This window comes from Conger conger, chromosome 10 (assembly GCF_963514075.1).
Source record: "Conger conger chromosome 10, fConCon1.1, whole genome shotgun sequence".
In the NCBI taxonomy this organism is placed as follows: Eukaryota; Metazoa; Chordata; class Actinopteri; order Anguilliformes; family Congridae; genus Conger; species Conger conger.
Genome location: NC_083769.1, coordinates 40964910 through 41036998, shown reverse-complemented (window position 1 = coordinate 41036998; position 72089 = coordinate 40964910). Strand labels below are relative to the sequence as shown.

At 43.8% G+C, this 72089-nt stretch overlaps 1 long non-coding RNA gene across 1 annotated transcript; it reads right to left on the bottom strand.

Moving 5' to 3' along the window:
* Window positions 1-15446: 15446 nt before the first annotated feature.
* On the bottom strand, window positions 15447-67532 carry LOC133139354 (uncharacterized). Its single transcript, XR_009709808.1, has 3 exons — window positions 67360-67532; window positions 15656-15782; window positions 15447-15528 (listed from the first exon to the last, which is right to left on the bottom strand). It is a non-coding gene; the product is annotated as an uncharacterized LOC133139354 (long non-coding RNA).
* Between the last annotated feature and the right edge of the window lie 4557 nt (window positions 67533-72089).

The following is a 72089-nucleotide window of genomic DNA, read 5'->3' as shown; positions in this document are numbered from 1 at the left end:
GTATGAAAATGGTCCCTTCTATAATTGGGAGGACAAGATACAGTCAACATAAGACACTTGAATACTGTAGGTATATGGTAGTATATGTAAGTATTAGTTATATGCGTGTATGTATGAAATTTTCCACAACAAAAAAAATACTAGACAACTGTCATCTTCACTCATTTAACTATTTTTTTAAAATGAAATCAGTAAGATCAGTGAGATCTCTCAGGTTTTAGGGTTGCACAAGAACATGAAAAGAAATATAAAAATATAAAATCCTATACCATATTTGTGTTAACAATGCTCAGACCAACACCAAAATTTCCAAAAATATCTATCCTGGAACTGAGAAAATATGTACTATATATTGAGCCATACAATTGCATGCTGCAAGATAATTGCCCAAATGTCAGTTTAAAAAAAACACAAAATAATGTACACCATCAAAATGTTTACACACAGTATAAAGACACAATTTTATTTTCAGAGAATAAGGATACAAGTAGGACAACGCAGTAAATCCGACAGCAAAAGCTGGTGAGAAACTTGTTTTGTGCACAGATGTGTGCGCACACACACACACACACACACACACAGGCTGCCTCCGATGTACAGTATGTGGTACGGCTTACCTCAGAGTGTCGTGAACAGGCCTCGGGAGGGATGTCACGGGGGAGGCGCGGGGAGCGGGGGGGGGGGGGGAGGCGGGGGGGCGGGGGAAGTGGAGAGCAAACAGAAACAGCAACAGGAACCGACTTGAGCCATCTAAATTATTCATACGCCAGATGGATTCTTTTCCCTGCCTATTTTAAAAGAAAATAGACCCATTTCACTTACTGTTTCCATTCTTTTTTCTTTTCTTTTCTTTTTTTCCTCAGTACCATGTTGTTCAAACACCTAAATAAATGTTTATTGTGTGTGCACGTTACGGGGATCGCTACATTAAAATGGCGTTTCTACGGGCCTTTCTGTGAATTGTGCTATCTGATGCTTCTGTAGTACTCATAATAAGTAAGTACACTACGGCGGGCCTTTGACGGCTCTGTCTGCAGAGATGTACAGACAGGGAGGAGGCAGCTTTGACCTTGTGCGAAGGATATAAAAAATCTCACTGCCCCAAGGGACTCTAACTATCTTGCATATTGCTGTTAAAATGTCTGCAAAATTTAATACACTCTGCGTGCCATCTAATCAATGCTCAAATACCATTTTTTCAACGCCAGCTGCGTTTTCTAAATCTTTTATTTTGCCCTTTTTCTTGCTATTACTAAATAATGTAGCGCCGCATAAATTATTTTCTGACTTTCGGCGTCCGCGTAGGGCTACAGAACATGCGGGAGTGTGATATTTTGTTTGTTTTTTGTTGTTTTGAATTTATTTTCTCGGTGTTTGATCTAAAACGAACTCCCAGGTGAGAGGCTGACAGTAACACTCGGAGCGCTGCTGGTTAGTTAATGAAGATAACAGCTGGTGAGCTGTAAAGCCCAACTACTGCTTCTCTCTGAGCTGTTTTAGTACACCCTAACTTTCCAACGCAGTAAAGCTTTTATTCCAAACTGCGCGCCCTGATCATCTCCTACTATTAATAATAACTATTACTAATATGAATGATTATGAGGATACTTTATTTACAAGTTTGTTTTTACAGGCAGAGAGAGCACATTACTGTATATGTGCCAGTATCAGCCAACTGGTTATTTTTCGACTGCAGCTCCTGGGGTTAGATGGAAAAAGCCATGACAAACAGGTTATGATAATGATGACGATGACAATGATGATTATTATTATGTTCCACGAATTTCGCTGGAACTCCCTTAGAGTAACAATTACCTTACGTATACTCACAAAATGTCTTATTATGTTATTATTATTATTACTATTATCGTAATAATAATAAGCGTCGCGTTGCTTTTATCGTCGTAGTCATCGCCGTCGTCATAATAAACAAAGGATAGCTATAAAATCCAGATCTGAGAAACTGTGACTCAGTACATGTGTAGAGGAAAAGTAGAAGAATAGAGAAATATTGTGGGAAATCATGTCTGCAGAGTTTAAGAAAAAAGTGTTCTCCAGCTTTAACGCTTGTGTGTCATCGGATGAACTCACAGCAGAAATGATGTCATGTGCCCATTTCCTGAAGGATCTGTGTACATTGGATAATAAGCGCTTTCTCAGAATTATTTTTTTTCACTATAATCTCAGGTTCTAGATGATGTCATTCAGACTCAACCCCACCCCACACCCTCATCAGTGTCACCCTGACCAGCCTGGGTAGTGTTTATAGTACATGGTGTACACATATACAGGGTATGAAAGCTGCTTTTAACACTGAAAACTTCTCCATCATTAGTACCGGCTCAGATAAAAAAACACTTAAAACATGGACCTGCTGCTCCCAACGGGTAAACCAAAACAAGAACAACAGTACAACATCTTCTGCAAACAAATCACACTGTAGGCCTGATGCTGCTCACTGCATGCACTGTATGTGTCTGGAAAGTAATCCCTGATGAGTGACAAACATACTGGAAGCACGCTGTACATCAAGACTGGAATATGCCAGAACCTGAGCCTGACACGTTTATACAGGGAAGTCAATGCTGTGAGTTCTGTTTTACAATCTACTCCCAAATTCTATTCCCAAATTTTCGAGAAGCACAAGCACAACTATTTGATGGGACTCTGTAGTATTTGAAATAGAGGCACTTCATAAGTGGCAAAAGATTTAAGCTACTATACATCCTACAACAAAGTCCTACACAGCACCTATCTTAACCCTCCAACCATAATCATGGTGATGATGATGTGATGATGTCACGATGGTGTCATGATGATGTCATGATGGCGTTTGTTATGGAGCCGGTGGTGCTGAAGGAGCTGGAGAAAACGACAGCATGATTTGTAAAGGAGGAAGATGAAGACGAGGAGGGTGTTGATGAAGGTGTCGCTCTGCCAGAGGCACCTTGGTGCCACATGCCGTATGACACTCGGCATACAGAGTGAGAGTTGTGCCACTAAACCACAGTTAATTTATTTCATGCTTTGGTATTTCAAGACTAAAATATGTTTGCCTCTTTAATTATGATGATGATGATTATTATTATTATTATTATTATGTTCCACGAATTTCGCTGGAACTCCCTCAGAGTAACAATTACCATATACTCACAAAATGTCTTACTAAATACGTTTGACCATTAATCTACTTTAAATATGAAATTATCAGATATAAAGTTTTATCTGGGGACCACTGAGTTCCTCTCATACCCTCCAGCTCTTCCTGTGGTGTTCCAGTCAAAGAGGACAAGTACAGGAGTCTTTGTCAGATCAAACCAAAATGGAGCAGTAGATAGTCTTGTGTCTAAGGTACCTGACTTGGAAGATTGGTGGTTCAAGTCCCAGTGTAGCCACAATAAGATCAGTGCAGCTGTTGAGACCTTGAGCAAGGCCATTAACCCCACATTGCTCCAGGGGGGATTGGCCTCTGCTTAGTTTAAACAAATGTAAGTGGTTTTGGATGAAAGCGTCAACTGAATAACTGTAAATGTAACTTTAGTAGCGGAGAGTGAAAACTGATCAAGATGCAGAAGTGAAGCAGCCACACTGCAGGCTCGGTGAAGCAGCGCTCTGAAGCAAAGACAGGAAAAACACCGCAGAAGGCAGTAAATTCACATTTCAAACGCTTTCCTCACGGCACAACCCAGTTCCCCCGCTTCATTTTAATTAAAAATTCCAAACTCTTTTTTTATGTTCTGATCTTTGTCAGAAATTAGCCATTTCCATTTATACGGTGGTTTGAAATACCACCGTATAAAAAAAGGTGACAAGTTAATATTTCAATTGAAATTATACGCTATCTAAGATTCGTTTTATATGACAATTCGAAATGTCTATATGGACATGAATATGGGTCTGCTGAGCTGTAATGTTTGGCCAAATTTTCATACAGCAATTCCTTTTTTGACTGGAGAACATAATGCTAACCACACAAGCCGTATGTTAATGTTATAATTCCGAAACTCGCCAAAGGGCAATTACTGTACCATTCCATACACTCCCATGAGAAAAATGTGACCACAAATCCTTTCATAAGATACATACATATCTTTAAACACATACCCATGAGAATTTTTCCACGTAAAAATGAAACACAGTATGGGAGATGTTAACACTTTGAGAAGTATTTGCTTCAATACCTTCCCCAATAGTATTTAGTGCCGCTGAGTAAAAAAAATGACTGCATCATTTTCAGCAGGTCTTCTGAGGTTCTGATGGTAAATATTATTCTCATGCTGGACACGGTGTTGAAATCAGCCGGTATTTCCTCATTCAAATGGGAATGTAGTAATATGTTCTTGTTTTAGTCACACCAGCCAAGCTGGTTTTGAGCTTTTTATCGGTGCATTTATTAACCCTTTAGAAGAGTAAGTGAATGTTTTTTTTTTTAAGGTTTACTTTTTTTAACTCCACTGCTTCCAATGTCCAATGGCGATTGTTAGAACAGCATTACAATGTTCAGTTACAGTAAGGCCGTTCCATTCGCACACATGTGATCTCACCCGTTAAAGAGTTAAATACTTAGTAATGCTTTTAAATGCTCATGTATGGCAGCACAAATTTTCCGCTGTCTGGAGGAGATTGCGGGCCTGCGTCAGACAGAATCTTTACACTCTCAGTGCAATAACCCCCAGCCCCCCATCCAAGGTCCAGTCAAATGCAGCTCCCTCCTAGCCCGTCTCAGGGGGATAGCGATGACCTCAGTCTCTTAAGGAGAGTCTCCTTCCATGTATCGCTCCACATATAAATGAAGATGATGACTTTTAAAAGGATGGGCATTCATTAGTACAATAAGTAGCCTTTCACGTGTTCTTTGGGCGATGCCTTCCGAAAGTAATTCCAGCACATTTGCACAAAAGGGAGATGACTTTACTGGGAGAGGCTGTGGTTTAATGGTCCAATAATGTTCTTGGCCAAAGTACAATTATTCTCCCATGATGGCGCAAAAACTAAAGTGCTTCAAATATAAAATTGTGTAAAACTCAATGTCAGTACACACGCGCATTTCAAGGTTTTAATAGTCAATGTTTTGGAGCACATATAAATGTTCTGGGGTTCTAATCAAAATTCTAATAAAGAATATTAGGCAACTTGCTGCAATTATTGAAAAAAAACAAGGTGCTTACGAGTAATTTTATCTTTTTACAAAATTCTACCGAGTGTCTTTTGAAGGGTCAGGCTTTCATGAAATTAAATACTACACTGCATACAAATCCCAGCAGCAGTCGGTGCATAACTGAACAGGTCAAATCTGAAATGCTCCGTGTCCACGGGAATAGTACGGTTGGATTGCGTCCATCATAACAGACACTAAACTACACCCCAAGGGGAAGAACCTCTGCTTCCTGTGGGCTCCAGACAGGAGGGGTGTGGGTCGGAGTTCGGACGGCTCATTAATGCCACACAGAAACCTGGTGAGCATAAGCCTTCCCATCACCCTTACTAATAATTTAACCAATATTATTAATGCTAAAATCTAAGAACATTAACAGTACACCGAGGTCCGTAAGTATTTGGACTGTGACACACATTTTAAAGGGCCGTCACAGTTCACTTCATATGGATGTATGTACCCTCAAATTAAAGCTCTGCACTTTCATTAGTGAGTGGATTGTGTAGGAATTATAGCCCTTTAAAACTGTGTCACTGTCCAAATACTTACGGTACGGTCACTGTACTTTTACATTAATGGCATTTGGCAGACGCTTTTTTTTTTTTTTTAAACAAACAAATAAACAAACAAACAACAAATACTTAACACAAGCATTCCATTCTAAGACTAAGACAACAATATGGATTCTAAAGGCACCATGACTGACGGATGGATTGTCGTTCCATACCGACGTGGTGGCACAGAAAGTCACGTTTTTGTAAATCAAATAAGAGCTGAGGCCGAGCCCCTGAACCACAAGGGCAGGCCCCGACTGGGCACGCTCAGAAGAGCGGCCCCACCGTGGTGCTCTCCCCTCCGCACACAGATGCTCCGGCAGGTGAGTCCCAACCCAGCGCCCGGCACCCGGCTCCATGCAAATACCGGCCCTGATTTACCTTCACTTCCTACTGCAGGAAGCCAGCTTCACCACAACAACTGACAACCTCCCAGTTTCCATAAACAAGATGAACAGAGAGAGGGAGAGAGAGAGAGAGAGGGGGGGGGGAGGGAGAGAGAGTGAGAGAGAGGAGGGGAGAGAGGGAGAGAGAAACAGAGAGAGGCAAAAAAAGAGAAAGGGAGTTGTATTCTCTTTCATTGTATATTATGTACATGTATGTAAGTGCTACGGCAACACATGTTCCATTGTCATGCAAATAAAGCTTGTATGAATTTGAGAGAGAGAGTGAGTGGGGGTGGTATTGGGAAAAGATTCATGAACACAGTTGTGTATGAAGGTGCGTAGTTCACTGAAACTGTCTCATTCACTCCCTGCTGCAGACTTATCATGCGTCCCCCGACTGAAAACAATCCTTGGGTCCAGGGAAAAATCCTTGGAATTCTACAGAGGACAAGGGGTTAACACCACAGTGAACAGTCGCATGAAATGGCAGGCAGATTGAGTCGCTTGCAGTGTATAAAGTTTAAATAAATACTCCCCTTCGTAGTCCTCACAAAGGCCGCGTATGAAAAAAGTCAAGACCCTCTCAACCAGATTAAATGAAACCCAGAGAATAATACCGTTCCCTGGGAGGGACCAAAGGGAAAGGGCTTTGTAGCAGGAGGAGGGGGGGGGGGGTCCTGACAGCAGGGAAAGGTCCTGCAGGTCTCCCAGCAGAGTTTGTTTTATCGAAAGGACGTTTGAAGGCCTCTGAACCTGGGACAACAGCGGTCATGTTTGTTCTTCTTTAAGTGAAAGCTGCTTTAGAACTGTTTAAAAAAGAGGGGGTGAAAAAAACAAAACAAAACCTACATTTTTGTTGCAGTTGCAGTTGCAGCTGCAGCGGGCGCATGGCTCTACGCGTGTAACGGCACCTTCGTGTCACCTGCCTGTGCACGGTCACCATAACCAGGCTGTGATCTCATTACATTACATTACATTATTGGCATTTGGCAGACGCTCTTATCCAGAGCGACGTACAGTTGATCAAACTAAGCAGGAGACAATCCTCCCCTGGAGCAATGCAGGGTTAAGGGCCTTGCTCAAGGGCCCAACGGCTGTGCGCATCTTATTGTGGCTACACCGGGATTAGAACCACCGACCTTGCGTGTCCCAGTCATTTACCTTAACCACTACGCTAACCACTACGCTACAGGCCGATCTCCTGTGCGAAAGGTAACGGCGTCCACAGAAACGGGACCTGTAACTGCAGCAGTCCACCGTCCTCAAAAGGATTCACACTTCCAGCATAGTGAGCCCTGACACCGAGCCCACGCCCCTATCCTTACCCCTACACTGCAATATACTGTCCGTGACACATCGTACACCCAACACACCACTTCTACCTCCCACTGAACCGCACTGTGTAGTCTATAATGCTGAGTGACATCACCAAACTCCGCAGAGTCCGCACCTTTCAGGAGAATCTCGACTTTGCCCTCTTATCCTCCACGACGACACCGTGTAATGTCAAGCGCACGAGGCGCAGGTTGGACTCAAAGGAGACTCGGACGCTGAAAAAGCACATAAACCCTTTCTGTTTGCCGTCGCTCTGGCTTCTTCTGAAGATGTTTACCGAAACGCCGCGTCTCGCTAATCCCAACAGGCCGGCAGCCTCCGCAAGCTGCTACAGTGATACTGCCCGCGTCGGCTTATTAAACAGATGGAACACTTCAATTCTGCCTTTTGCCAAAAAAAAAGAAAAGAAAAAAAACGGAAGAGGAAAATAAACAATATTCCAAGATTGCATTCGGCAGCGAAACGATTTTCAGCAAGTGGGAAGTCTGGCCGTATTAAAAGCGCTGCTCTTATTGTTGACAGGTGGAAATTTGAAACACGGCGTTCAGGATTGGTAATGGTGCCAGAGCCGCTAGGAGGGCCGGCGAACCTGACACTCCCATTAGGACACTACTGGAAAGTGAAATATTTGATCACGGGTGGGAAATTGAGGAAAAATGAACTGAAACCAGATATAGACGACTTACTTTCTTCCTGGCTGCAGCATATGGATGTCACTCAGACTTAATAAGCTTTCAAATTTTCACTTTATCACAGAAAATAGAGTCTGAGAAATAAAATCAGCCAGTTTCGCCCTAATGGACAAAGTAATGGAGAGGTGAAACCGACACAACACTATTTTTTTTTTCTCCCCCCAGTCTTAATATTATCAAAATGAAAGCATATTCACTTCTGGAGTTTTCACAGAATCAATTCAAACTGAATACTGGTCATTTTCTGCACTTTTATTCTATAATGGCTCCCCACACATCCAGCACTCTGAAGCAGCAGCCAGGGAGTGTCAGTCACTTTCAGCCCTGAAAAGCCATCCCGTAGTCTGGCTGCTCGTTCCTCTCTGCCCCTCTTCAGCAGCTCCTCTCTCATACGTATGTTTTTACATTATTCCTGCCCTTTGGGAGGGCGAGATTAAGATCACTCTCACACACTCAAGTGTTACATGTGGGGTCAGGTCAGATAAACTGACTTATTCCCCAACAAAACTCTTCATCATTTTCCTAGTGATCCACTTCATGAGGGACCTCCATGCACACGCACACACACACACACACACACACACAATTGAGCCAACCAAGAGGACCAAGAAGATGGTACTTCATAGGTTCCAATACACCAGATAAGCCACTTAGAAAAGCCTTTGAATCCAAAACGATTACATATTTGACCCAGGTCTGATATACAGATATACTGATCTACTACATGAGTACTGGCATTTTCCCTTCCGACTCTTACCCCCCCAGACATAACCAAACAAAGTACAGCTGAAAGGAAAGCCCTGATGTTAGCCTTCCTGCTTCTCTGCAGGACCATGAATTATTCTGGAGAAGACAGATGTTAAAATGCGTATGCCCATCAGCCGACTGACTTTCTGAAGAGTCGTGATTCATGTAAATCATGAATAATATATACTTTCTTGCTGAAAGAAAGCGGTACATCGGATAGGATGTACAGTAGACAACCCCCCCCCACCCCCTCCCAGCGTTTATAACACCACCGTTTACCAATAGACCATTTAATGCAGGACCTCACATGGACCCAAAGCAAGATCTCATAACTATGCACTTGCGAAAACACAAACTGAAACTTCACATTAATTTTAAATAGCGCCAACAACAAAGCTAAAAGCTTTTTGATCAAATGATTGGTTATTTTAGTGCAGTGGGCATCTTGTTTATGCCACACTAAATCTTTTACTGAACATTTTCCCTTAACTTTATTTCAGCCCTTTTAGAGTTACGACTAAACTATCAGCAAACTCTGTTCCCAATGCCCAACGTGTGTAAGACTCGGCCTGGTTTAAAGTCAACTATGACATAACAACTTAACATTCCTACAGTCAATGTTATTGCCCCTTTTTTAACCGGAGAACGCATTTCTTATCCGTCAACAATGCGCCACACAATACACACACTCAGGGATTTAGGGGGAGCATGTTTTCCAAAGCTATTTAGTTGTCACCCTCATCTCCGCCGCCAATGAAGTTGGACGAAAACACAAAAAACAAAAAAAAACAAAAACAAAAAAAACTGAGCAAAGACGCCCGCAGACACATAAATATGTGAGTAAGTAAACAGAGATGAGAGTGTCATCTGGACCCTGGAGGGGGGGGCGGAGGTCGGCGCGGGGGCCTCTGGGACGGTGGCGTCTCCGATGGCCCGCGGCCCCCGTCACACGGTCTTGCCGTGGAACAGACAGGCCCCGCTCAACGCACCAGATGGAACTAATGAGGCGAGTGAGCAGAGATCACTTCACCGCGGTCCTCTGGAAGCCACGGAGATCAGTGTGAAGTGTGACTGATAGGGCCAGGGCGTCCGGGGCCACCTACGGACGGGCGTCTTTCAAAGGGGGGTGGGGGGGGGGGGGTCGGCTGAGTGAACAGAGCCCCCTTTCTCCCCGTAACCCTTTGATATCTCTTTATTTCATCCTCGGAGGGAAAAACGGCGTCGCAGACACATAACCTGGGAACAGGAGCCTCCTTCATTCGCGAACGCTCTCCCGTCGGTGATGGCTGTGTTAGCGGGTGAATTTATGGTGCTTGGTTGTCACTGGCATATGGCGGAGCCTAACTGGGGGTGGAAGCCTCTCTCAGTGGATCCTTTGAGAAAGACAGGACGCGCTGAGAGATGGGAACTACTCTGTGATGAGCAAGATGTCCACGCTGGGTCAGACACTACACGCATGGCAAATCAGTTAAGGCTGTGTTCTGAAGGTGAGTGTCCATTAAAAACAATATGGACGACAGAGTACGAGACCCAGGGTCCTCCGTCACCCTTTCAGTTGCAGTCCACTGAATTCCAAATACACAAAAGATAAAAAGCTGCAATGCTTTCCATGGAAATTCCACCGTGTTATTCTTTCGCCCAAAAAGAATATCATGACAAATCACGATACAAAAATACAGTCAATATCATACACATTCATAGTGGCATACACCACACATGTTCATTTTAGGAATTGGAAATCATAAGGAACGATTATTTACTTTGAATTGCCCTGATATTGGCCTCTGTGAGCATCTTTTCAACAATTTATCCATGAATTCTTAACACATAATTTTTTAAGAATTATTAAGAGCTTTATTTCATGTTAATTAAGGGTCAGAGATCAAGTGCCGTCACATAATTTTGTGTGGTTCACATAGAGGCTATCAGTTGCAGATTCAGTGTTAAAGTGTTTAATTAGGAAACCTTGCTCTTTCCCTCTCGTTATAAATTATATTTTCCCAATACTGATTTTTTTTTCTTGTGAGAATGATTATTTTTAAATATTGCTAGCGGTTTAACGATACCATAAACAATCCTGGTCAGACAGCAAGGTATCTCTCTCGACTGGAAACGATAGACGGACCATCTGTCTCTCTGTCCCTGTGCATACACTCTCCATTGTGAAAGAAAATCTCTCCTACAGCAGAGACGTGCAGCAGAAGACACTAGGCCCCCCAAAACCAAGCTTACATATGCAGACTGTGAACTACAATTCCAATATTTGAATTGGAATGCAAATATCATAAAACATTTACAGGGGCTTGATGCATGTACAGATATCAGGCTAAAAACTGTCAATGCGCTGGATCAGGCACCGAGGGGCGGCTGTCCACATCCTAATTACTGCAGGTTCCGCGTTCACATGACAAATCACCCGTTACACTCATTACAGCTCCAGCACATCCCCCACAATGCAGTGCAGTTTGCGCACGGTGGACTTCCACGAGAGAGAAAATGAGCTGAATATATAGCCAAATATGAAATAACTTGAAAAAAAAATTGAAATAGAAATTCAGTATTGGATATCGATGGACATATTGTAAGACAATATTACAGTATAAAACACAAGGTAATAATGGAAAGGACTACTTTATAAAAATACACGACTAGGAAATCCCCGTAATAGCAGCATAATGTAGATTAATAATATGTATATTTTAAAAATCACTGTTGCTAAAGACACCCACAGGTCCCATAACCAGAGGAATGTCCAAACAATAACGGAGGCGACACAAACAACGGCCAGGCCCTCAGAGGTTTGAGGAGCAGATTAAATTTAAAAGACCCCCCTGGAAAACCGCACCGCGAGCCACGACTCGCGCTCCAAAATCAATCCGAGCGCGGCACCTGTAAGGGGCTGTCAAGTGCCACTCACTTCTCCTTTTTACTCAGGATTATATTTATGTGTCAGTTCATACACGGGGTAAACCCTCTAAATCCATTTCAGAGTTTCAGGGAGGGAAGGCGGTGGGGGGGTGCAGAGAGAGAGAGAGAGAGAGAGAGAGAGAGAGAGAGTGTTAACACCCGGGCGTGGAATCGCACATAGCCGGGGACGAACGCATACACCCCCCACCCTCCCCCAACTCCTCGCTCCTTTCAGCCGAACGTATCGGCAGTGGAGAGTTCAGGCCCCGAAGCTGAGACGAACAGCATTACAAGGCCTGTATTAGAGTCAGGTTAGCACAGATAACGCTATCAGCCGGGTCCCCCTGGGCTCCAAGCTCCGGGCCTAGCCCACACATCGGGCAGCGGCGTCCTGACTCGGCAGCACGTTAGCCCTGATTACGGTGACCTTCATTATATCAGCTACCCTTCTTATAACACGCAAAAAAACGCAGCGTTCCCCTGGGTCCGGGCAGAGGGAGGGAGAAATAAGAACAAGCTCAAGGTTTCACCAGGAGAGCCTTCAGAACCGGACCATAACATAGCATGCTATGCTACGCTACACTATGCTATGCTACGTGTGCGCCGGTAGCCAAGTATAGGCAAGCACTACAGCTGCTAGCTGTGACGCTAACGGCGGCTACGTGCGCGCCGGCAGCCAAGTGCAGGGAAGCGCTACGGCTGCTAGCTGTGATGCTAACGCCGGCTTTGTGGCTACCTTGCTCTTTCCATCGCCGTGCCAACGGAAACCCCTCGTTCTCCACTGCGGCTCGGTCGGGAGGCCCCAGATGCCTGAAAAGCCCGGCGTCTGGCAGCCGTACAGCACAGGCTGCGCGCGGGGGCCACATTCGGGCGGAGCTCCAGCCCGGTCCCGTCAGGCCCCGCTGCGAGACAGAGCCGCCCGGCCCTGGGAAGTCCCGCCGGCCCTCCGCCACCGCCACGCCTGTTAACCTCCATTTTCTGCCCGTTCTCCTCGCCGCGCCACCGCGCGGCTACCTGCCACCGCCAGCCCCTTGGCTCCGGTCCCCGCGGTGGCGCCCGGGGGGCCCGGGCTCGATTGCCCCCCCGTGCGCGGAGGGACCTCCCCAGGAGCGGAGCGTCACACACACACACACACACACCCACCGCCGAACCTCTCCCTCCTCCCCTCCCTCCTCCCCTCCCACGCAGCACCCGCTGAGACTCACAGCCTCTCTCTCCTCCGCCGCACCCCTGGGGCGAGCAAAATAGGGATCCTGCTGCTCCCCTGTTCACTTAATGCAGCTGAGTGTGAGGGGGGGGGGGGTTCAGCGCACATTACTGCAGCTTAACCCCCCAGCCAGCAGGGGGTACTGTGTTTGTTTTCTGCCACTGGGTGAGGGGGAGGGGGCTGGGGGGTAATGATAAGCTTGTTTTCATTAGAGGGAGCTTAGAGATTTGAGCACCAAAGGTCCAAGGAGCCACCGGCACAGAGAGGAGCACTTCCCCGAGACGGTTCTGCGCAGAGCGCGTAGGCCCGGTGCGGCCGGCGGATGATTAGTATGTACGACGCGTTCGAGGAACAAGCCGCTATTCAGCATGGCACAGCTGCAAGATAACAGCACATGATCATCCATTATAGATGTAAATTTCCTACTTAAAAACTGAATACCATATGACAAATAAAGACAGGGAACGGGGAGCGCGCTTAATCCGGAGGAATCAAAGCGCCGACCGAACAGTCAACGCGCTTCTCGCGAAGTACATTAAAAAATTAACAAACCCCAAATCTGGAGTGCGCGCGGACAAAATGCAACTTTGCAACCAAAAAAAAATGAAAAGAAACCAAAAGAAAAGGAGGAATAATAAAGAAAGAAAGAAAGAAAATACATTTGTGGCTTAATTACAGATTTTCTTTTTGTCAGTCTGTACAGGAAAACACAGGCTTTTTTCTTTTTTTCTTTTTTTTTCCGAGAGCGTGTGGCATAAGCAGGCAAACAGGCACCTGCTGAATGTTCCCTGTTCACGAGTTTTCATGGCTTAATTAATCCAGGCCTTAGGGGTATTGTGACTCGTGTGTGTGTCGGTGGCACGTATGTGTGAGACAATTAAGTTGTTTCGGGTAGCAGAGGTGCCACTTCGATATTGCACAGTTTCTGGTGTTGTACCAGGGCTGGCTGGCTTTTCTGCAGTGTGAAAGCAGATATGTATTTACAATATTTCCAACCGCTTGGCACATGGCATGGAAGTGCTACTGTAACGCAGCCAAGAGTACGTCCTCAACCAACCATGACCAGTTCCACAACGGTCTCTATGCGCAATATAACCCAATGTATTCGACTTAAAAAGCTCTCAGACACAAGCAATTGTAAGATATTTATTTAGACCAAAATCTTAGAATGTGAAGTGTCTAGTAGCTTCACATGACTTAAGGAAACAGTAAACACAGGGGAAGATTAATTGATCATTAAGACAGGTGGTAAACACTCAGCCAAAGAGCTGCAAAATGTGGAATGACTTGCCACAATTATTAGAGGAATCTGACACTGCCTCAATATTTCAAATATGCACGTGAAAATAATCTTCTCTGCTTTTGCGCGTTGCTGAACGTTGCTGGAAACGAGATGACCTTGTGACTGTGGAATTCTGGTCCGAGTGGTCCATCCACAGCATCACGCAAGGGGGCCTCTTCTGGCCAAACATTCGCCTTCTGCCACCGTCGAATCACGGGGAGGGCACAGCCCAGCTCCTTTCTGCGATCACCATGCCTCGGCGTGATTTTACGATTTCGCCGAAAAGTAAAAACCGGTGCGGCCGGTTGGTTTACCAGGCTCGCCGATTCAATACGGTTCTCCTTCAGTAAAAACCCTGCTCGATATCTGGGCCTGTTAAAACGCGATGCTGCACTCCGAGGCTTACAGTGCCACAATGGCCTGCTTTTGTGGAGCCGATCCACTTTACATCATGCTTTTTTCCATACGGGGCTCCGTGGGGATGGACAACAGGTCTGAAGGCTCTGTGCACGCAGATAGGGGCCTGAGGGCTGTGGGATTCACCCGTGGGCCTGGCTTCCCCCGAGGCCTCCTCCTCCTCCTCCTCCTCCTCCTCCTGCAGTGAGGAGTGAACACTGTTTTCCCCTCCACTGCCGCCTCAGGCAAGAAATAATGGGGGGGGTGAGGGGGTGAGGGGGTTGGGGGGACATCCTCAAAGGGCTTCTTCTGTCTGCCTGCACTATTTTGAATTAAACTGGATCCATCTCGGGGAAATTAGCACGCACTGAATAATTGCGCTTAATTGCGGAGGGCCATCCAAACATGAATCTGACTGGGGCTAAGGAACGGCCTGATTTGAATTCATCACTTTAAAGTGGGTTTTGCAACTGCCCCCTTCGCTGTGGGGCTGCAGCTGAGGTGCACCTTTTTGTTAAAAGTTGTGCATGTCATACGCTTGTGTTTTTGTTAAGTGATATCAGTTACCATGTTTGTTTAGTATTATTTGGTCATTTGTTTTTGTCATATTTAAGCCTTATTAGTTAATAGTTATTTCTTCATTTCAGTTGAAAGGCAGTCGTCCATATATTATGACTGTACCATGTTAAATGTTCAATATTTTGCTGGAAAAAATATGGTTTGTATACTCATACCTCAGTGCACGATCATACTTGTTTCACCATTTTTTTTAGGAGCAACTAAACCCACCTTACATCTGCCCTGGAGGAATCTTGAGTGAGGGAACATAACTCCTGAGTTTTCCGAGTACAGTAGAGTTGTCATTCCCTGTGAAGGGAACACTTAGTACTTTTCAATGTACACACATTCCCCACCAGCTACACAAATGGGTCTTGTCGACTGACCCGGGACAGGAATGAGATTTTTATTTTTATTTTTTAAAGAAAGTACTGACCTCCCACGGTGTTCTTCCCCGGCAGAGAGTCCCTTAGCTGGACCGTCACCAAAGCGCTAAGCACTCTGTCCTCTTCTCATCCCCGCTGAGGAGCACTCTGGTAGACGCTGGTCTCCGATGACGGCTCCTCGGGGAACAAATAAACAAAAACTACGGTTCATACCCCTTTAAAATACCAAAAATACAAACAGGGAAAGATGCCATTCAAAGACAATTTAACCCAGAGAATTGCGAGGGGCGACATGGCTCAGGCAGTAAGAGCAGTCGTCTGGCAGTCGGAGGGTTGCCGGTTCGATCCCCCGCCCGGGCTGTGCCGAAGTGTCCCTGAGCAAGACACCTAACCCCCAAATGCTCCTGATGAGCTGGTTGGCGCCTTGCATGACAGCCAATCACCGTCGGTGTGTGAGTGTGTGTATGAATGGCTGAATGAGAAGCATCAATTGTACAGTGCTTTGGATAAAGGCGCTATATAAATGCCAACCATTTACCATTGTCCAAAAGTATAGCTGAGCTCTATCACACTGACATGTCACTTTCAAACACGCCACTAGTCTCAGGAAAAGGCCATCATGCATTTACGTATACAAGGAGAACTACCAACATAGGGGCGGCCTGTAGCGTAGTGGTCAAGGTAAATGACTGGGACATGCAAGGTCGGTGGTTCTAATCCCGGTGTAGTCACAATAAGATCCGCACAGCCGTTGGGCCCTAGAGCAAGGCCCTTAACCCTGCATTGCTCCAGGGGAGGATTGTCTCCTGCTGAGTCTAATCAACTGTACGTCGCTCTGGATAAGAGCGTCTGCCAAATGCCAATAATGTCCTCCTCAGGCCATGATAGGGTACGTGGTGAAAAAGGAAAAAGGGCTTCAGCTGTCTGAATGTGGCCTATAGGCAAGGCCACCCATTTCTGTGCTTGTGTCACGCTTGACAAATGCACATGATTATTTATTTCTAAAAAAACGTTTTATTTTACTGTAGGTATTACACGTTACATTTAGCAGACGCGCTTATCCAGAGAAAATGACACAGATTACCTTTTTACACACAGTCCATTTCTACAGGAAGTTCTCTAATGAAGCAGTGCAGGTTAAGTGCCCTGCCCAAGGGTACGGCTGGAGCACCCAGGCTGAACATTCAACCCCCGACGTTTCAGTTACAGGCCCACTCGCCAAACTCTTACACAACCGCCCAGACACAGGCTTGTGTCATACCCACCTCTCTCTCTTCCCCTGTGTCTCTCTCTCTCCCTCTCTCCCTCTCTCTCTCATTCCCTCTCTCCCCTTCCCCATCTGTCTCTCAAAAATCTTTATTTCCTTTCCTCTATTCCTTTCTTTCTCATCTCTCCCTCTGTCTCTCTCTCCCTCTCTCTCTGTCTCTCCCTCCCTCCCTCCCTCTCTCATTCCCTCTCTCCCCTTGCCCATCTGTCTCTCAAAAGTCTGTATTACCACTGTACTGCATCCCCCCCCCCCCAACCCTTTGTACTCCAGGCTTGAACAAACTGTCTTTTGACAGATACCGTGGCCATACAGCACTGCCGGGACGAGTCTCTTCAGTCGATGCTTATAACAACATCATCCACCTTTGATGTTCGGGGGAGTTTAGACCGTGAAGCTTCCTCTCACTCCGTGGGATGGGAGGCGGGACTGAACAGGGAATCATGGGAAGGCTAGGCCAGAGTAGGGATAGGAGCAGCCCTGGATGCCATTGGTTCAAACCATGGGGATGCGTTCAACACTTATTTGCATTTCAATTTCCGCTTAGATATAATAAATGCAAGTGTAAACACAAATGAAATTCATGTTTTCTCTTAATGTTGGTGACCGCCAAAGGCACTGATCTGCATGGGATTAATGAGAGAACTGTAAAGATAGGATTTCTGCATCTTGTCTGAATCTGAGTCTTTCCCCAAAATGTGTGTTTTGCCTTCTGTTGAACCAGCAGCAGACTGCAGGTCAAAAACCCTGTATAATCCGGCATGTGCCCAGTATAATTAAAAAGTATCTGCATCTAAAAAAATTAAAATCTGGGAATTTGGAATGTCAGTTATAATGTTATCTGCCATGTATCAATTTGAATGCACCAATTCACCTTGTAACGCAAAGGTCGTGGGTTCGAATCCCAGCTGGGACGATTGGTCGAGATGAGGTTGCTCTAAATGCCTAAAAGTGAACGTCGTGGATGGAGTGTACAGTGGGTGAGGAGCGAGCGTGCTGATATCGAAATAAAGATGTGATCTTGTTGACAGGCGATGATTCCCAGTCAGTAATTACAATTCTCTTGCTTAAGGCTCTGGGTGAGAGAAACCTTCACTCCAAAAGGTCCCTCGCATCATCATTTAATCTAATCCATATTCACTATCTGCCTTGCAAATCTGAATTATTCAAAAATAGTCGTGTTCAAAACAACTGTTGCATTCTTATGATCATAAAATCATAGTATGATCATCTTCTAGGCAGGAATACACTCAGTAACCACTTTATTCAGTCGACCTGTACACCAGCTTGTTGATGCAAATATTTAATCAGCCAATCATGTGGCAGCAACTAAATGCATATAAGCATGCAGATGTGGTCAAGAGGTTCAGTTGTTTTTCAGACCAAATGCCAGAACAGGGAAGAAATGTGATCAAAGTGACTTTGACCGTGGAATGATTGTTGGTGCCGGGCAGGGTGGTTTGAGTATCTCAGAAACTGCTGATCTCCTGTGATTTCCACGCACAACAGTCTCTAGAGTTTGCAGAGAATGGTGCGAAAAACATAAAACAGTGGGCCAGATAGGTCGAAGCTGACAGGAAGGTGGCAGTAACGCAAATAACCACATATTACAACAGTGGGATGCAGAAGAGCATCTCTGAACACACAATGCATCATAACTCTAAGTGGATAGGCTACAGCAGCAGAAGACTTATATAAGTCTAGAAACCAACCAAATAAATACCTAATAAAGTGCTCACTGAGTGTATAACACAGCATGTGCTATGCCAGAGTTCAACGTAAAGTAAAGCCTTTGTGTAAAGATGAGCACTATTTAGAAACTAAAATTAACTACATTCAAACCCTAATGACTTCTTATTTTCTCTTTAAAATGCAATTAATGAATAGGCTGAAAACATAATAAGCAAAATAATTATTACTACTACTAATTAAGCTCTCGGTTATATCCCTAATGAGGTGGACTGAACAAATATTATACAAAAGAACTGTTCCACTCACATGTGGGCCACTTCCTATTACAACTGATAGAAAGCTTGGAGGAGAGGCGCCCAATGCATCGCCATTTAAAATATATTTTACACAACACAGCATAACGTTTCAGATGTTAAACTGCGGCATAACGAAATTCAGACACGGCGCGTTCAAGCCTACCATGCAGAGGGTGAGATTATGATAACAGGAATGTATTAATATTACTTGTATTTGGTATGTGATGATGCTTATCAGAAAAAATGAGGACAATAATCAATAGAGATGGTCAGGTTCCGCAAGCGAGGTAATATCTTTGTGCCGCAACTGTGTAGCGCAAATAAATCACGACGGTGCTAACAAACAAATAATATTACACCGCATTAAAAAACAAACAGCACTGCCAGTCATTTTGATTATATTCTATTTATCTGGTGCGGAGGTGTGCGCGACGCTTATATTACGGCTTTAAAACCTTAACTACGTGCTACGCCGACACATTACGGAAGATTAAAGATTTAAACGGGGAATTAGAAAATAAAGGGAGTTAAAAAAAAAAGAAATGGTAATATGACTTGCCGCTGTCCTCGGTTTCATTTGTTGCACATACATTGTTGCACATATTTCAAAAATATCACACGTGAACAGGAGCCTCACAAACTGTGAAAGTATTTCATCTTAATGCACAAAAAAAAGATATATATATATATATCATTTTTATTTCTTCTGCTTGTAAGGCTTTAATTCCACTTCTTTAATAAAGCAGTACTGACTCAAAAACACCATCAATGTAAACAATATAAATGCAATCATGAGACGGGAGACACAACCTGTCTGCAAATACAGGTTACGACATAAGATTTGGAAAAATCTGTGGAAAATAAAAAAAGATATAATATATTATATAAAAGCCACCATTACTATGCAATGGAGCACCTTCAGAGGGCATTTTTATCTTTTAACATGTATATAACAGGATTCCAAGTGGACAGTTTCATACAGAGCAGCGGAATACTACATTTCCCAGCATTCCCTTCCCCTGTATTACCAAACACATACAGGTGAGTGTAGTGCAGGCAGCCAGACAAGCAAAAGATAATCAACATAGCCAACACACAACAAAAAAACAAAAAAAAAAAAACAATGAAAAGCAAACACACAAAGGACAGCGACCACACAGCTCTGCTGTACATTTCAAACCCATTCCCCAGGGTGCAAACATTTTTTTTTTTAAAACATCCACAAAACCTTTCAGGTTAAGTCTTTGTCAGGCAGCTGCACAGTGTTCTGCTGTCCTCATTGTGCTCGTGCAGCAAACAGAACTCAATTACGAGGACGTAATGAAGTCTCTCATATTTGCGCCACATGCGGGCGAATGTGCTTTGAGTGAAGCGCTGGACCGGGCTCAGACGCACAGAGTGCAGGGCCCAGGGCCCGGTCACGGCAGACAGCAGACCCGTCTCACACGCGCCCCAGTCCAAATCCACTAATCTGGGGTTAACAGGCGGGGTGAGGCGGGGAGTATCTCCCGTTCAGACCACTTCCTGGACACCCCGGGAGTACGAGCACGTAGCGGAGGAAATCTGCGCGCCCGTTGCTCGGTTAAACTAAGAGACGGATCTGTGATCACACTGCAAGTTTAAAGAACAACGCCACTTCTCACTCTTCTTTTCTTTAAATATTCATACTGAAATCTACTTTAAATTCTGCTCCGCTCAGAACCATTCTCATTAAGCAAACCAAAAAAATAATTTTAAAGAGCCAATTGGCCATATCTGCTGAAGGCAATACACGGTTACTATGATTATAATGTTCCTGACTGTAAGAAAACATTTACATCAATACAAAAAAATGTATGTTGAATGAGATTAGATAAGCCACGTGATTTAAAAAGAATGTTTTTAAAGCATCTCATTTAAAGCTGCTTTGTGTTGTTACTTTCCCGAGACGGTGAGAAACAAACAGCGGCAGAAAGGAACATTCTTTGCGTGTTTAGAAATGGCATACTTCCATAAAAAAAAAATGTGATTGTATTGTAAAAGCATGTTTTGATGTGTCATGACATGAAAATGTTTTTCATTACATTTTTCAAGCATGATCTCACAAAGTACAAAAATGTACACACCCAACTAACAGGTACTTTCGTGGAGATAAACACAAAAAGGGCCAGAAAGCTGTTTTTTCTGTTGGAGGAAAAAAAAAAAACTGCCTGGCATCTGACTCTAACCACAGTCTCTCTTCTCCTCTCCCTCTCTTCTTCTCTCTCTCCCTCTCTGATAATGTACGTACGGTCAGGTTAGTTTGGTTGTTTACTTTTACTTTAGTTTTAATTCTAGTGTAATTAATTGACTATGGTGCTATAAGACAGGGGCATTGACGTGAAGTCTCTCGGTCTCTCAAACTGCCCCCTCCCTCCTTCTCGGTCTCTCTCGCTCTCTCTCTCTCTCTCTCTGTCCCTCTGTCTCTTTTTAAAAATGGTGTATGTCTACAGCCCACGTCGGGCAAGCAGGAATTAAGCGCGGCGGTCCTGAAGGAAGTGATCTCCTCGTCGACGTCGACGCCGCTCGGTCAAGGCCACTGTCCACATGAAAGAGGAGTGATGAAGCCTCGCCGCCTCGTTCCCGCCGAGTTTCACGCGGGAGAGAGGGGAGGGGAGGGCGCACGCCGACCGGCGAGGTGCCGCTAAGAGACGCAGGTCAGAGGGCGGGCTCATGAAGCCCTTGTAACCACCCGTAGCACAGCCAGGCAGCTGAGCTACTGCTCACTGGCACTCTGCAGAGGCTGTCAATCACACATCAGGGGTAGGGGCTGACGGGCCCGGTGAGACTGGGCGAGCGGGACCCAGCGCTCCCAGAGTGACAGCAGTGCTGGGAGTGAGGAGAGAGGGGCTCTGGAGACCGTCCAGGTGCAGAGCCAGTGAAGGAGACCCACGCTTTAATTTAAGGCTAAAGACTCAAATGTTCAGGTATACCTTCATCACTGAAATGGTATCACTGGTGTTGAGAGTCGGACGTTTCTTAAATGAGAGTCAGAGATTTTGTAAATGTCATAAATGTTGCGACAGAAATTCATGCGAGCTATGCTTTCGACCAACAGAAAAATAAGACAGGAATGGAACAGTTAATTTCCTCACCCTGATTTGCATTTTCCCAAGTTTCACTGTACAGACAGTGAACTGTGTACTGTATGTACAATCCTGCTATATTTCTGCTTGAGAACGTTGGTTTTTACATTGGTTTACCAGAAGGAACTGCATTTTAAGGCACAGTTTCCTGTAGTTAGTGTGTGTGTTCTGAGAAAGGACCTGCAGGGCTAGAGAAAGAATGCATTGAGTGAATGTCTGATTAAAGTTCAACAGCCTGTTTATCCAGAAACTGCCTTTTTCTGGGTTGCGGTGGTATTTGCCAAAAACAATGGAATGGCATATTAAATAAGAAAAGGGTGTGTGTCTACCTCACATGCCCCTGTCTCCATGAGAACAAACCCATTCCCTTTTGTTTGATCTGTGTCTAAAAATGACATCAGCAAGCATTACTGACATGCCTGCCATCTTTGCCTTCTGATTGGGCGTAGAAACAAGACCTATCTTTTCAGAAGAGATACTATACTATCCCAGCGACAGAACGAAGGTAAGAATGTCCTATTTTTTTTTTTTTACTGTACACCTTTGCTCAGTTTGTCATACTTTTACAAAAGTCCTTATGCCACCCCACTGCTCTGTAAGTTCATGGCAAGAGTCCCTTCAAATGCATTCGTTTGGCAAATAACTACAAGTTTAATTTAAAAATAAATAAATACAGAGATGTCTGATGTCTGGCTGTGTGTCCTTCCATGTGTATCTATGGAACCAAAAAGAAACCATTTTGTGATCCTGTGTCTCAATCTTTGATCTTAGATAAGACAAGGACCTCTGCACTACTGTCCTATGAGCCTTACCCTGACTGTCGGTGTGTGGCAGAACTGTGCTGCTACTATGGAACAGTAGTTATACATCAACCAATAGTTTTACTCTCAGGTAACCAAACCCAAAACCATGCTGACAATATGATTGTGAAGAATAGTACTCATCTGTTGAGAGCTGCATTTCCAGAAATCACAAAATGATGAACTATTGATTTTACAGACAAAATGGTATGCTGAGAATTTCAAGAAGCTAAGAAGCAGGTATTCCAACTCAAAATGAAAGCAACATTTTAATACTTCCTTTGACAGAATCTCTTCCAAATGTACCAGACATCACGGTGACATTGAACACAACAGAACTAGTCAGCTTTAACAGAACATGACTAAGACCGCAGACAGGTGCTCTCGGTCTTTCTGTAACTGTTGGCTCATCCGTATTTAGCATAAAAAGCAAGGAATTACTCAAACAACTCCAACTTCACTGTGTAATTCCCTTTCCCATAGAGCCGTAAGGTTTCCGGTGATTGAATCAGCCCTGTCACGGTAGTTAGCTGGGCGCTGTGTTTGCTGAACAGAGTGAGATTGGCATGCGGATCATTTGAAGACAGAGCACACAAGGCCTTTCACCGATCCCCGCTTTGTAGCTGGGCCTTTTTATCTCTCAATTCTCCAGCTCCACTCCGAGTCCTTTTTGGAGCGAACGAGACACACGGACAGAAAAAAAGAGAGAGAAATGGGCCTAGTTTGAGAACTACCAGGAGTTTCTTTGGTGGAATGGGAGAAGAAAGGTGGTAAAAACCAAAGCCCTAAAACACACTCAACTGTACTCTGACCATGAAACGAAAGAGAAGAAGAGAAGAGTAGGATATCCACCATTTTCTTAAACCTGCCTTGTTGTTGTAGTCCATCTGTCTTGCACTGTAAGGAGCACTCCTACACTCTACGCTCTCATGTTATGGGAATATCAAAAATAAACCTAACCAGCACATACAGTAGATCATTACCAGTGAGTCACTTTACAGTAAATTTACAGTAGGACAGAAATTGAGCGAAGTAAAATAAAATAAAATAAAATAAAACGATTATGATTATTATGGAATTTACAGTTGCCCTATGTAATGTCCCTCATCGCAGATCTCTAGATTAATTTTAGCATTAAAAACAGGGGAAAGCTGTTGCCTTTCCTGCTAAATGACATGTGATCAAACTTGAATTTCTCTGCAGATGAAATGTGAGCCTGCCTCCTTTTATCCATTGATGATTTCAAAGGCTTCCTACTATTGTTTCTTTCATTCTCCGAAATAAATTCCAGCTGCGCTCTGGCTTTTCATGCATCTGCCCGTACAGTATGCATTTGTTAGAGAGAGAGCCACTTTACAGTATTTTTTTAATCAGCCTATTTTTGTTTATCATTGTATGTAATTTCCAAGAAGTTCCCCCTTTTAATCTTCCTGTTTTGTTGTTGTCTCAACCTCCAGCTCATACCTTAATAGAGAAAATGTTTGTGACAGATACTACCTAGCGATACAGGTCTAAGATAATGCAGCTCTTTGACAGCATAAAGCATTACATTTGAAATGAAATATTAATTGCACCTCCCCATCAGGAACCATTCAACCTCCATCTACAGAGAAGATTAAACAAATTAAGAAATGCTTAAAACGAACACCATGGTTGCTCTCTTTGCTGTGAAAGTAACCTGTAAAGCCAGTAAAAAAAAAAAAAGAAAGAAAGAAAGAAAAAAAAGAAAGAAAAAAAGAGGAGAGGATCCTTAACTGTAATTAATGGACAGGAATGCTTCTCAGTTCGAGCCAGAAAAAAAACAAGAAAAACAAAAAATGTTTTATCCTTCAAAAACAGGTGAGGAGAGGCAAGGCAGTTAAAAAAAAAAAAAAAAAAAAGCGCAGAAGTGCGTATGTAAATGCGGAACGGGCGGGGCGCGGACTTGTTGATTATGTATGCAGCGCTCTCCTTTATTGTAAAATTTACACCCGTGGTATGATTTATATAAATCAGCAGAGCCCACAAAGCAGTAAAACTCTAATTGTTTCTTTCAGTTTAAAAGTCCACTGTCCATTAGGGACGCAGTGGGCAATAAAGGGGATTTTTAATCAACCTTCTCTTGTCAATGGGGTTGACGTGCGAATGGCTCCTTCAACACCTGATGGTGGCAGGCCCCATTACTGGAAACAATAGCAAACACAGGGGGGGTCACTTTAACCGCAGACACCTCCACGCAGTTTGTCATCCTTCCCCAAGATGTCTTTATCACCGTGACGTTCTGTAAATTCGCCACCAGAAACGCTCTCTTCTCCGCGGTGAAAAATCCAGTCTCCCCGTTTGTTTGTCAGAAGCGGTGGCATGACAACAAAGCGAAACGGAAAAAAAAACATCTGCTTCGGTTCAAGTCAGTGGTTGTGAGGTTTAAATAGACTACGGTGGGGTTTTTTTTGCATATCAGTTACCCGGTCTAGCTTTCTGAAACAATCGTATAGGACTGTTCTGAAGACCAAATGTGACGCTGAAACCATTTGGGGCAGAAGCCATTGCCCTTAATAATGGTGCCATTTTGAAATAATATCCAAAGCTTTGATGCCGTTTCAGTTGATGAATTTCACTGATCAGCCCAGTCGAATCAAAATGGCTTCTCTCTTATGTTTTACACTCAACCTCGGGACAATGATAACTCCACACAGAATCCGATGGGAGGGCAGAAATGGACGTTACACCTGATGTTCTATAATAGAGACTTACTGCCAAAGTCAATATTTAAGGACTTACTTGTACATAATGAATGGATGGATTTATATCTCACAAAGATAAATAGAAAATTGACTTGACACACAAAGATAAACAATAAATGCAGCAACCTTTGACTCTGGGCGAAACAAAAGTTCGTGAAAATGCCCCTGAATGTACACAAAATATCTTGGCAAACAAGAGAGCAAACCAACCGGATCACGCACTTTCTCCACTCCAGAGAATGCCCTCTTTCAGCCAATATTTAATTTTGGGAGATCCAAAGCACTTTAGATAGGCAGATTGATACCACTACAATTGTATAACACTTTTCTAGACACTGAAAGCGCTTCACAGTGATGAGGGGGAAACTCGCCTCGACCGCCACCGATGTGAAGCACCCACCTGGCGGCCATTTTGCGGCGGAACGCCCGCCGCACACCAGCTAAAATAAACCGTATTTTCAGCGAAGCACTCCAGACAAAGCGCACACGCGCGCGGAGCCCCTCGGCCGCCCGTGGCCCGGCCTGGCCTGCCTGTCTGGGTCTCAGGCGAGGAGAGGAGAGGAGAGGAGAGGAGAGTGCGGCTCTTCATCGGTGTTTAATTGCCTGCGGGGGCAGGCGCGCGCGCCGTGTGAGGAGGCCAAAGAGGCTAGCGAGCCTCCTCATCTTCAGGACGTGCGGCTGCCAGCACATCCTCCACAGCCCGTTAGGGAGCTGTTTCAGAGTGAGCGCCCCGCCGCCCGCACCACCCCCCCGGCCCCCCACGGCCCCCCGTAGTCGCCTCAGTCCTGACCCCTTCATTCTCCGATTAGACCGGCCGACCCCCGCCAACCGGCTGGCACCTCCACAGTAAATCCCGGAGGTGGCACATGCGAGCGCTTTGGTAATTAATAAAATCCCTATTACATGCCTTGTGCCCGTTGTTTGCTATTTCAACACCCCATTTGTGCCACGATTACAGTCATTATCAGTCAGCGCCATTAATTCTCTCACCAATGCCAGAACTGCATACTAATAAATTGGGCTCTAAAATTTTACCTTTCAAGGAGTTGGCGTTGGAGCAGAGCCAGGAAGTGCCACTCCTGATTACGCGCATTCCTGTGCCTCTGAAAGGGGTCTTTGAATGAGGGCTGCTGCATCTTTGGAGATAGTTCAAATTTCCTCTTTGATTATTTTCTTTGCCACCAAAATGAATCTTTATTAAGCTTAAATCCTAAATAAAATGAAATTAGCAGACTGCAAAATATTGCTTTCTTTTCTTAACATATTCCCCGGTGCCTCCATGCAAATTATAATGCTTATTTATGCAAATGAGGTGTCGTCTTTAATTAGTTTTGCTTGAAGGCATTAAAATACATGTATTCTTTACCAAAAAATTATTTGTTTTGTTGCTCTCCTCAGTTAAGTTCAAATAGAATGATTATGCCAAATAAAAAGCTTTGTGTTTTGGATGGGTTTTCTCTTTTTTTTACAGCCCTTTCTGTAATTATCTTCCCCACCCTCCTCTTTGGATGGCAGCGCTACGTTTGATCAGATGGATCTTTGTGTCGTTTCCTGGCTGGCTGGCAGCCCAGGAGGAGCCCGTCCAGGGGGATCAGATTGGCACACCTCCTGGGGCGGGAGAAGGTGCCCAAAAACACGGCCCTGCACTGTCTCTGTACCCGAGAACACCTCCTGCAGCCACACCCAGTCCGAGCATGGCCGACTTCCTCTACGCTCACATTTATGCCATAAAATGACAAATATAGATGCTGTTTTATGATCTGTTCCATTTCTGTTTTTACTATTATTACTAACGTTTTTCAAAATTTCCCTTTCCATGTTTCTCTTTTGGACATGTAAGCACAGCTTGAGCTGAGGCTACTTTTAAATGTTTATAGTAATGGCTCCAGGAATAGGTTTTGAAATATATGAACCCCCCTACACACAAATGCCCACCCACCCATCTGCAAATGTACTCATACACACACACACTCTCTCTCACATACATACATACATACATACACATACACACTCGCACAAACAAACAAACACACACACACACACACCCTCTCTCTCTCACACACACACACACACACACACTATCTCCACCCTAAACAATACCTGTTTCTGCGAGTTGTGTCATCAATCAAGTGCTAATTCCAATGTAAATTCAGGCGGGCTGTCAGCTGTCAGTTCTGGGCTCCCCAGTGAAGGACAGTGACCTCTTAAATGACTTTCCCTCTGCTGTTTTTTGCCTTATTTTAATATTTGTTTAAAAGCGACCGGGTGCTGTAATGGTAAATCTTCTCCGAGACACGCTTTTATGCTTTGCGGTGATTTACAGCATTGCGCTGAGTGGCTATCGAACACAATACTGTTTTATGTCAATGGGAAAGCAGTGGGGACTGGAGCCAGCACTGGGAGCAATTCATTCCCCCACTCACTGTATTTCACACAACAAAAGGTTCCAGCCCAGACGCTATCGCTGATTATTGCTCAGCACCACATCAATGTTACTGAATCTCCTCAAAGCCCACACGACCTGTGATGCCGCATCCACAAACTTAAGTTGATTTTCCACCCACAGCAAGATTTATGATAAGAAAGCGTACGCACCATAATAGTGTCTTTATTATTATTGTTCTTTCAGGGTTAATGCAACAATAGATTTTTTGCATGATGGATGTTTTATGTAAAACATTAAGAGATTCCATTAATTCAACAAAGAAAGGGTAAAGAGCTTCAGATGCTCGGTTAACCCTTTTTAATTTTCCCATACATTTTTATGTCAATATGTATAATGATTATACTCTTGATTATAAATATTGATTATAAAGCTGAGCACATATTGGATTTTTTTTCCATAAAGTAAAATGATAATATGCTTTCTTAACAAATGCTCAAAATTCATAGTAATGTAAAGTCAGACGTACAATTTGATTTCGGTTGACTAACTACAGTGACTACATCCATTATTTCTGTGGATAAAGATTGGAAATGCACGGTCCAGTTTTTACTCTGACACAATAACGTATTGCTGAAACTTTTAATCTTTTCTGTTTTTGCCGTTTTAGTCCCTTAATTCAGTTATGTATAGTTTCTTGTGCTTTAAAAAAAAAATAGCATCCCCAACCCCATTAGAAGTGATAAATCCAATTCTGGGATTACGTATGCACACTTAGTAGCTTTGCAGGGTGGAGATATCCACAGATATCTGGTAGTTTCTTAGCATTGCTAAACTGTAGCTCAGGTTAACAGTGTGGATTTTGTATATACCTCGTCAGATTCTTACAAATTACAATAATTCCTCTTCCGATTATTATTACTGTTATTACGGACTGCAATTAAATTCCAGGCAAGTCAGAAGACTTTTCTGCCGAATGACATTTAGAATTGGATTTCTCCGGGCAGACAATGAAAAATGACCAATAACGTAATGCCAGCAGCTGTTTCCTTAAAACCCCAACAGGAAAAAGCAACAAGGCAGTCATGGAAGAACGGCAACAAGAGGAGGATACCACGGCAACAAGAGGTGGGCGACGGAGAGCAACGATGCACATCAAAACGGAAGGAGAAGATGGGCAGATAGAGCAACCGCAGAAGACAATGTAAGCGTGGGGGGGGGGGGGGGGGGGGGAAATAATACACCCTGCCCTGGCGGTTTGGGAGAAACAGAGGTGATTTTTCTGTGTTCTGTACTTAAAACCTGACCCACAGCTTGATAATGATGGCTGCACTAACCACAGCCACACCCCTGAAGAGGTGACACAGACTGCACTGCTGGTGGGCAGGTCCAGCACAAACTCTTACGCTATTCAGAAATCACACTTTAATGTCAGGCACTGGAAACCTACACTAAAGGTCTTTGTACATCTGGCAGCAGCTGTGTCACTGCTGTGGAAAGGCAGCTCTTTTGATTCTCTTATGCCCTCTGGTCCACCCACTCCTTTTCTTGAAAAATATTAAACTTTCAGCTCTTTTGTGGGGAGGAATGTGGCAGCAATATGCCAGAACTTCAATCAGCTCGGAGGAAATTCCACTTGTAATAAGCTGGAACTGGATTTAATCTCTCTCTCTCTCTCTCTCTCTCTCTCTCTCTCTCACACTCTGGCCTTCTGCTCTTTCTGCGGACTTCCGTGCCTGTCAAGGCCTGGGATTTTCAGCGGACATTTTGCTCTCGGTGACAAATCTGTTAGCAAAACGCTGGTGGCGGGAAAGCGAGGGCCTAATTGGGACCTTACGAGACGATCCCTTTGGGAACGGTAGCCACGGTGACCTGACCGAGGGGCGCACTCCGTCTCATTTCCTAAGGTGTGTGGGGCCCAGCGGAGAGAAGACACACTCTGCTCACCTCAGGCCTGCAGTCAATCATTCTCAGCCTGCTCACCAGACCGGGAGCTTCTGACAAACCCGGCTCTTTGGATCACTGCTCCAGAGGGCTGAGTCCCCTTAGCAGTGTTCCTATAATCAGTGGTGTGTGCAAATACTGTACATACACCCACTGAGCACTTTATTAGGAAGAATTTTACTTTATTACACCTACTTATTCATGCGATTATCTAATCAGCCAATGGTCTGGCAGCAGTGCAAGGCATGCATTCATGTAGATATGGGTCAGAAGCTTCTGTTAATGTTCACATCAACCATCAGAATGGGGTAAAAATTTGATCGAAGTGACTTTGACTGTGGAATGATTATTGGTGGCAGACCAGTATTTCTTGATTATCTCAGAAACTGCTGATCTCCTGGGATTTTCACACACAAGTCTCTAGAGTTTGCAAAGAATGGTGCAAAAAATAAAATAAATTCAGTGAGCTGCAGTTCTGCAGACAGAAAGCCTTGTTAATGAGAGAGGTCAGTGGAGAACTGGTCAAAGACTGGTCAAAGCTGACAGGAAGGTAACAGTAACACAAATAACCACACATTACAATAGTAGTCTGCAGAAGAGCATCTCTGAACACACAACGCACCATAATTCTGAGTGGATAGGCTACAGCAGTAGACGTCTATTAAATACCTAATAAAGTGCTCATTGAGTGTATATGTGTGTATATTTCCGAGTATACATGCATACATGTATGTGTGTATATGTCTCAGTGTGTGTGTCTGTGTGTGTGTGTGCATTTTAATCAGTGTGTTTGTGTATGCAGTGTGTGTGTATGCTTCTAAATGTGTGTGCCTGTGTGTGTGTCTACGCGCATGTGTGTTTCTGAGTGTATGTGTGTGTGCGTGTGTATGTTTCTGAGTGTATGTGTGTGTGTGTGTATGTTTCCGAGTCAGTGTGTGTGTGTGTGTGTGTGTGTGTGTGTGTGCATATGTATGTTTCTGAGTCAGTGTGTCTGTGTGTGTGTGTGTGTGTGTGTGTATGTTTCTGAGTCAGTGTGTGTGTGTGTGTGTGTGTGTATGTTTCTGAGTCAGTGTGTGTGTGTGTGTGTGTGTGTATGTTTCTGAGTCAGTGTGTGTGTGTGTGTGTGTGTGCGTGTTCACTATTTTCCCCATTCATGTCCTGGCCATTCACAGGTAGTCCATGGCCAAGTGCCAACTACTCTTTCGCCCCAAAGCGCCAATTTGTGCCACTCTTCACCGCGCAAAACTGCAATTACCCCGTCAATGTAGACTAGATGCTATATCTCACAACAGCAGGATTCTGCCATAAAATTGACTTTTGTGGTTTGATTGAGCGAGGGGTTATACGCTATATTAGTGAGGAGGAGCATGGCATTTTTCCATTTAGTTTGCAGGAAAAAAATCTGGGTAAAACACCTGGCACACAGCGTGGGCATATGTTTCTGAGAAGTTGTGAATGAGGAAAGGAGGAAAAAAAGCAGCAGTTTGTAATGAAAAATAATTTTCAAAAACAACAACAACAACAGATATACAGTATTTAACAAAGAAAAACAGGTTGTTTTGGCCATCACTGGTCATTACCGAAACGCCACATTTCACATTATTGGGGAAAGGAACCAGACCAGGCCGGTCCTCAGATACCGATAAGAACTATATGTGCCAAACTGCCTTACTGGTGTCTGTTTAACTTCAGGAGATGGGCCTTAACTGCCCTGCTGTGTCTTGACGGACCTCCAGTGTAGCTTCAGTTGCTGTCCTTAGTCCTCTCTCCTCAGACCTACACCTCCTCTCATCATCTCCTCAGCCTTTTCACCACAAATATTGATCCACAAAGTAAACGTTCTTTATGATATTTTTGGGGATAATAGCAGGCAGTGTTTTTAAAGAATCCCATAGGTGGGGGAGGGGGGTGTGTTTAAAATAAAATAAAATACCTGGCACAAATTCTTCACTAGCCCGGATGCATACAGGGCTGTGTGAGGTGATGACAGTTTGAGTGACAGGTTTTGGAACCGTGACAGCATTTTTGTAGAGTTAAAGTTTAAGCACTGGTGCCAGCCCTTTTAGAAACCAAGGCCCTGATTCAATCAAACTGCAATGTGTTTCATTTTTTCCTTGAGTGAAGAATTTAAACAAGTTTGCTTTTTTCATTATTTCCCATACAATTTTAATTAACTTCTTCAACCACATAAGCCAAAAGGACAAGAAATGCGTGATTTAAGAAAAGAACATTGGATAAAGTTTATATCTCAGGCGTAACAAATGATAAAGTGCATTGTGGTCAGACTGAACCTGACCTTAAATGTGTACCCTGAATTCTAACACAAAACAAGCAATTTATCCAAAACGGAGGCCATTTGAGTTCAGCTTGCCCAAACAGTCAAATGTTCAGTGTTAATCTAACTCTTAACAGAGTTCATCTGAGTCCACACTGGTCATAGCGGACTTGTATGAACTCTCTGGGAGTTAATTTAACACTGAGCAGTTTACTCAGATAATCTTTGCAGTTCCAATGTCTTCTCACGCTCCTGAAACGCCTCGTTATATAATCTCATCAAATGGTATTCATTCACGTGTATCGTTATATCAGTTTTTTGTAAAAAAAAAAAAAAAAAAACTAGTTTGAGCACTTTTATAGTACAATCTGTCCCCAAAATGATTAGAATTCTGTTCATTTTTTGAGTGTAGATTCCTGCTACAGTATGTCACCTACAGGTACACGTCAATGAGTAACTCTGGAAACCCACCAACCTTTTCTTTTATTTTTTTCACCAACCTTTAAATCAAATAACCAAATATATGCTGGGTGTGACATCCTACCATGCTACCATGCTATCATGCTATCGCTGGAGCTCCTCAGCTCCCGGGCCCCAGGGCCTGGCTAACCATGCCCAGCCAACTGGCACATTAGAGGGGATTCTCTGTTAGCATTCCCCCCTTATGCTCGCTGCTGCTTCTGTAGCAGCGTGGTTGCTAGCGCTGGGGTCAATCAATAAGAGTAGAAAATATTAAATGATCTGAACTTGCTCCAGGTTAAATGGTACATTCAAGCCTGCGCAACAATTGACCCTGACTTTGCGTGACCCCCTTCAATCTGCATACCACCCAAGGGGGAAAGCAGGACAGGGAGAGAGAGAGAGAGAGAGAGAGAGAGAGAGAGGGGGAGGGAGGGAGAGAGAGAGATGGAGAGAGAGAGAGAGATAAAAGTATATCTGTGAGCAGAAAAAGAATGGCTTTGGGAACAAAACAAGGCAAACTGGCTCATGGATGATTATGGAAAGATGTAATTATTATAATAAAATGTTCCCAACTCAAACAGCCAACGCATTCCACAGATGTGCTGTAAAGTGCAAATTCACGCCAAATTAGTGGGGGTGTGTTTGTGTGTGTGCGTATGTGTTTTTCTGTGTGTGTGTGTACATGTGAGCACAAGCGTGCGTGCGCATGCATGTGTGTGTGTGTGTGTGTGTGTGTGTGTGCGTGTGTGTGTGTGTGTGTGGGGGGGGGGGGGGGGGGGGGGGGTGGTACATGGCTGCTCTTGTAGGTGTGTGAGAGTATGTGTCAGAAATACTGTGACAGTTGACCTTAAAATAAAATCTGCCATTCGCATCACAGAAATGCTGGGTCGGTCAGATGGCATTTTTTGTAAGATTGAGCTGATGATGATTTTTAAGAGATAAAAAAATATATATCTTTCTTCATGAGAGTTGCATATTTTCAAAAAAAAATAAGGCCGGCAATCTTGATTGAAAACAGCTAAAATGATCTTCGATCTATCATGACGTAATATTCCTGTAAAACAGGAGTCAGGTACTGACTATAATACTATTATTATTAAAATTCCACTCAGCTGCTTCCTGCAAATTAGCATTACAATGAATTTCAGAAAAGCCAAGCTTTATTTATCCATTTCAGTATTCCTTTAGTAATTCCTCTAAATCTCAAAGTCTTAGGTTGTAGTCTTACTCAGTATTATGCAGTTAAAAGTCTTTGCTGAAATGAGTGTATAAATTCTGTGATTCTTCCCTAATCCTCAGTGAGGGTGTTTCTTCAGGTTGAGTAGATATGCTAATATGAAGCAGCTGGTAATTGTTATGTTAGTTTGATGTTTTGTTTTTTTCTCCTGAAGTTTTTAAATATTTAATTCCAGGGAGAGAGAGAGAAAAAAAATAGGCAGTACATTGTTTTGAATACCCACAGGATAATGACTACGCATAATAGAAACTATTTTCTCAATACAGTGTATTTCCCTCAATAATATCAAATACACAGAGCAAGGTTAGATCAGCTTGAGCAGTCTTTAAAGACGTGCTCGTCTTACCCCGGCCAGGTAATGAATGATATACCAGTCCAAGGTCGTTCATCTCCATCTCGTTTTTTGAGAGAAACGGTTTGTCAGGTTCACTCTGAGCAGCAGGAAGACTGAAGAGTCTTTATACGCGGACGCCTTTCATCTATTCAAAAGCCATCACTGTGCTTTACCAGGCTTTTATTTTCACAACTTCCCCCCGCAGATTGTAAAATGTGATATGAGAACGTGATACAGATGGGGTGAAAACCAAGGAAGAAAGAAGCGAACTCCAGGCTAAACTTAAGAGGAGTGGTAAGTGAACTGCCTTTGATGTATGTCATGACGTGAGAATGAAATATCTCACCAGCCAAGAGGAGAAAGCGACTGGAACGTAAACGTTTGTGTACATATGCGCATAGGCACGTAAATATGCACGTATGCATGCATTTTGTTCTTCCTAACAAAATTTTGTAATACATCACTCGGCAAAAATATTGACAGACAGTAAAACATGAAGCCGGTTATCCACGGTCTTACTCTGTTCTTAAGTGTGTACAAACGTAAAAGCTGTTTTGCGAGGGCAAATTTGAAGGTGCTGCTAATGCAGAGCCTCGGTGTGGCTTGCAGCATTGCCCAGATGTGAGCGTATTAGCACCTACAGGTGGTGCTGCAACGGCACAGAGCCCGGATCCCAGGGACGGAGGCGGGGGGGGGATCATGTGACCTTCATCAAAGCCACACCCTTGCATTACTCACGCCAGTCACAAACACAGGGAAGACACGGTTTAAAAAAACACATGAAAAAAACAAAAAAAAAACAGGCCTTTTTTTTAAATGTGAAAAATAACTTCACTGCTTTTTTTTTTTCACAAGAACCACAAGAATTTCAGCGAAAACAAAGCGGCTGTCAGGGCGGGGGATCCTGGCAGGCCCCGCCAAAAGTCATAAAAATATTTTCCTTTTTATTTAATGTCGTCCATAATTCATCGGCAGGAAAAGCTAATCAATAGCACCTTAATGAAAACTTGAGCCATATTTTATTTCGCCGCAGAGAAGCCCGGGATCAGCATTCTGTTGCCTTGTTGTGTGTTGGATTTTGCCCTTGGGCTGTGTGACAGATGTGCATCACACTTGCAGATACCCTAAATATCTGCTCTCTGTGACCACAGTTGCTTTATCACTGGGCCAAGGGGTGGGAGAAAGATACGCCATTTGATTCTGTTATTAGTGCAATTTGAAGGGAAAAAAAATCTTCTGTTATCCATCTTTTATTCATCGTTCCTTTTTTTTTTTTTTCTTCCCCCGGGCCTGATCCCCACAACGCCACGTCTTCCTAATTTGAGCAGAAGTACGAGATATACAGGACCGCCTGTAATTATCTTCAAATTATAAATATCACAAGTGTGCTTCTCCCAAATCCCTATTTCCTCCCACATTAAATACACTGCAAAACACCTTTTACAAGTGTCTCTTGACTCGGCAAAAAAAGATCTGGGGAATTTAAACAGGAACAATTTTTTTCCTCTTTGTACATTTCATTTGACCCCTTTCCCATTTTTTTGTGAAAATGAACCTTTATTCTGTCCTTTTCTATAGTTCAAAAGAAAAGCCTTTTGATTTCTCACTGGCTTTGAAGAGCGTTATATTTGCGAAACTACAATGTAATAGGCACGACGTTCTCACTGCGCTTTAATTCAAAGCCCAAAGAGGAAGGCTGCTAGTGTTGTGCAGCCCATTCACTGCAAAACGTCACAGCTCCAGGTACAGATAAAAAGGCTCCAATAATGCTAGGGAACTGCACTTGGAACCCGGACCATTGTCGGTTCAAGCCTTTGAGCACGGCACAATCTTTTGAGTAAAAAAAGTTTTTTTATGAATGCAGATAGGGAATTTACTGTACATGTTGCATATTATCCAACAGTATATTTGGCTAATACGTCATAAAACATTTCTTGTGCATGTTGTCTTGGTTAATAAGAGACTAACCAGATCAGCATATTGCAAAGCAATATGATAATATGATTGTTCCACCTGCAAGGGGAAAGAGCCATCTCCATTTATCAAGCAAGAGGCATTTGGCAAAGTACTTCAATAATCCAATGTGAGACACACAGAGAACCTCGCTGCATATGAACACACACAAACATCACAACAAAGGGACCAGCGATTCATTCACCAACTATTCTCACAAAACAACATATTCGCCATATGAGGCAAAGTACTTCTTTTCTAAACTGAGTATGAGAGAAAAGGCAAGATAAAAAACATGATTATGTATCCCAAACTGCTATAAAACAGTTCTCTGGCTTAACAGAGGAAGTCTGACTTGATGACATTGTTGTTTGGGGCAGAGCTTTTTGTACGGCTACACACTTGGTCTGTCTTATCATGCAATTATTATAACGAATGCAGTTTTTGAAGAATCCAGAATAGCAACATAATCTAATAGGTGCGCATACCTTTATAGACCACTTTTAATTAGAATTCATTAGGGCAACATTTCTGTGGAAAACATAAATCTCCCTTACTTTCATTGTTTATGGTAAACATATTAATGAACACAAATAATTTGACAAATGACCTCAAAGCTGGCCACTTCAATTTTCTTTCTCTTTTGTCTTCTGCACAAATAGAATAGGAGATAAAGAAAAAATAAAGAAAAACCTTCAACAGCCTAGCTCCGTAGGCTCTCCCAGAATTCACCTTCACAGTGTAATTTGGCCCTTGTTCAGACCACAGATCACACTGTGCTGTAGTTTTACTGAGGTTATATTCAGCGTCGGTAACAGATTCACGAACACACGGGTGATATACAGTGGAGCACAGGAGTTCATCTGTGCCGCCGTTGTATTTAAACTTTAATTTAACGCCATACATGGTGGCGAGGGGAGGCTGCTTACCTATAAGCGACCGTCGATGTGTACGAGCCGGCCGAGGTACGGAGAACATTTCTATTTATACAGAATGATAGAATTCTCTTTGGACAATTAAACTTGGAATGATTAGCCGGCCAGTCCTGATTTAGAATTTGGGCAGGTCATGGTAAGTCAGGTATATTAATCACCCAAAGCCCTGCACAGAGGATAATTAAATCAAATCAATCAAGTTTTTAAAACATTCAATTTTATATTATTATTTTGTTAATTGAAAACTTGACACTCGACAAAGCCCTCCGCCCTGCCTCCACCCCCCCTCCCCCCCCCCGACCCCACCCCCCACCCCCAGCTAGATCTGTGAGTCACTGTCTGTTCTAAGACTTTGCTTAGCCTAATATACTGCAAATAAATTATTTGTCATCTTAAGAAGGATAATATTGGATAATATGAATTGCTTGATCAAACTCGACATGAAAATATTGTTTAATCATAAAACATTCATTAGTTATGGGTATGTAAGTCTGTATCTAAGATTGAAAGTTGAAAGGCAAAATGTTATAATAATTATACTAATAATGATACTACTAATACTAATACTAATACTTCCATTATGGCTTTACCTTACTGAGCAACAGTATACAAGCAAGAAGGATCAATTGACATGCATCGCATCTTGGTCATATCATAAGCCCACCAATTTTCTCCAAAAAAGGCACATACTGTATAACAGAACATTTATTATTAATCACAATCATGCATGAAAAACTATAATTTTGTATCAAAGCAATCTATTATGTTGCCGCACCAAACTACTTTATGTCACCCGTATATGACTCCTAACTCCTAACTTCTTTATCAGTTTTTTTTAAATCAATATTAGTTGTTTGTATAGTATGATGCCATACACAAATATTGAATCATGAATCTCTTAATTTCCCATTAAACACCAAAGAAAACAAAGAAAATGCCTGAAGGTCCTAATCAGAGCAGTTTCTCCACAACTGTCAAAATGTCCGCCAGGAGGTATACACACATGACCTCCCATGACATGAGCAGATCACCACCATGGAATACAAACTGGAATAGACAAAGCAACTTGGTGAAGACGTTAAACAACACAAAAACAGATTTTTTCTGCTCAATTCAAATCCCTAAAATGCAAAGGGGCTTAAAAAGGCACTTGGACGTGATACGTACATATGTACGCACACCCTACACAGGGAAAAAAAAAAAAAAATCAGCAAATAACTCAAGGGCAAGTCATAAAAACACAATATGGGGCTTCGTTGGAGCTCTGTACCTTAGCCAATGCAAATAAAGTGCATTAATGGTCTGCGATAGGCAGGAGCTGGGAGCAGGCCAACTGCGGGAGCAGGGCAGGAGAGGCACCGACACGTCATCACACGGTAGAGCAGTGCACTTCCTCTTCCACACATTCACACCGTCCTACAACCGCCTACTGCAGTCCAGTCTTTTCAGCTTTTTTTGAGGGAGAATGTTTTATAAAATTTTTTTTAAAAAACATTAAGAAATGAATAAATGATTTTGATGTAAAGTTATCCCCCTCGTAAACCGAAATGCAGTAAACTATAGTGGTTTAACATGATTAGGCAGAGCTTAGACACGTAGCCAGGGCCCACTAAGTCCATAATTGTTTGGACATTTTACATTACATTGGCCCAGCCTACAACTGTTTAATTAAACCTGGTCAACTGTGCACTGGTCAAAGCTGACAGGAGGGTGACAGTAATGCAAATAACCACACATTACAACAGTGGTATACAGAAGAGCATCTCTGAACAGAAAACGCATCATAACTCAAAGTGGATAGGCTACAGCAGTGGAAGTCTAAAAAACAAGTCTAATAAGTACCTAATAAAGTGCTCACCGAGTGTATATAAACATAATTACACAGGACTTTGTCCTGTAATGTTTCTTTAACCACATTCTTGTCAAAGGGGTGGAAGGTTTGTTGCCATTCAGATAAATAAATGTTAAGATTATTATTAAAAACACAATGTTTCAGTCACCCTGGTGTCCAGCAGATAAGAATGGTAAACATTTAGGCTTAGGTATGAACGAGTGTCACACCTTTCATTCAGTCATTACGCAGTAGTAGCACCACAGTTCAGCTGTGTATCTATCTGTGTGTGCGTGTGTGTGTGTGCCTGTGTGTGTGTGTGTGCGCCTGTGTATACTGTGCATGTGAATTTGTATACATTCTTTGTGTATTCATACACACTGAAGTCATTTTTAATAAAGAGTATGTTCTGTGCTCAAAACTGTTTTCAAGACTGGCCAAAGTAAATTACATATAAAGAGAATTCCCAGCATCAGCCCAAACTAAGCTGGTAAAATTGTACCGTGAATCTGTTACATCAGCATGTGGCGTAGTGGTTAGAGCCTTTGACGGTGGACTCAAATCACAGGTGTGGACACACTGGTGTTGTACCAGTTAAGTGAGGTACTTTACCCCTGTCACTTATGAAAAGATCATGCATTATGAAGAGTTTACAGGTTGTAAACTAATACATTGCAGATATTACCATTCAGTTTTAGAGAGGGAGACGGCAATAAGCATTCATAAGGGACGCTCAAAGCACTGCATAAAATTTGAGGAAGGAACATTATATATTTTTATCAAAATCCAGCTTGGACACAGGTAATAAAATGTAAAATTTAATCTGTGTTTTATCATACCTTCTAAAGTATATTTATGGACAGTAAATGTGTTCAGAATGTCAGCCATGTTAGATAATCCACAGTGGATGACCCACTCTTGAGAACGATCTTTAAAATTATATGCTTACACAAAGTGACTGCGTTAATGCATGGTTGCCTCAAATGTTGGAGTTTTTTTATTTATTTCTTCTGTTTATGAAACCAGTGCTCTAGAAAGCCACAGCAATGTGACCTGATATCTTCCTTTTCTTACAAATATAGGGAAATGAAACAATATCTATATATGTGGCTGCATTTGATTCAGAATATGACATCATAAAACAAATCACTGTAACCCCCCAAAAATAGTTTGCGAGTGTATGGGTGTGTGCAGTGCGCATGGGTGTGTGGGAGTGTGTGTGGGTGTTCGGTGGTAGTTGTGGTGGGGGAGACTTATGAAAGATAATACACAGTCACTCAAAGTGACACAACACGGCCTGTGGCACCTACTAAGAAAATAAATGATAAAAAGGTTATAATTAATAACAACACAGCGCAACAGAAACGAAAGCGGATTCAGTCCGCAGTGTCCTGCGCTATTGTGAAGAGCCTCGCCCCCCGTTCGTCGTCTCTCACGCACACAAAGAATGCCTACATTGCAAGTAGGTTTCTCTTAACGAAGAAGTGCCCGTCTACATTTCAGCCTGCAGAGAACTGTCCAACAGCTAAACATCATTTGCATGAATTTGCATTGTCAGTTTGTAGGACAAGAGAGGAGACCTGACAGGCCTCCGACGCAGTGTTGATGCAAAGGGAGCTGACAAGTGCTCCCTGACGTCAATCCAATCTGAGGGACGCGTGCTTCCCAACTCCACGGCCGCGCTGAAAGGAATACTACCACTGATAGAGCTGGTACGACTCACACCACAACAAGGGAGGGGGCCTTTCACTGTCGGCGGCATCATGCCCACGAGGGTGAATGACATTGCAATGACATTTATGCCAATTATTATTAGTATTTTTTAATTATTATTTATTTCACACTTCAGGTTTTTGGTGCTCAGCATAAACAAAGCAAAGAAATTAAGAAATAAAATATATAATTCTCACATACATGTGAAGGATCGGCGTTTGGACGGAATGCCCTGTCTGGTGTAAAGAGGTAGGAGAGGCTGTAGAATTGAATTGGATTCTGGAGCTCCAGCTCAAAGTCAGGTACGGGAGCAGCTGTTTCCAAACCACAGTTTCCCCTCCTGTCACTCCCCTCAATGAGGTACTCTGCTGCCTCCATTGGAATGTGTCATTTTACACCACGTGACTTGTTATTACAATACAATAACAGTTATTAATCCTATAAATAGGATTGAGGCAAACAGCATTAAATACTAGCCCGCAAAACACTTGATTGATTGGGCAACAGCTCGAGACCAGGGTAAATTCCACGAACACGTCTTGAATACTAATGTGTGTATTGTGACAGAACACAACACTAGATGACAACATTTTAGCCCCCCCCGCTCCCCTATACATCATCTAATGATATCATATATCTCTTTCAAATCAATTTTTATTTTTTGCAATCCATTTCATTATGATACAGGTCTACAATGGGGTTTGGGTCAAGCAAACTTCCATTTCTCACACAGTCTCGATTATATCTTCCATCTATCGCCACGCTCACGCCACGATATGAATTACAAAACTACGAGGCTCTTTCTCCGCCGCCCTAAAAGTACAATCACACTCGCGGTTTCACGGGCATCGCACATTTTGTTTTGTCAGGTGCTGTGAAATCCCGCAGTTACACCGGAGGCTTTCTCACTCTCGCTGGCACTCACGCCAAAACAAGGCAACGTTGCGTCAGGAAAGCCCACCGCCCTCCAGGCAGCGTTTCGACCGCAAAGCTACAGAGAGCCGCGGCCCCACCTCAGCCGGGCCTCCTCACAGTCTGCACCGGAGCTCCACAGAGATTCCTGGAGCTTCTTTATTATGAGGTTGTCCTGCGTTTGACAGGTCAGAACTCATTAACCGCAGCTAATGCAATGAGTCAATTCCTACGAAAAAAAAAAAAAAACCCTGCATAATTTCTCCATCAGCTACAGTGCCCACTTACACCGCTGGCTGTGTTCTCCTTCCACGGCCGTGATCCTTCCTGCACCACCTCTACGTGAGCGATCACACAGACCTCCGAACCTGGACTGCACGAAACCAACAAGAAAACCCGCACAAATAAGCACAAACTACACTGACGGGCTCTCCACACTCTCCACACTAATTCCCGGCATAATGCACAGAATGACTACACCTAATGCCTGTCTGTGATTAGACATCCACGGGATAATTAATTGTCAGCCCGTTGCCATAAATAAGCACAGGCAAATATCCACCCATCTCTTTCTAAAACGAAACAGCTGTAAGCAATGATCTAATAAAACATCTTTCCATTTTCAGCGGTTCTTCTGACCAAACTGGAAGTCGTTTCTTAATGAATTGGTTGAAAATAAATTACAGCAGTTGTGAAAGCAATCCCGGAGTCACCACACAGTGGAACTCGATGCGTTTCCCAGACTTCCTGCTGCGGACAGGAGAGGCAGGAGCGGCGAGCCGTGACGTCACGGGAGGGTTTACGCCCTGCTTACGCCCTGCTTACGCCCTGTTTACGCCCTGCTTACGCCCTGTTTACGCCCTGCTTACGCCCTGCTTACGCCCTGCTTCCGCCCTGTTTACGCCCTGCTTACGCCCTGCTTACGCCCTGTTTACGCCCTGCTTACCCCCTGCTTACGCCCTGCTTCCGCCCTGTTTACGCCCTGCTTACGCCCCGCTTCCACCCCGCTTCCACCCCTGTTTACGCCCTGCTTACCCCCTGCTTACGCCCTGCTTACGCCCCGCTTCCGCCCTGTTTACGCCCTGCTTACGCCCTGCTTACGCCCTGCTTACGCCCTGCTTCCGCCCTGTTTACGCCCTGCTTATGCCATGTTTACGCCCTGTTTACGCACACCCTGCGGCCGTTTGTTTGTGGCCCCTCCCTGCCCCACAGCAGCATGCATAATGCAGGAATGAAAATGTTAACAGTGGCAAATAAAATCGGCAAGGTGCCCCCACAAATCAGGCCAGTTTAGGAGCACATTTAATCATCCATGCATTGGGGAGGCGAAGCGATTTATTGTGGCATTTCCAGGAAGATCAGGACCCCATTTTTCCAGGGGCCTTCCAGAGCCTTCTGCTCAATCCCCCCAGCCCCCCTCCCGCTCCCCCCCCCCCTCCGGTTCCACAGCGTCAGAGCACTCATTGGAGAACACACACGGGTATGAACACAGACACAGATCACTGCCCCCCCCCCACCCCCCATCGAAAAAAAACAAGCACATTCTCCTTCATATCTGTACTGAAACGAGAGTGCATTTGCAATGTAAACATTTGCAAAACAAGTCAAGCCATTTTTGCCCCATGTGCATTTCCTTTATAATACCACCACATATTCCATAACCTGACAAGGCTTCAAATTTTTTTGTACTCCTTCGCCATCAAACGACTGAGGGAAACCATGGCGGAAAGATTAAACTCTCTTTAAAAGAGGCTCGATATTCTACCGTCAATAGTTTAAAAAAAATATAAAGGCACTGGTTACACAAGGCCCGTTGCGTGTAAATATTTACCGTGGCCCTCATACTGTATTACAGTCCTGTTCCTGTATTCTCTAACCACATCCCTGCTGGATGAGATGCAAGCAGTTGCACCATATGGCGGTGTCAGAGAAATAAATAATTTTAAAAGCTGCATGTGTGGAGCACAACAGCGAGTGCAGGAATACCATCACAGCAGTCCCCGTACTTAACCCTGCTAATAAGAGCCTGGGGTGTTTACTGGGGAGAGAGAAGTACAAAATCACATTTTACTGCTTTGCAGACGGCCGCATTTAACTGCCATTTTCGAAGAAAAGGAACTGGCAACTGTCTGCGTGGGTCTGAACGGCGTGCTCTCGTAGCGATACGATCCGTGCCTTTCAGCGTTTCCTGTGCACGGGATGGCCTAATCGAATGAACCGGGCGAAGACCTGTCCAGGCTTTTAGCCCCGCACCCCCCACCTGCCCCCCTGCCTGCCTCTCCTCTCTCCCCACTGCTGAACCCATTCTCTACCTCTTTTCCACCTTTTTTTTTTATTCAGCCTGTTTTCCCCGGGGTACATTCTGTGTGTGGCTTGAGTCATCATTGTTCAAGTCTTTAGAGTAAAAAGAAACACGCACACACACGCACACACGCGCATGCATGCACACACGCACACACACTCACACACACACACACACACACACACATACACACACACACACTCACACACTCACACACTCACACACTCACACACTCACTCACACACACGCACTCACGCACTCACACACTCACACACTCACACACTCACACACTCACACACGCACACTCACACACACTCACACACTCACACACTCACACACTCACACACACTCACACACACTCACACACACTCACACTCACACACAAACACGCACACACACACACACTCACACACACGCACGCACACATACACACACATACACACACACAAACACACACACAAACACTCACACTCACACTCACACTCACACACACACTCACACACACACTCACACTCACACACACATACACATACACACACACACACTCACATACAAGCTGGTGGCAAGGTTACAGCATGCCAGCGGGGGACTCTGGGAGAGTGAGGGGCTCTGAGAGAGTGAGGGGCTCTGAGAGAGTGAGGGGCTCTGGGAGAGCGAGGGGCTCTGGGGGAGCGGGGGACTCTGGGGGAGTGAGGGGCTCTGAGAGAGTGAGGGGCTCTGGGAGAGTGAGGGGCTCTGGGAGAGTGAAGGGCTCTGGGAGAGTGAAGGGCTCTGGGAGAGCGGGGGACTCTGGGAGAGCGGGGGGCTCTGGGAGAGCGGGGGACTCTGAGAGAGTGAGGGGCTCTGGGGGAGCGGGGGACTCTGGGAGAGCGAGGGGCTCTGGGGGAGCGGGGGACTCTGGGGGAGCGGGGGACTCTGGGAGAGCGGGGGGCTCTGGGGGAGCGGGGGACTCTGGGAGAGCGAGGGACTCTGGGAGAGCGGGGGACTCTGGGAGAGCGGGGGGCTCTGGGGGAGCGGGGGACTCTGGGAGAGCGGGGGACTCTGAGAGAGTGAGGGGCTCTGGGAGAGTGAGGGGCTCTGGGAGAGCGAGGGGCTCTGGGAGAGCGGGGGACTCTGGGAGAGCGGGGGGCTCTGGGAGAGCGGGGGACTCTGAGGGAGAGGGGGACTCTGGGAGAGTGGAGGACTCTGAGGGAGCGAGGGGCTCTGGGAGAGCGGGGGGCTCTGGGAGAGCGGGGGGCTCTGAGGGAGAGGGGGACTCTGGGAGAGCGAGGGGCTCTGGGAGAGCGGGGGGCTCTGAGGGAGAGGGGGACTCTGGGAGAGCGAGGGGCTCTGGGAGAGCGGGGGGCTCTGGGAGAGCGGGGGACTCTGGGAGAGAGGGGGGCTCTGGGAGAGCGGGGGGCTCTGGGAGAGCGGGGGGCTCTGGGAGAGAGGGGGACTCTGAGGGAGAGGGGGACTCTGGGAGAGTGAGGGACTCTGGGGGAGCGGGGGACTCTGGGAGAGTGAGGGACTCTGGGAGAGCGGGGGACTCTGAGGGAGCGGGGGACTCTGAGGGAGAGGGGGACTCGTGCGGCATGCTGACAGGGCGGCCGTCACGTCATGGCACACTGAGGAGTGATGCATCCCGACAGCACTGGTGCACGCGGGGGTCTCTGTGAACGGGGGGGGCTCCCCGCCCCGCCGGCCGGGAGAACGCTCCCCTCCTCACGGCCAAAGCCAAACATCCGCAGGGGAGGGACACCGGAGACCTGAACCCTGAAGTCCCTCAAGCACCATAACCATTGTGTAGTTACACAAATCAACACAACTGTCACATCAGCCACGGGGCCTTTGTTTATGCGTGCCATCGCTCTGATCTCAGTGTGTTCGCCTGTTAGAGTCAGTGGAAATCTCAGCACGTTACAAAACGGGTCCGTTTACCTGGCGTTTTTGGTAAAAAAGAAAAAGAAAAAAAAAGGCAACCACATAGTCGCAGAAAATCCTCGACTCGTTCTGCGAAATTAAGAGGATCTTCAAGCATTAAAGCATCCTAATTGACATGTGTTTTCCTCCATTTCGTGTTCCTTTTTTTCCCCCTTTTCCTTCAAAATCATAGCCTCCGATAATCGGGGCACGCACCGCAAACCACATTCTCGTTATGTCGCTGTGCCATCGTTTCAACTATTTTTAGAAGCGGAACATTATTTTTTATTTTTTTTTACTTTTTTAATAAAATAAATTACAAACTGGCCTTGTGTGATCATCAAATAAACTGCACTGGCCTGAACTACTGAAGGGCCCGTTATTGAACATCTGGACCAGACAGCTGACGGCAGTCTGACTCGATAGCTACCACTTGACTAGCGCCACTGCTGTACAGCACCTGGGCCATCTGATGACTGGATATCAAACAGTAAGCCAAACGATATCAAACAGTAAGCCACACAGGACACAGGCCAATTAGCCCCCGCCATTGAGCGGAGGCAGAGCGCATATCAGCAGCCTTTACGTGAAATATGAGACACGCAGATCAAACGTCCCACGTTAATGCAGTGTTGCTATTAAAATTCATTCCTGTTGTCTTTTAAAACATTAGAAGTTTTTCTAATTTAGTTTACTGTGCAGAAACTGGCCGATTTTACTACGATAAAATGACGGCGCAGTGCTGCAATGGTTTAGCACACAGTTCCGGGGTTTGGCAGTCCTTTTCAATAAACAAATGAAGCAAATGAAGATGTTGTACCAGTGTTTGTGATCCTTGTGTCCTGTGTTCAGAATAGAGCGAGTCACTTTCTGTCACGCAGAAGGCAGAGTTTGGAGTTTTAAAGGAGAGGCAGGACGATACTGGATCCAGCCTGAAAAAGGTAGCCTGGCTGTGAACTGATTGACAGGCACACAATAAAACTCGCATGGCAATGCTAAGTGTTTGTTTCAGTTTCTGCTCACAAACACAATGAAAACGCCTTAATTCATCCAGGCATTCAGCCTTAGATCAGAGACATTCTATCTTTATTGGGCTATTTTAGTCAAATACTCATTTTATTCATTTTCATTTCATTATTGTCCTTATTGTAGGGGGGGCGCGGTGTTCTCAGATGTATTTCATCTGTATTACATAATAAACACACATTAGAAGAAAAAGTACATTTCCGGTCTGTGTTTTGAACAGGACATCTACTGACCTCTCAGCGACCGAAGGGGAGAATGAAGAGAAGCGTGTCAGCTCACACAAACACAACACACACACTCGCACAACACAAACAGCCCTGGTGACAGCCCGTCTCCGCCGTAATAACCAACAAAATGGCCTCTGCCCTCTCATGTTCCCGGCACAAACTGATATTAGAATAAAACGGAGAGGTACACGGAGCGGGACTCCGGAACAGCGTTCGGCGGCAACGCGCGCACTCGGATTTGACGTTTCGCCGGAGGACCCGGCGGTTCCGGCGTTTCCTCGCTGGTTGGTGTTGCGTGACGTGTAAAACCGTGGGGTTTAACTCAACGCTTCGGCGTTTATTGTCTGGATCAGGACAGGGGAGGCAAATGGGATAAGCAAAAAAAAAAAAAAAAAAAAAAAAGGTGCCCCAAGTTGTTCAACGTCCACGGTAAATCACGCCCATTTTATTGCCTCTAATAAGTTGATGCAAGGCCATTCGTCATCCTGCCTATCGTTCAAACATTTAAGGCATATTTACAAGGAACTTGTTAAAATATTTAATAATATTTAGTGGCAATTTCGACGCGGCCTGTCAGCGGTGGATTTACGCCCTTTAAGTGTTTAAAAAGACGACGACATGAATAACCAACTGTCAGAGTTGGCTCATTTGCATAGACGGGCCATAACTCTGCTACCTTGCGTTTAAAAAAAAAAAGAGGTTTTTAACAAAACGAGTCATAAAGGGAGTGTTGAGTGATCGGCGTGAGTGATGGCGGGATACTCCTCCGCCCGGGCCCCGTCGCCCGCACAGAGGCTCCCGCCAACGCCGTCGCCCCGCCGATAAAGAGACACGCATCCCCGCCGTGATTTATCTCCCCCGCGCCGATGAGCGCAAGATGGAGCGTCTCCTATAGGGTCTTCTAATTAATTGTGATAGAAAGCTAATTCTGAAGGCTCTGCCTAAACAGAGGGCCAACCGGCAGTCCTTCCTCCCCATCCCCCCCCCTCCCCCTCCTCCCACAATTCATCCCGGTGTCAAACATTTCCGCCGTAAACTTTCTCTTTCTAAAGTGTTTCTGGGCTCTAAGCTTTTATCTTATCAAAGAGGGTTTTTTTTTTTTTTTTGGTTCAATAACAGCACTCCGTCCGCCCCCCCCCGTCCGCCCCCCCCCCCCCCCCCCCTCCCGGACCACGGCTAACGCCATTCGCCGGCGGTCGCCGGAACCTTCCGTCTCCCGTTCTCGGAGGCGCCGATTGGCTGCGCCCGGTTCGGCGTCCCTTCAAGGTTCCGCGGTTTAATGCCGAGCCTTTTGACCTCCACCAGGCCACGAGTTAAGCAACGGAGAAGGACCCCGTTGACACTGATTGCGGGGCCGTGAGTAGTCTGTCCCCTGTGCCCTCTCGGCGCGACTCTAATTAATAGCCAATTCATCTTGCCCGGTCTGAGCCTGCACACACAGTAATATATGGTTAGTTTGGCAAGCAAGCAATTAAGGTGTAATAACCAAGTACAGGCACTCTATTTGGGGGAGTAGCGCCTCCTTAGCCCATTGAGAGGAAACAATTCATTTATGGAAGGATCTCGTTGGGAACCGGCACTCTGCGCTGGCCCCCCGCTGAATTCAGGGCGGTGTTCCTGTGCGTTTGGACAGAGCGGGCTGGGAGGCGACACCACCACGTCTCGTCCGCATCTAATCTCAACCACCACGTCAAGACAGATACCGTCCAGGATGACCATCTCCAAGGTAAGGAGTTTATTACGCAGGGAGACCGGCCCATCTCCGGTTAGCACACGGCCGTTACAACAGCGCTATTCCCACCCGAAGGTTGCACATATTTTATCTGAAATGCACAGAGGCAGCCTGCAGGAGACAGTTTTCCTGGGAACGGCTGTATGCGAAAGTGTCCATTAAGATGCATTACAATAAACGTTGCACAGTATATCTTGGCACTGTCAAACTGATGGCTAATAAAAAACTGGGATGTGAGAAGCCATTGCCTCCACTCCCCTCGTGGAGCGGGACTCCACAGTGCAGGTGAGGTGGTGTGCTACTCCAGAGTCACGCGGTGTCCCGGGCCCCCAGCCCGCTTCAAATCTCAGGAAGAAATAATATCCAAACGGCACAAGATAGGGAGTGGTCAAAGAACAAGTGGACAGATAAGACCACTGTTGTTACTGTCACCCGTTGAAGAGCAAGTTTTCTAGAACTCCATCGCCTTCAATTATCAGTAGTGACTGTAATGAAAGCATTAGGATGTTCAGTTAAGTAATCGTATATGTTTGATCTCACGACGTAAAGGGTTAATCGCTCTCCTCCTCATGTGCAAGTAGAGGAAGCACGGCGGCACGCCACGCTGAATGGAGAACTTGCGGGTTCTCCATTTTCTTGGGTTTTAATCTCACAACTTTGGTCACCGCGAAATGTGATTCGCATTATAAAGATCTTTTGTCAAAAAAAAGAAGACAAAAAAGGAAGCTACTCCAAAGAAACTGATTGGATACTTCAGTCATACAGATGTGGTGTCGGAATTGATGAACAGCAGTCTACTGTACAATGTGCCTTTTGAGATGAATTAGGAGCATACTAAAAGTGCGTAACATCAATGGCCCTTTTATGGCCGATTTATTCATTCAGGGCACATCCACCTAAACACTTTCTCTGGGTTTTTCTTTTCTGCAGAACATCCCAGGATGCCCGATAATTCATGTTAGCAGATAAGCATTGTGAGGTGACTCCTGAAGAGGTCTTGCCAAGCCTCCGCACAGAGGGGTCAAGTAAATCCCAAACTTCACAAAGACAAGACGCTTGAAATGTCGGCCATTTTGTGCTTCTGGTGGACTAAATTATGCAAATGAGGAAATAATCAAATTGGAACTTGGGCGAGCAAAACAGACAGGTCGTTTCAAAGGTCCTTTATCACACTTTGTTTCTCCATCGTAGTTCATGATCTCCTATTAAAAGGGGAGGATATGGAACTGAATACACCCTGGCCCAAGTTATTGAACTTCTGAGTATCAACCGTTTTGTCATTTTGATAAGGCAGAAACAAATATGACAAGCCTCTGGCTCTCTACCTCACAGCCCAAATATAGTGAGACCAGCAGGGCAATTGTGTTGGCATTTCACAAAAAAAAGGACAGCTATAAAATGCCACCAATCACGTTAGCTTTATCTAGATTTCATGACTACAAGACCAAAACAACTTCTACAATATCTATTATTACACGACAAAAAAAAAAAAAAACAGAAAGAAAAAATGTCTTGCATGAAGAATAATCTGCCTGGTATTTCATGCTTATAGAAAAATGCAATATTCAGAAGAGCGAGACTTCAGCTTGGGCGTAAGCCTGCCTCTCAAGCACAGCCTTTTTAAACCCATTATTCTTTGCTAGAACTAATAACGTTTTTTTGTCTCTGCAGCTTAAGACACTAATTGACTAGTTTTTTTGGAGGATAGCCCAGATGGAAAAATAAGTACCCCCTTAAAGACCCCGCTCCCTCCTCTTCCCAAAGTCTTTAAGTCCCTTATTAATTAAACTTTCTCCAAGTCACTTTTTTTTATTAAAAAAGATAAAGTCTGCTGCCCCTAAAACTGGTTCTAGACTATTGTTTAAGAAGCTAAAATTTATTTCCATAAATAAAAAAAGAGACTTTCTGAAAAAGGTTTTTTAATACCATCAGCCGCAGCCTAGGGACTGGAGCTCCCAGAAAGATCTCTCATTAATTACAGCCCTCTTTCTTCCATTCCGCTTTAAAGTTGCTCATCCTAAACTGGGGCCTTTCTGAGACACGCGCGTGCCCACAGTCTTAATATTAATATTTGTCTATTGTGTTTTATTAATTTGAAGGGAATTCCTACATTTTCCTCAGTGTGAAAGCAGATGAATATTAATCCGATTTGGGTAACCAAACGGGCCAGAGATGAAGATGAGGTTGGGCAAAAGCTAATATATTTTAAAACAATGTAAATTGTTCACTCGAGGTACTTGGCTCCAATATTAAAACTAAAGCATAGCCGCGCTATGAAAGAAAACCTTACTTTCTTCATGAATCGAATGGGGCTCACAGATAATTGTTCAAGCGCTTGATCATCGGTTCATTTACACTGCACCATTAGCCAAGGAATAATATTTACCGATCAACGCCAAACTGACAAACTGTGATGACACATGAGACATATGCTGAGGCATCCCTACAGTCCGGGGGCAATAAAAAAAACCCTTAAAACCATAAACCATACAACACCACTGTATACATATTATATATACTTTACAACATATCATTTAACCAATGCAAATAAGGAGAAAGCCAATACACATCGTCATCATCGACAGCCCATAATATTAAATAATATTGTTGCCGAGCGATAGGAGCGCTGGAGTCGTATCCAGGTGATCTGGGTTCGTGCCCTTCCGCCCAAGAGTCGCTATGACGCCCGAGATCTGATCTCCCGGCTGGAACTGCGGGAAGGCGAACTGCACAGGAACTGAAGATGTCCCGTAAAGCCCAGCACATGCCCTTCCTGTCAGTCTTCACGTGTATTACAGTATCAGAGAGCCCAAATATAGACAGGGAAAGGACAGACCAGCCCGTTCGGAGAGGGCTTTAACTTAGACGGACAGGGAGGCCTGCTTCTCAGCACCAAACTCCCAATAAAACCTCAGCTAATTTCCCTGGGTGTAAAAGTAATGAGGCGTTCTCAAATGAAATCAATCGCATATGGCCAAAGCTTTTGTCATGAAATTCAGGAGTTTTGCTCCTTTTGTTCTTAAAAGGCACTCTCGCAGCAAGTCAAAAGAGGCAAGGTCTCGGTTCAAAGCTCGATCTCCTGCTTGTGGTTTTATCCAACTGACTTTTTTCTTTTTTTTTTGTTTAATTCTTGTTTTAACTGAACAAATGATTGTGTTGACATAGAACCACAGAACCTGGCACTACACCCAGGTGCACACCCACCGAAATCCTCCACCCTAGTTAAATAAGACACTTTGTCACGGGATGGCAATAAAACTAAAGCATGTGTTTTTTCATGTTTTATTTTTATTTTTATATTTTACATTTCTTTACCATAACAACAAAAGGTAGAAAGGAAAAACAATAGTTGTGATGGGCGGCCATTTTGTTGACCATGTCTGACAGCCACCTATCCACAGGCCTGGGGCTCGTTCTATGAAAAACGATATACAACTACTTTCACTCGCACACAACAAACGACTGTCAAAATGCTCTTCGGGACTTTTTTCAGCTGGTAATTCTCAATTTGTAGACCGCATCAGGACAAACCGTTCCAAACCTGCCTCCCTTTTGTGACTGCGGTTAATTTTGCTTGAACGGAAAAACAGCTATTAAATGGCATGTAGGTCATCCAATCACGTCTAATCTTGTCTTTGTTGGTCTTTGTCTCTTTCGCCTTTTTTTCAGTCAGTGTAAACACGGCTGCACTAATAAAACGTGTAACTTTATCCATAAGTGAGTGTTGCATGTGTTCCTCTTCAGTGTTCAATATTTAGGCTAGTAGAATTCTGCACCAAATATGCACATTAACTTTGCTTCCCTTAATATCTAGAACTACAATATAACATTAGTTTTTGCTACTGATAGGTAGGATGAGGAACATTAGGGACTGCCTCATGGCCAGGGGTTATGCAATGGAGATTCTATCGCAAAGTGGCTATTGTTTTCTACACAGATTTTCATTGGCAGCCAAGCTTTAGTGGACTGATCTGACCTTACTGAACTTCACCAGGGAGGACATTAAGATGTTGAATAGATGGGGCTTTTTCACAAAACAATTGCACTTCAATTCACAGCAGTAAACATATTAAAATTATGTTAATTGGCGTAAACTTTAAAAATAAAGTTTTGTATGGAAAAAATAAGATAATAATAATAATTCTTAGCTTCATGCTTATTTGATAGCATTTACTGAGCTACCACTGATATGCACTAACCCAGATTGCACTCTCCATCCACCCAGGAGCCAATTAAAACCCAGCATTAACATGACACAGGTACTGATTCGCCTTTCAAACTGAATTCTGAACGCTTGCATCCCCACACATCAATTACATTCCAGACAGTCTGCCATCCAGCTCAGAAGCAGCCCGGTTCCTGGCCAGCGTTCTGAGGGGGAAAGCCTGCCACAGAGGTCACTAATCAATGACTATCGCGACTTCCTTCCTCAGCTCCGCGTTTGATGTGAAACAGCGGCGGCTATCCCAGTGCCACACCTGCCCGCCGTTTCCCCGCCCTCACCGACACCACCCCTCGCCCCCCCCCCCCCCCAGAGGTGTTGCTTCAAGGGCTTACGGACGCGTTTCGGTGTAAAAGCAGCCTTAAGTCCCCCGCGCAGACCCAGTCTAAACGTCTCTGCCTTTCATCGCGGTCACCGCGTGCTCTTTGTTCTCGGGTGCCGCCGCCTCAAAGCCGGATTTAGTCTCTCGTCGTCAGGAAACATCGCTCTGCATTCCTTCTTCTTCTTTCTTTTTTTTTTAAAAGAGAAAACGAACGTGAAGTTCTTCTCACTGGACCGTCAACGGGCTGAGCAAGGATTCTACTTTTGTGTGTTGAGACATTAGCGTGCGGGCATGTCGGCCATGACACTGCACGGTGCTGCAGGAGACTGAGCAGGATTCAAAGACGAGGCGTATCTCAGGATCGTACCTCGGAGCTGGTGGTCCGTGGTCACGCGTGGCGGTTCTCACAGGCACACGTACGATGAGGAAACGCGGAACTGGTGCTGCACTAAGCCTAACCTACCGCTGGCAAAACAATGCCATTTCAGTATCACTGCATTGACTCTGATGAAGGCTACAGAGCTTGCTAATATAGACTACCATCTTTCCCTACAATCTTAATATAATCTATAATGCTTGCCGTGAGCTTCTTCATCAAGTGAACCACTCAGTGTCCAATTTCACGTGTATTGATAAGTTTTAAATATCATTTGGGTAATTTTTGATATGCCTGACCGCATCATCAAGGGAAGACAAACTGGCTACGTGCTGTATCTGATGCACACATGCACCAAAAAAAAAGATATAAATTAGACAATGAACTTTGGTTCATGTCCCACGACACTGTATTGCCAGCAGAGTGTTGGTGGAGAGTGAGCGTCGATGCCCAGAGACACGCGCAGGGAAAACCTGAGGTCCTGAACGGGCGAGAAGGCAGCCGACACGTTCAGCCAGGAAGGGAAGACTGAAGTTTAATTTCCCTAAATGCCAGGATGCAGGCAAGCCTGCACGTCTGTGCGTGAATAAATTTATCTATCGATTTGAATATGCAACCGCTTTGTAATTTAAGGTTGAACGTTTATCAATACCTAGGCTCATATCTAAGTAATAGAAATACTTGCATACATCAAAATCAATGTATGACAGCTAATTTCTTATGTCATAAAAAGTGACTTTCGTGTAAGTAGAACTAATTATGCACTTTTATGCTCACAATCACATTAATTTGTCACAGATTTTTCCTTTCGTAGCACGCATTACTAGACATCTACACATGAACCTGTACACATTAAACGCAACAGAGACACGAATACACCAGAGGAATGAATATATAATCTGACAAATAACATCATTCCCCTCCTCATACCAACCCTTCTGGTTCATTTTTGTGCAGCCTTAAATCGTGTATCCTTTCTTTCTGCCAGTCCAAATACATACAGCTTGTTTTATGCATACTCGCATCAAATCATACTCTATGGTATTTTCTGACACAGTAGTTCGTGATTAAAGCAGATTAACTTGGCACTTGGCAATGCCCTGTGATGTTGAAATGATGAACTATGTGTTTTGAAATGTCTTTCACAACTTACAGCATATGCCTTAGGTGAACCAAATACATGTTTTTTGGCACCAGGCTTTGTCTGAATGTTGAAAGAACTTGAAAAATAATATGGCCAGCAACACCTTTTTTTTTTTTTTTCAAACAGCAGTTGAAGAAGACAGTTATTAGGGGGACAAGTGATTGTAGCACAAATCTTTTTGAAAAAACTTTAGTGTAAAAGAAAATAAATTCTCTATTTTGAGCACGCAGCACTGCGCAAAGCCTGCACTGTTTATTTTATACATGCTTTTTTTCTCATCATTATTAAGGACATTAACCATTTTGGAGGGTACAGTATGAGTACTTCAGTTATATCATATAACCTTAATATTTAAGACACGTATGCTCAGTTAACAGGACTGCAATATCATATCGTTTTTATCATCTGCGCTCCATCACCTTATTACAGAAAATTCAGATTACAAAGAGAGCATTAAACGTCATTTTGAGGCTGTAATAATCCTGCCTGTGTTAACAGCACTATCAGACCAGGAGGAAGCCTGGCCTAATTCCGGTAAATATATCTGGATTCAGAACTAAAGGCCAATTAAGGACGCTTTTAAACTTGGAAGTCAAGTATTACTTGGCACTTCTCCAGTTCGAGGGCTTTATGGACAGGCAAGTTTTTAGGTCTGTATTCGATTGTGGGGGAATTCATAAATACAGGAAATATGGGCCAAAGAAGAGTGCGTCGGAACAGTAAAACGCTCGTTCCCGGTCCTCTGAGGCCAGTGAAAGATGAACCGTGTTACAGGGGAAGACAGGCGCTGATGACACTAACTTAAATCTCACTTCCTCAGAATCACGCTTTCCACCCATTCTGCCTGATAAACAGCCCCGTCCTGCCTCTCCATTTCCTTTGTCAGTTATCTGTTTTCTGCTAACGAAACGTCACTAATACGTTCTGGAATGTTGGGCGGATGAGCCATTTGATTGGCTGCGAAGAGCTTAATGATGTATACCAAATGTGGAAGGACAGCTTCTTAGCACAGATCGCCACGGAACAGCATATTAGTTGACAAGGCTTTCGAGTAGAATTTGCCAATTCTGTTGGAGTTTAATCTCAAATGGGGAGCAGCAAAATGCTTCTAAAGTGCCACATCCGTTCCCCAATCAGGGGCCTCCTGCTAGTTAGATTGCACATTTTCCTTCAATTAGTTAAATTGTAAGGACACAGTGAAAAAAGTACACTTCGTGGAGAGAAAAGCATAATTGAAGGAAAAGCCAGAGTCTTGTTTCCATTTAGGAAAAACAACATTCTTGATTGTGTACCTGCGTTCCTTTTAACTAATTAAAACTGCAAATCAAAAATCTTAAGTTGTCTGTTTTACATAAATGCATAAAACAATCGAGAGGTGGGTTTTTGCTCCATTGTTCCTCTCTCCGAACATCTTATTCTAGCCTAATTTGAGCCATTTTGTCTTTCAGAGAGTGGCATACAGTCATCTCTAAACGGCTCCATTTAAAATGCAATTTGATTAGCTGCCAAATTGCTACCAAGTCTCTCCCACTGCAGCGTTGGGATGGGGTAAACATTTAATTACCATTTGTACATAAAAGAGAGGTCTTTGTCACATTTTGTATAATGCATCCCAGAATGACCACTACTTTCAAAGCGCTCTGGCCCTGGTGGTTTCAAACTAATAGACGTGTGAGGGGGGGGGGGGAACAGACGAAAGAGGGAACGCTCACAGAGGGCCTTCCGTGGTGCCGAACACCCCACAGGACGTGGCACGCTTAAATAATCCAAACTTTTCTTTAATCACAGTTTAGAAAATTGGCTGGGACCTTCGGTAGGAGACAGCTGCTGTGCCCCGTAGCCATTAATGAGATTCACAGAGGGTTTCCCCCCTTAAAATATTTACACCGTCCCATGGCGCCGCCATATTGTCCTAGAACGAGGAGATAAGAGCCAAGGAGGTGTGTTGAAGTTCTCCTAATCAATTTGCTAATTACTGGAGTGGCTATAGGAAGAGAGAGAGAAATCCCTTCTGGCAAGCTGTATTCTAATAAACGCTGAAAAATTTATTTACTCAGTGAGCCAAGTGGAATTTTCAAGTGGAATTACGGAGGAGGGCTGATTGAGACTGACGGTACTGTGGTTGAGGTCCCAGTCAGGAGAGACGCCTCTTTGAACCAGTTAGGAAATCAAGCCCCGTTTCTCTTCTTCTATTGTCTTTTTTGAAAAGGTGCCACATCACCCCCTTTAATTGCAGGCCAGCATCCCCGGCGTCAGCGTCAATCTTGAACCCGTGTCACCGTAGAAGGTGAAAACCGTAATTGTAAAGAAGTGGCTGTCGCAGGCCAGGTGATCTTGAGCAGGTGTAAGATCTCTTTAAGCGCAGAACGGCGTAGCACTGCCTGCAGTGCGGAGCAGAAGTCGACGTTTTAAAAGACGACATCAAACAAGGGCCGCTTCTCCCTCCTTCCACCCACTGCCCCCAGTACTTTAAATCAGTACATGTCAGCACCACACAAGCCTCCTGCTATAATCTAAACATCTCCACGCACATCAACTCCACACACAGCTGAGCTGGGAGAGAGACACACAAACACACACTCAGGCACGTACACACATGCACTCATACTCACACACACAGGCGCACACACACACATACACTCACAGACATGCACACTCACACACAGACCCACTCACACACACACACAACACACACACACAGACACACACACATGCACAAATGGGTGCTGACACCCAGGCACACACACACAGACACACACGCACACGCACACGCGCACACACACACAAGCGCACACGCACACGCACACGCACACACACACACACACACAGGCACACACAGGTGCTGACACCCAGGCACACACACACACACACACACACACACACGCGTACACACACACACAGACACACACAGGCACACACACACACACAGGCACACACACAGGCACACACACACAGACACACACACACACACACACACACACAGGTGCTGACACCCAGGCACACATACACACGCACACACACACACACACACACACACGCACACACACACACACACAGGCACACACAGGCACACACACACACACACACACACACAGACACACACAGGCACACACACACACACACACACACACACAGGTGCTGACACCCAGGCACACATACACACGCACACACACACACAAACACAGACACACACAGGCACACACCCACACACACACACACACACACACAGACACACACACACACACACACAGCGGCTCCAGCACCAGCGGCAGCTCTCCCCGGGCCCAGAGGCCAGTGCGGTGGCAGACGGGTTGGCGGGGTTTGATGGCACCCCTCTTCACCTCTGACAGAGCCGCAGACCCCTGCTGCCCCACCGGCCAAACACGGCGCGGTGTCTGTCACAGGAAGTGTTCCCCGTCTCCTGAACACCTCCTGGCCCTTCCTGCCCCCTCCTGCCAGGGACTGCCCCAAGGCCACCGCCCTTCAGCCCCGACCGCAGACCGAAGTCCAGCCTCACCGAGGCAAAGCACCACAAAACCTCCTCACACTACAACACAAAGCACCACAAAACCTCCTCACACCACAACACAAAGCACCACAAAACCTCCTCACACTACAACACAACACATGACAAAACAGCCTGACGCAGCAACACAACAAATTACAAAACACCCTCACATTGCAACACAATGAACTACAAAACAGCCTCACACAAAAGTAATTTTAGCCCAAAATCTCAGTCACTGGCCTAGCATAGAAACCGCAGCGCGACATGGGACAAACAACGTGCAGCCATACTCACCTAAGACATCTATAAATAAAGGTTTAAAATGGCCAAAGCAATACACAGCACATCGTCTATTTCTCGACTATGTACAGTCATGACTGAAGAAAAGTGATTTGTTTCTACTGCTCGAACATAATTTTTCCCTAAATCCTAAAACGCGTGCGATTCCCCTGACCTCCGCACCGAAGGAAACTTTTTGTATTATCTAATTGAGAAGAGTCTTCCCCCGGTCTGAGGGGAGAGGCCTGAGGGGACTCTGAGTGCCGAGGTTATCCGACTCGAGACCTGGCTTTGGGGGATGCCTTCAGCCCGGTCTTCGGAGAGAGAGCAGATCTCACACGATCAGAGAAGAGGGCTGCGTTTAAAACTTGGGTCTGCTGCCCCTAGTGGCGAGATCGGCCTCAGATACGCGCGTGAGGGGAGAGATTCAGCTCTGTTCAGGCCCCACCGAGCCTTTCTCACAAACCGCACTTCTCAAACTCGTACGTTTCAACTCCAGTTCTGCCTTCAGTTCAGCTCATTTATCCCGAGTCTGCACACAAATTCTCCTTCAGCCGCACTCAACACAAACTGATGAACAGCATTCTCTTCCTGGAAAATAATAATAATTATTATTGTTTTCCTATATTAAATGCAGTATTTCAGTGTTAAATAGCTACATGAGAACAGGTGATTTCCTGCAGTCCAGCCAACTCACAAAGACAATGGAGCCTGGAGGTGAGGTAATAGAGATGTTTTTGTATCGATGTTTTCCAGCCCACAGTGAGACGCATCAGGTTGAGAGTGGAACAGAATATACAGCCATTGATTGCATCATTTTCATAGACAGTTGTACAGATGGGCCTTAACTGGAGGAAACCCACTGGGCATTGAGGTTTAAAAAAAAAAAAAAAAAAAAAAACACACGAAAAGCAAAAACAAACAACCAAAAAAAATAAAAACCCGTCGCTGTGACATTTCGCTCGCTCTCACCTCGGCGCACGGCAGTCACCACGGACCGCTCTGCACAAGGCTCTGTGTTCTGATCACCATGGCGATGCCTTTCTGCCTCCCTGGCTCCCCCGGGGGGGGCGGGGTGGTGGTGGTGGTGGTGGTGGTGGGGGGGGGGGTCGGGGGCACAGGTTGCCATCGGAGACTCAGGGGGAAACGTAAGGCTGGCAACAGGATGATCTGAAGGGTACGGGGGGACTGATGTAACATCACTAAAGGCAACAGAGCACACCTTCAACACCCAAGCCTCCGAACGCTTTCTCAACAATTTTCCACTTTACAGGTAACGAGAATAACAACCACTGTTTTCCGTCTTACTCGCGCAATTAAGAGGGAGCGAAGACTGATTAAATAGCTGGGATTTTTCTAATTTCTCTCCTAACCTTTAACAGGGAAGGGGGGGGGGGGGAATAAAGCAAATGGACCCAGGATATGAGCACAAGCCCTCAATGGAAGCGTCAAACATCTGTCTGAGGGTAAATCATCTTTACGTGACAGAGTGGAACACAGATGACATTACTGCAAACAAGACAAAGGGCAGTTGCTTTTCAATGCACAGATCCTTCTTTTATTTGCCCGGTTGTTACTGTGAATATTCATATTTTAACTGCCGCTGCCTGAATCAGGTAACGCGCAAATAAAAAGGGTGGAAAATTCCGTCCGGAGGGATTTGCACTTTTACCAAACCAATCCGCAAAAGAATACATTTCCATGGCAAGCTAAAAATAAGACCCTACATACTACAAAAACACACGTGCAGATCCATCCATACTCCACGAAGCGCCACGTGCAAGTCAGCATATTAGTTTGTTTTTGCTGTTGTTTAAAGTGAATAAAAACTCATTTTAATGACGACAGCCTTCCAAACCAAACAGAGTGAAGCGCAGAAGGACAGGGAAGGATAATGAAAAAAAATAAAAGTTAAAGAATTTAAAAATGAATATTCTGGGGCAATGAATGCCAGCGCCTTGTGAACGGAGGAGCAAAACCACAGGCTTGGGAGGATTAGTGCTGCTTGCTGGTGCCAGCATGTTCAACGTTGTATACTCGGTTAGGAGTGCTACTAGGAAATCAGCACAATATTTAACAGACAACCAGACAAGCAAAGCTGGAACAGGTGTATAATATGGTCATTGTTCTTCTTAGCTTGGGCCCTAAACTGCAGCATTTTATACATGCTGAAGTTTGTTTACAAGGGACGATCCATTTTTTACCATAAAGTAGCATAAAGTATTGTAGAACTTTTATAACACGTATTTATCTCTGAGCTGGGAAACAGTACTTGAGGAACAGTTTCACATAATCATTCAAAAGAAAGATTGAAAATAAAAAAAAATACTTCACGCAATATCAATCGCCGGCAGATTAGTTATTGTTATTGTATTTTATTTTTCGGCCCAATTCCATGACCTTCCGGGTTGGTGCGCTGTTATCTTAATGACTGAGAGGGCTCCAGTGATGCGTAAAACTGTGTATCATCGGCACATCCTTGGAAATTAAATCTGCCGCAGAAAACAATACCATCAAGCGCCGATGTATGTCACAGGCGAAGCAGGGCCCAAGAACACAGCCTTGAGCAGTACAACGTTTGCAGATCAGTTTAATATTTTTCTAAAAGATCCTAATTGTATTTCTTTAAACACAGATGTTTACATGTACTTAAACGGGGAGCTTAAAAACATGTCCTGTTAACGCACAAACATTGATAACAGGCTGGCACACAGCTCAAGGGGGGAAGCTTCTTATGAAGATTGGATGGCAATAGATCCAGGAAACATAAGGAGGTTTTTGAGGGCTTGATTAATTTGCTGCGTGGGTCTGGAAGAGAAGAATATTGTACACTCCGGGACAGGAGTTGATGGAGGTGTGTGCACCACAACTGAGATTATTTTCCTTGTATCTTCCATCTTTTTAGCAAAAAGTCTTAATGAAACCATTACTCCCTCTAATCAGCAGAAAATCCAATCCAGAAGTGAAACAAGGCTGAAACATTAACATTTTACAATTTAACCAAAGTGCTTCCATTTCAGCGTTTTAATAATATTAGCATATAACACGAGTGTAACATGGAATATTAATGCTTACGCTTAAATTAATGCAGATGCTTTTTATTCCGGTGGCAACCCACCCACCCTCGATGGCCCAATTCATCCCTAAGCCCAGTGCCCACACTAGCACCCCAGTGGGCTGGTTTGCACACCTCCCTGCTGCAGGCAGCTAGGAGCAGCTAAGAGCAGCTAGCATGTGCTTATGTCTCCAATCACCTTGGCCAGTGGCAGGATTACCCTGCATTTACACTCAATGCTCCTTCACTCCTTAAGGCTTATTAAGAATGATAATGAGCTCTGTAAGGGGCAGTATGTCCCTTTCTCTCTCTCTTTCTCTCCCTCTATCTTGTTCTTTCTCCTTCTCCTTCTCATTCTCTCTCTCTCTCTCTCGCTCTGAAAGGACCTAGGACAAATAGCTAAAAAAGGCCATTTTCATATAATAATCAAAGGCCTAAATCAATACACATTTTGTGCCTAACAAACAAGCCTTCTAATGGCGTTCTTGTTGTGATCTGTTTGTTTAATTTCTCCTAGAATGTTCTTCACTCCGTCATGTGGAAATGCTTGGGATGCAATTCACCTTGAGCCTCAATTATATTGGATTTCTGCACCAGTTGATCAAGCATGTGAAAAGGACATTTCCACCAGCACTAAAATAAAAAATAATAACAGCGATGATTAAAAAAAAAAAAAAAAAAGAGAGATGAGAGCAACGCGGGCCCCGTTGTGTTCAGAACAGTATATTTAACACAAGACTGAAAGGTGACACTCTGAATCTCTGAATATTGCATGCCCATTTAATCCAGTGAATACGTGAGAGCACCCGATTCTTCATCGCTGTATGAGCCGTCATCGCTAATGTGAAATTATTCAGTGACATTACTCATTCATAGGGTTCCTCTGGTGACCCGGGGTCCTAAGGCAAGGTCAGGGGGCGAGAAGAAGCCAAAAGAACAGGGTGCAGGCGGCAGGGGCGTCTTGACATTTAGTCGGCTATGAAACGAGGGCCACAGAGCTACTGTGACCGATGGGTACAAACAATTTGTGGAACTGAGTCAACCACAGGCTTGTTAACCAATAAGCATTTCAGCAATCCATCAGAAGCCAAAGGAGTTTCTCTGCTACAGGCAACAACACTCTCTTGTACCGAGAATGAAAAAAAAATAAAAAAAAATAAATGACCTGAAAAATGACATAACCGTATACCCACCTGACTCCCTCATCGATTAAATACACTGTTTTAGTGCTGGGGGGCCTAGTCCACCCCACCCCAATGCCAGTCCACAACAGGATTTATGAGGTAGTTCAAACCTACAACACATCTCACAATGTCTGAAACAAAATGGAAGAACTAAAACTCCTTAAAGTGCAAAGAATGATACCCTCTCGCAGCTGGCATTTAAACCCAATTTACCACATTTTCTAAAATGAATCACTTCACTTCACTTCCTTGCATCCGAACCCACAGCTAGATGGGAAGCACTGTTTTACTTTTACTTGAGTCCAATAAAAGACTCAAGTCAATTAACCACAGCTGCTGTCATATTCAAAATTAAAGGTCTACCACGCCCACCCGCTCATCTCGATGGTCCAATATTAACTGCGCACCTAATATAAGAACGAAGGTGCTTTGCACAATCTCGCTTATACTTATTGTGGTTCCTAAAGGAAGATCCTCATTGCGGAGTGCCAGTTTCCATTTAAAAGGCTCTAAAACACTATTCAGCATTTGCACAATACAAGCCTGTTTGTTTCTTTTCCTTTTGTTTAACCAGCTTCCTCTATGAAAGAATGAACCATTTATGTCAATGTGTCCCCAGGTGTATATGTGCGTATATGTGTGTGTGTGTGTGTGTGTGTGTGTGTTGGACAGAGAGGTAGCATACATACACTTGTATTTACGCTTTTTGGACTGGTAGTACTATTGCATTAATTTGCTTGTATATATTCACAGGCAAACAAAACATTACAGGTTAAGCAGTACTGCATCCAGTCATCATTACAATTAAACTACTATTCTCATCTCCAAGTACAAAAGCTACATTTTGTCTTGGACAGAGCCAGCCTGTGTGTTGGTACACCGGCTGCAAAAACAACAGATCATCAATTAAGCTTAATTATGAACACATACACATGAACAATTTAAGTGTGAAATAGAAAGGGGGAAATGAATGAATGAATGAATGAGAGGAAGAATACGAAGCAGCAGAAGAAGAAGGAAGGAAGGAAGGAAGGAAGGAGAGGATGAGGAGAAATAAATGAGGTGACAGATGGACCTCATAATGCCCCTCTCAGACCAGGGGAAGGGGGGCACCTGTAAGACTGCCCTCCCAGCGGGAGCTGGCCAGTGGGCAGATGGACACACACCTCTGTCCACCAGTCCACATGCCACCAGTCTCCACAGGTACACCCAGGGACCGGACAGCTATGGAGCTATGGTCTGGAGACCAGCAGGGCTCACACAAACAAGGGCCTCCCATCTGATGCCCGCTCACACACCAAACCCACCACTACCGACACACCACTACACCACGAAGGCGACTGCAGTACCACTGAACCTGAGGGTCCATACTGAAGAAGGACCATACTGAAGAATGGCCATACTGAAGAATGGATGCGAATGGATACGGGCACTTGCATCTGAACTCTATTAGTCAAATCAAACAAGAACGAATAAAAATAAAAAAACTATAAGTGTTCCCTGCTCGTATACTGTACTTCACCGCTGTCAGAACACACACACTGCGTTTCAAAATCAGGGAAATCACATTGGCCGAATTTGATGTCAACCAAAATTTGACAATGAGATGTCTAGCTTTAAAGGATGTGCTCCTTTTTTTAAGGATGCATATAAGCACATACAGCTACAGTATGACAGTATATATGACTCCAACTGTGCTGGCACTCTACTGGAGATCATATGAAAAGCAGTGCATTTAAAAGATGAATGGCATGAAAAGGATTCAACATGAGGAGGAATAAACCAGGGAAAAACATATTGGTAAATGCTGACAAATGAGTATCAAATACTCATTTGTTATAACAAATAAAAACATTTTAGAAAGAGAGAACTTCCTTTAATGCTTGGAGGGGGAAAATCTTTCACATTTACCTTGTCTTCTAATATCACTGGCATTTTCTAATATGAGAAATGACTTTCCTTGAATGATCTGTTTAACCAAAGACAGAGGAGAGGGGGGAAAGGAGTAATTAATTACTTATGTGAGCCATTGCTTCAGAAAGACAATAAACCTGCCTGGTCGCCATGGATATGACATATTTGCTCTGAAAACAACACAATAATTAGCAAAGGAGAAAGATCCAGCGAGAATATGCAAACTCCAGGGTTTAAAGCACCCGTGATCTTTTCCTGGCTGCTATTCTCTCAATTATGAATAACAGCAAATTACATACATACATAAAGCGATTACGTGACCAAGACAGGCTTGTTTATGGAAATGACCATGTCATTATGAATGCACCGAGCCTCAACTTATCAAAACTAAAAGGCAGGAACCCTCTGGAAATATTTCTTTATTCCATTTAACTTGTTTTGTCATTTCTGTAATGTAGAAACTACAGGCATAGAACAGGACCAGATGCAGACATACAAATAAAACCGGAATATGTCATATCCCTGCAAAATAAGGGAATAAGCTAAGTTGTTTAACTATTATATTTAGGCAATATGTTTACAGACCATACCCTTTTGTTTCTGTAGAAGAAATTGTAAGATATTGCCATTGTCTTTCAGGACCTAGGCTTAAATATAGGCTCTTCTGGCACCGTGTTTAATTTGCATTTGTTATTTAAACACAAAATTTGGAAAGGCCAAATGTAAATTTAATTGTGCATGCAGACAGTCTTTGATTGAACAACTCAATTTCTCGTCGATGAACAATTATTAATGACAAGTGCTGCTTCAATTTGGACGAGGACAAAGACGTCACAAATATATGCAACAAAACAGACATAGCCTACCCTCATGTCTCTTTTAAGGTCAGTAGTTCAGCGAATCAATTTAAGGCCTACTTTTCAAAATAAGTCTGCTTCCCCAGCAAGATAATATAAAAGGAGGTATTGCCAAGTTTAAAGGCTTTACAATGGGCATGTGTAAATGACATTGGGGGACGAAACGCGAGTAGTGAAAAAGTGACATGATATAAGCATCTCTCCTGAAAATACTGGCGCCTTATAATAATGCTTAAGCTCGACAAAAATAAAGAAGTGATCCCCGTGGAAAAGATCATTGTCTCTTTAAACGTTTATGGCATATGGAGTTTGAATTTCTCAAAGAGATCAGTTTAACGTCGCCATAGAAACCGTGATTATCAACAGAATAAATAACTAATAAATTTAACAAGAAGAAAATGATATGGGAGAATTTGATTACGTTACGCTGCCGAGTACCTTAAATGATAACTTTTAGAATCGTCTTTTAAAACTGAAAGTAAAGCGAGTTGTGCAGACTTCTCAAACAGATGCCATGTAGTTCATATACTGCTTGTTTCATAAATATGATCATTTATTTTGCAAATAGGTTAGTTAAACAACTCTATTAACTGCACGCGAGGCTACTGCACCTATTGTACCTGTAGTGTAATTATCTCAAAGTTATTGTTATTGGTGACCAAACCGAAAACTAAACAGACTGCGCGTTTATGTTTATGTAAAGGGTGGAGGCTTAACTTTCAAATTAATAATTCTGTTTAAGCTTATTATTCGCGAATGATTTAACTAAACTTTTAGATACCGTTGAATTTATTCGGTGCAGTCAATCTGACAGACATTTCAACGGAGGTTAAAAACTGAATTGCAATCATAAAAATAACTTCCGCGTTTGTTTACGGTCTTTATTGCATGCGTAACTCTTCGGCTCTAATCGTTTGACCTTATATGCCTGTTTAAAAAAACACAAAGTTGCAAGCCAAAACGAAACCCCTTCTCTATCATTCACTCTCACACACTACTGGCTACATACACACACACACACACACACCAGAGTGATCATGTTAACACCTGTTATACACTACCCGCCTCTAGAAAACTCAAAAGTTTAACATCTTTTCAGCAGTTATACGTATTATCGTTGACTTGACACCTTTACATTAGCGTAAGGCTCCAAGTCGCATTTACACTGAAAATAACGCTGTAAGATTACCGTTTTAAGTGCTGTTTAGGCGTTTCATATGACGAGCTTAGCCTCCAATGCAAAATGATTTTAAAACGAATGACCAACTTATATGTAAAACAAAGTTTCCGCTGTTGTAGAGAGAGTCGAAGGTATCTTACTTTTTATGAGCGAAGATTAAAATATCGCATCTGAAATTTCTGTCAATATGTCAGCAGCGAATTCAGCCGTAAACAGGCTTGATCCAGTAAGCTACATAGGAAAGTTGCACTTGAGTCGCAACTTGGGGTTTTAAAGGTGGTTAAGTTGAATGGGCGTTATTTATCCCACGTTTACGTTACAATCTCCAAAGCTCATATATTCCAACAAGTTATGAAAACAGTATCTGCGAAAACAGTAGGCAGGTATTTTTAGCCACGGACGCTTTATTTACAGGGTCGGTCGCATGCTCTGGTACGCTCGCTGGTCCTTGCGGCGTTGGAGTAAAGGGTACCCCGTTAAACTGGTCAACTGATTGATCCACGCTGTCATAGCGACAGATCGGGACATATTTAATGTCACAGACGAGCTACTTGTATCAAAGTAAAAAAAAAAAACCCGAAAGAAATCACTTTGATGTTGGTCAGCTTTTCAGCTAAGTGACATGTTTGGAAATACAGACGTATTGGAGGTGAAAATGAAAAGTCTTACCTGCACTTCGGTGCCTTTCGATGACTTTCCAACTAAAGGGAAATGTGTGTTTAGGATGGACGTTATGAGGGAATGCGTGATCAAAGTTGCCTCATTTTTCTGTCTTTCTTGTTTTATTATTGTATTTTCCTATTTCTAACACGGGGCGAGTCGCCCGGAAGATCTGCCCTGGAGACCGCTTCAAGTGGGAAGAGGAATCCTTAATTGAATTTCTCAGTTAGCGGCTGCGAAGTGGAAAATCTGGAACGGAATCATGATAAGATTCTCCAAAGTGACAGGTTTTCTGCAAGTCAGAGGGAACGCGCGCTTCTGACAGCGAGCCGTATCTTTCACTGATTTTTTTTTCTTTCTCAGTTTCAGCTGTAGACTGTTTGTAGACTGGCCGTTTTCATCTCGTTTTTATTTATTTACGGAATAGGCGAAATGTTTAACTCCAAACAAAAAGCGTTAATGAATTTGTAAATGTTTCCTGAGTATTTTGAATAGGGCCTATGGATTTTTGAATCAGGATAGATTAAAAAAATAAATCCTTTCAGGAATATATTCTGAAACTTCTGAATTAGTCATTTCAAATAACTATGTTTATTTATATGGAACACACATGCTCAGTAAGTAAGCAGGACTGCCAGTCATTTAATGAGTGGTGAGCCAAATACTTCACAGAAGTGCAAAATACATGCATTTTAATGTAAAATCATATAATAATAATAATAATAATAATAATAATATATTATTTTATTTATGATTTAATATTATTATTATTGTTATTCATTAAAGTAGCCTGTTTCGTACCATTTGTCTCACTGTAAAGCTGTGTGAGATAGAGAGCAGACTGCTGAATTTTGACGAACCACGTACTTAAAAACAAATGAAGAAGAGAAGACTTTAACAGCTGGAATATGCATTTTAATATTCTAGTGCTAACTACAAGTAGATCTTGATAAGAGCGCCAGGATTTTTATCTTGTTTATTAAAAACTATTATTTACACAACTGCACGTTATAAACTATCCTTCAAGCAGCCATCTTACTCCATTATTATCTCTCTCTCTTTCTCACACACTCACAGAGCGAGAGACACACAAACACACACACACACACACACATAATTATAAAGTTAAAATTATTCCATGCATGTGACATCTTTGAGGCTATTCCAGTAGCAAAGCCCAGAGGAATAAAAGAGCTATGATAATGTGTTTTAAACTTGAACTTTTCCTTATCTAAATTCTGCAGTCTTGTGAACTATTGACAAACAGATTATTGCCAATTAGCAGTTTTGTGATGTGCTCTGTTCTACATAATAAAGAATCCAGAATGAGATCGATGGCACAGTCAACTAACAAGGCAGGTAGTGCTGTGATCCCTGGATCCCAGATAGGGTCTGAGCAGGACGATTTATAAACTCACTGCCCAGCTCAAATCCCCCTGATGTTTGCAAAAGCATCCAGATAAAAGTCATTCGCACTCCTCAAAAATGATCAGTTCCTCCACATTCAGAATGACAAAGATTTTTTCTTTTTATGAAATTTTTTTTCCCAAGATGTTACATCTGAATTGCTACAACAGACATTTATAATTCTATACCTCCATCTGTTCCTGAAATCTGCATTCTGAAGTCTTGATAAAGGTGCCACATTAAAACTAAACTACTCATGTGTTTGCAAATTTGTTCATGTACCTTGGCCCAGTGCTACTTATGTTCATCAATGAAACAACAGATTCATCAATGCTGGTTCTTTAATAAAATAATATTTGGCTACATAGCTAGCCAGATTAATGAATCAGGGTAGATGTGGCTTTCTAGTTGGCTACATCGTCGCCTTGGTTAAGTGGAGTCAGTAGCTCCATAGCTTAGCTTAAATATACAGTATGCTCTGTAATGTTTGGGACACAGATATATTACTGAAATGTACTACATTTAGATGTGTAATCAAACAGTGCATATGTCCTTAAAGTGCAGGTTCTCAGCTCAGGGTATTCTTATACATTTTGGTTTCACCATGTTGAAATGACAGTGCTTTGTATACATGGTCCCCCTATTTTTGGGGACCATAATGTTTTGGACAAATGGTTTTGCAGATGTTTCTGATTAATCAGGTGTATTAAATCACTTCGTTAGTCTAGGCATAAGACAGATTTCCATATCTAGTCTTGATTCCAGGCTTCTGATTGGCTTGAGAGGAGGATGTGTCCACAAGACCTTTTAGGTACTTCTTAGCAAACTGGCCATCCTGTTTTTATGGCTAACTAGTGGTTTGCATCTTGCAGCATAGCCTATTTACTTCAGTTTGTGAAGTCGTCTGGATACATTAGTCCCAGAAATCCAGGCCAGAGTGTTTCTGATCTGTTGGACAGGTGTTCGGGAGTTCTTCTTCATTATGGTGAGAATTATTTGGTTATCAATTGCAGTGGTCTTCCTTGGCCCACCAGTACTGAGCTCACCAGTGCTCTTAAGCAAACAAGTCTAAGATCTTTTTCCTTACTCCTCAGCCTTATAATGGCTCCATTGACTTTTATTGTCACAACTCTGGTCCTCATGTTGACAAAGGCCAGTTATAGGCGTCAAAGGCAATCAAAAGCTTAGAATCAAGACTAGATCTCTAACACCTACACAAAGCAAGCGATTGCACACCACTGATTAATGAGAAACACCTGCAAAGCCATTTGCTCCAAACAGTATAGTCTCTTGAAATAGGGGGACTATCTATCTACATGATGAAAAACAAAATGTATAAATGGCCTTTTAAATAAAAGATGAGAACTACATGTAGCTACAGTATATGCCAACTACCCCAGCCACAAGACAATTTGATGCAAGGCTTACATTTAGAATGAGTAAAACGCATTTCAGAAACGTACATTTGTTAGCTGCGGAAATTCAACATCATTGATGCAAAAGTATTCATCTAGTGTTCATCATTACTTAGCATGCATGCTCATTTACACTAGAAAGTGCAGTACCATTAAGGGTGGTATCCATTAAGGTTGAGAATTCTGTGTCTCTGTGGTCGTTGTAATTATTTCTGGGAGAAACACTGAACATTCTAGGTGCGGCATTGGTATGAGGAATGCCCTGCCAACCTGTAACCTGCCACAGGGGTGTGGCCTGGGATTTTGGGCACAACACCGGGTGATGGGGCACACAAAGCCCTATCCTACCTTCTAACTAAACTCCCCCCTCCCAAAAAAACACCCTTCACCTGCCATCGCAATATTCTTTCAGTAAACATTTAGTCCTTTAACACTGCACTATTATTAAATGTTCCCAGTTATAAATATTACAATTACGTTAAAAGTAAAAAATAAAAAATAAAAAAAATAAAAAAAACATCCTCATCATGTTATTTGAATATTGTTAATAATAATACATTTTAATGTTTGTGTATGACACTGTTTTGAAGCCGTGCTGGCGTGCTGTAGTTTAAATCTGTGACACAACCAGCAGGGACTCTTGGCCTCACTCCATTTAAGCTTCCTGGTATCAACATGAAATTGCTCGGGGTAAGGGGCACCACCTTTACCTAAATATAGATTTAGAAATTACATAAACCACATAAAGTATGTTCATAAAAACATCTAGGTTGGCTAGGGGAGTTTGGGGATCTCTTTATTAGCTTTGAGTCCTTAGCAGGGAAATTGTGAAGATCAGCATGGCTGGCCTGGTAATAACAGCACAAGTCCACAACACCAGTCCCAGGCAAAGCGAGCCACAACGTGGGTGAAAGTGCAGCTGATACAGAGCTACAGTCAAGTGTGGCCATACATGTTTAACATATACAACGTTTGCGTCAGATCACACAGAAACAATGTCCTTATCCGTTCATTTAAACAGGCCCGAGAGATAACCGCCATCCACGCTTGGGGCACATTGCTTCAGACTCACCCTCACTCTCTTCCAAACAAGGAAAGTAATGAAACCCGCCGTGATTTATTTAGAATACACACCATTTATATCCACTTTCAGAACCCTTGTCAGGATACGAGCTAAATCGGTCCGTTGGACACAGACAAAGAGCACGAGGCCGGGCGCGCTTTTAGCTTTCGGCGTGACCCTGTAGTCGGGCTGCAAGGAGCGAAAAAATCTCCACATCAATCAATTGGTTCCCCCTGATGTTGCAATACCGCAATACAGAATAATAAAGAAGTAAGAAAGGCCAAAAAATCAATAGATTATTCTGCAGATCACTTGATTCAGTAATGATCCAGTACATTTATCGCCATCCATTGATTCATTAGGGCTGCTCTCAAGGGCGTCGCCACCCAACCCGTGGCTCCCTGACTCTTTCGCCGTTGCCACCACTAATTATGAGGCATTAAAAGCTAATCACAAGGTAGGACAAGGTTATAAAAGCCGTACACCCAGGCCCAGGCCACCGACAGTGGTATCACATCTCTGTTTAGTTTAGTTTGTCGAATAACAATGTGTATTGTTTCAATGTGTACTTTTATAAATACGGTATATATTTGTAACTATATATATATATATAAGATATATAAATATATGTGTATACATCTAAAGATGCACAAAAATGCTGTATAATAAACAACATAGGCAGTGAGCTCTGTTTATCATTATCATAAGGAAATGGGAAATTATATTGTTTTAAACAGGGTTGCTCAGAGAAAAATATTTTAAGTTAGACATTTTTCCGCTAAAATAAATGACACAATTATTCACATAACCAAATAATTATTGAAATGAAATCAAACAAACATATATTTGTGTTA